The sequence below is a fragment of the Erpetoichthys calabaricus genome, chromosome 1, assembly GCF_900747795.2.
Source record: "Erpetoichthys calabaricus chromosome 1, fErpCal1.3, whole genome shotgun sequence".
Lineage (NCBI taxonomy): Eukaryota > Metazoa > Chordata > Cladistia > Polypteriformes > Polypteridae > Erpetoichthys > Erpetoichthys calabaricus.
This window is the reverse complement of record NC_041394.2, coordinates 306,590,289-306,662,377: the sequence shown is the minus strand read 5'-3', so window position 1 is coordinate 306,662,377 and position 72,089 is coordinate 306,590,289.

The window sequence follows — 72,089 nt, the reverse complement described above, 5'->3', positions numbered from 1 at the left end:
AGTCACTTTATTAGGAACACCTTGCTAGTACTTGGTTGGACCCCCTTTTGCCCTCAAGACTGCCATAATTATTTGTGGCATAGATTCAACGAGGTGCTGGAAATATTCCTCAGGGATCTTGGTCCATTTTGACATGATAGCATCACGCAGTTGCTATAGATTTGTTGGTTTCACATTCATGATGTGAATCTCACATTCCATCACATCCCAAAGGTGCTCTATTGGATTGAGATCTGGTGTCTGTGGAGGTCATTTGAGTACAGTGAACCATTGTCATGTTCAAGAAACCAGTTTGAGATGATCTGAGCTTTGTGACATGGTGTGTTATCCTGCTGGAAGTAGCCATCAGAAGATGGGTACACTTTGGTCATAAAGAGATGGACATGGTCAGTAACAATAATCAGGTAAGGTGTGGCATTTAAACGATGCTCAATTGGTACTAAGGGGTCCAAAGTGGGCCAAAAAAATATCCCACACACCATTACTACACCACCACCAGCCCGAACCATTAATGCAATGCAGGATTGATCCTTGCTTTCCTGTTGTTGACACCAAATCCTGACCCTACTATCTGAATGTCGCAGTGGAAATCAAGACTCATCAGACCAGACAACATTTTTTCCAATTTTCTATTGTCCAGTTTTGGTGAGCCATTGCAAATTGTAGCCTCAGTTGCCTGTTCTTACCTGACAGAAGTGATACCTGGTGTGGTTTCCTGCTGCTGTAGCCCATTTTCTTCAAGGTCGACGTTTTGTGCATTCAGAGATGCTCTTCTGCATACCTCGGTTGTAACAAGAGGTTATTTTTAGAAACTGTTGCCATTCTATCAGCTCAAACCAGTCTGGCCATTCTTGTCTGACCTCTGGCATCAACAAGGCCTTGTTGTTCAGTAGATCAGCAATTTCTGAAATTCTCAGACCAGCCTGTCTGACACTAACAACCATGCCACATTCAAAGTCACTTAAATCACCTTTCTTCCCTTTCCGATGTTCGGTTTGAACTTCAGAAAGTCATCTTGACAATGTCTATATGCCAAAATGCATTGAGTTGCTGCCACTTGATTGGCTGATCAAATATTTGCTTTAACAAGCAGTTAAACAGATGTACCTAATAAATATATACACCACAGGTCAAAAATTTTAGAACACTTCCGTTCTTCCAGTTTTTACGGAAATGCACATAGTTTAATATTTTAATGTTTCATGAAATCAATGCATACAACAAAGATCAATGCATACAACAACGGAGTGGTGGCTCTGAGGCTAAGGATCTGTGCTGGTGTCCAGAAGGTTGCCGGTTTGAATCCCTGTCAGTGCCAAAGGAGATCCTACTCTGCTGGGCCCTTGAGCAAGACCCTTAACCTGTAATTGCTCCAGGGGCACTGTGCAATGGCTGACCCTGCACTCTGACACCAAGGGGTATGCGCAAACTAACAAATTCCTAATACAAGAAATTGTATAAGGCGAAATAAAGAACAAAAAAAAAAAAACCAATGGCAAATAAAAAAAAATAAGTGTACAAAATTCTATTCAAATTTTTGATTCTTCAAGGTAGCCACCTTTTGCTGATATAACAGCTAAATTGTGTTAACCCTTTTGATTCATATTGCCAGTTACTCTGTAATGAAGTCACCAACTCTGCCCCAGCAAAAGAACTGTAGACCATCACAATTCCTCCTCCATGTTTAACATCCTTTCACCAACTCGATGGCATATAAACAACCAGCGTAATGAACCGAAGATTTCAGATTTTGATTCATCAATCCATAAAACTTTTTACCAGTCTGCAGTTGTCTACAGCCATTATTTCAAGGCCCTGTTTTGTCCTTTAAGGAATGACTTTCTTACTGCACCTCACCCTCTCAAACCTGCAGCACAAAGTCTCTTCTTCACAGTAGAAAGTAAGACTTGCTTTTTTTAGACCTCTGTTAAGCTGTGCTTGAAGCTTTTGTGCTATGAGGTCCCTATCACTAAAGCTGGTCACCCTCGTAAACTTGTCTTCTGATTGGTGTGTGACTTTGGGTCTGCCAGATCTCTTCCTATCAGAGTTTCTTTCAGTTTTCAATTGCCTTTGGATTGTGTAGGACACCATATCCACTGACACTTTGATTTTTTTTGTAATTTCTATAAATGAAAGGCCTACATTTCTAAGGGTAATAAAGCTTTGTGTAATTTCATTTGTTAATTGAAGTTTTCTTGCCATTATCACTGGAATTTTCAATTTTCTACAATGTAATATTGTCCAAGTAGTACTTCAGAGGGTGTAGTAACACAATCTGTTCCAACACTGCTTTAAGACAGACAGAGGGTTGTTTAAGGAATCAACAGAAGTTGAGACACCTGTGCAAATTGTTTGCTTCAACTGCAAGGCTTAAATTACTTTAATTGCTGCAGAACATTTGTAGGTTGTAACCTATTAGTTCTTCTCTGAAAAACTTCCAATTAGCAATATCTTTATGTATAATATGCTACCGGGCGGCATGGTGGCACAGTGGGTAGCGCTGCTGCCTCGCAGTTAGGAGACCCGGGTTCGCTTCCCAGGTCCTCCCTGTGTGGAGTTTGCATGTTCTCCCCGTGTCTGTGTGGGTTTCCTCCGGGCGCTCCGGTTTCCTCCCACAGTCCAAAAACATGCAGGTTAGGTGGATTGGCGATCCTAAATTGTCCCTAATGTGTGCTTGGTGTGTGGGTGTGTTTGTGTGTGTCCTGCGGTGGGTTGGCACCCTGCCCAGGATTGGTTCCTGCCTTGCGCCCTGTGTTGGCTGGGATTGGCTCCAGCAGACCCCCGTGACCCTGTAGTTAGGATATAGTGGGTTGGATAATGGATGGATGGATGGATAATACGCTACTGTGGCTGTTCGTTAAACTGTCCAGGATTTTAAATTGCCTGTAGCTCGCAAATTGTTTGAACTATTGACCTGAAATTTGGTACATGCGATGACTACTGTCCGCTTTTGGGTTGATGACTGACCTCTAAGGTTATTCCTCTTTTTATTTTTATTTTATTTTATTGTAGAATCAACTCTCAGTAGCGGCCAGCAGGGCGGCCGCGCGGCACATGCATACGGGCACTATTCTCAAACCTTACAAACGTTCGCTGTCACTTCCCCTACCTCTTCATATCTTAAATCATTCTTGAGGCAGATTAAAGACTTAAGTGCCAGCTTAAGTGAAAAGTTAAAGAAAACTTACTAAGTGATTGCAACACAAACACTGACTTAATCAGTTTTAACGCGAAAAGATGCTGACGAAAGAAGAGAAGAAGCGGGCTTCTAGGGTGGAGCTGCTCAGGAAACAGCAAGCGCATCAACCTCTGAGCAAACGAATGCTAAACGTACAGAGAAACAGTATGAAAACTATGAATGCTAAAGTCAAGTGTATTCACTGCACGTTATCATGCAGTGCACCGTTACTGCTAATATAATAAAAGCAACCAGCATGAGCAGTACTGTAGTTAGGGTTGCTTCTAGTTAACATTCAGGGAGGAGGAAGGGCTTTGAGGAATCATTCTATGGGTACCAGACAGGGAGTGGTAGAATGATGATTTCAGGCTTGGGTGTCCCAGTGCTTATGACTGAGGTGGCTGGGATGCAGGCTATTTTAAAGGTGGATCACATTGCTGGTGTTTCAGCCGCTGAGGAGACCTGATGAGTAGGCAGGTGAGGCAGGAGGGAAAGAGAGGCATTTAGCACTTACGGCAGAATGGAAAGAAAAACATCCCAAATTTAACTATTTTTAACCTTCATTTTACCTTCAACAGATTTATTTATTTATCAAAGGATTGATGTCAACTCCTATAGATTAGCACTGGATGTTAAGGAATTATTTATTTGGTATATGTTTTTGACTACATTGCACTATTTATTGGGTATTGCCTTGTTTGTTGTTGCATAATAAAACCACAAGGTATAATTTACAATGAATATCTATGATGTATTAATGTACTTTATTTCTGTTATTTGTTTAAGAAATAATTGTTTTTTACTCTGAAAGCATACCATCATTGCATTTACCACAACATCTTACATTTCATGGGCAATCATATACTCGAATAAGTAACACTGTTTATAAACATCAAACTATGCTAGGACAAGCCATATACAGTATTAGTTAAGCATGGTTTAATTTTTGGCTAGATTTGGAAGCTGACCTCCTGGGATTACATACTTACTAAATTTTTTCTTGATATACTTCTAGTATTGCACCACTTTAACAATTGACAATTAACACACAAGATATAACTAACTGAATAGATATTGTTTCTCTAAAGCAAGGGTTCTTAATCTCACTTTTTAATGGCCACAGTGACTACATGTTCTCCCTCTAAACTAACAATTGATTAGAAAATAATTCTTACTTTTAAGACAACTTACTATTCAATTCTGTAGTTTGTTAGTGATCCTTCTCTGAGAACATTGTGCAAATGCTTTGTAGACCAGAGAAGATTAGTTATTATCAGGACTTCATTTTATACTCCCATTTCTTTCCAGAAATTATATTGAAATAGATCTTATTGATGAACATATGCATGTGTAAATGTGACCAAGTTAGCCAAAGAGCTGTTGGTCCTTTGTCATTTATCTCTCATTGTAACTGGCCAGTTATATAAGGCTAAAATAAGCAGTTAACAATTATTTTAAAGTAAAAGAATAACTAAAGTTAAGCTCCAAAAATGTATGTTACATTAGAAACAGACTAACCGGCAGGGAAACCTGCAGCCTTTGCAGTCCTAAAAAAAAAAAAACCCTATCTATACCCTATATTTCTTTTAATATGAGGAAAACATTATTCTGTTTAACTCTATTATTAAACCCATTTAAAATATAAATACAAGAGGTAAAAAATGAAGTTAGTGGTAGGAATACCAGTATTTTCAAACAGGACTTTGCTATTAATAACAAGACCAATAAGCAGACCAAATTCTACAGCATTCGCAATATATGTTTCTGAAAGTTCCACATTTCTAAATTGGCCCTAGTGTGTGCTTGGTGTGTGGGCGTGTTTGTGTGTGTCCTGCGGTGGGTTGGCACCCTGCCCGGGATTGGTTCCCTGCCTTGTGCCCTGTGTTGGCTGGGCTTGGCTCCGGCAGACCCCCGTGACCCTGTGTTCGGATTCAGCGGGTTGGATAATGGATGGATGGATGGATGAAAGTTCCACATACTATATATATTGTTTTTTTCTTTTTCACACACTTTTTAGTTGTATTTTGTTGAAATAGTCTCTTATCGAATTGCATCCCTAATGTCTTAATGGCTATAAAAAATATTAGTCAGTAATTCACCTATTGCACTCCCTCTAATCATCTAACTTTGTCCATTTTTGGCACATAATCTGTGACCATCAATAGTATAATGTTATTTGGACTGATAAGTTCCAGAGTTGATATAGTACAGTATATGCTCATTAATAATTATAGAGTGCAATGGATAGCAAATATATAGTACATAATTAACGAATACCATTAAGCAGATACTGTTTGCTATTTCTGATATTTATGTGTCTTAAAACATTGATATAACTGCAATTTGGTTAAAAACAGTCACATATATGCTAGAAAAACAGCTCTTTTATATACAGAAATGTTTTTAATTAGTATGGTGAAAAATATTGTAATGATTGAGTTTCATTAAATTTGAACTTGGCATTATCATAATAGCAATTTGAACTGCAAAACACTCCATAAATAAAGAAAGTGTGTAAATCTAAAAAGTTCTATACTTTTGCAATATTTTCTATTCAATTTATCCTTGTAACGTGGTGTTACGTATAATACAGTATTTACAGTTACAGTCAGAGTTTAACAAAAATGAATATGCAGAAAAAACTAAAAAATATGGCATTTGATGTAAAAATATATACAAAATTTACAAAGTGGTATAACTGTGCTCAGTTTTTTTTTAAAATACTAACAAAATTTTACCAAATCACAGGAAGATTTTTACTCCCAGATTCTAATGGCCTAGGTCAGTCAACGTTTGAAACTAATAATTGTTATATTCCAATATTTTATGTTTTACATCAGAATATAAGCACACTTTGGAATATTTTCATGTTACTCCTGGAATGAAGGATAGTAGGTGGCACAGGAGGATTATAAAATGATTCTTGTGAAAGAAGTGCTACGTATGACAACATATATGTATTTCAATGCTCAGCTCACAGTGCTATTTTTCTATGACCTAGGGTGATCCATCATATTGCACATTTATTATCAAAAAATATTTTTTGCTATTGTATAAAAAGAAAGTGTAAAACAACACAGGAAACATTTGACGGGATTTGTTTTCATGCACCCCCGGTCTGCCAATCCGGATTGGATTGGCAGACCGGGGTGGTGGTCCCCCTCTTTAAGAAGGGGGATCGGAGGGTGTATTCCAACTACAGAGGGATCACACTCCTCAGCCTCCCTGGAAAAGTCTATTCAGGGGTCCTGGAGAGGAGGGTCCGTCGGATAGTCAAGCCTCGGATTCAGGAGGAACAGTGTGGTTTTCGTCCTGGTCGCGGAACAGTGGACCAGCTCTATACCCTTAGCAGGGTCCTGGAGGGTGCATGGGAGTTTGCCCAACCAGTCTACATGTGTTTTGTGGACTTGGAAAAGGCATTCGACCGTGTCCCTCGGGGAATCCTGTGGGGGGTACTCCGAGAGTATGGGGTACCGGCCCCCCTGATAAGGGCTGTTCGGTCCCTGTACGATCGGTGCCAGAGCTTGGTCCGCATTGCCGGCAGTAAGTCGAACCCGTTTCCAGTGAGAGTTGGACTCTGCCAGGGCTGCCCTTTGTCACCGATTCTGTTCATATCTTTTATGGACAGAATTTCTAGGTGCAGCCGGGGCGTTGAGGGGGTCCGGTTTGGTGGGCTCAGGATTGGGTCACTGCTTTTTGCAGATGATGTTGTCCTGTTTGCTTCATCAGGCCGTGATCTTCAGCTCTCTCTGGATCGGTTCGCAGCCGAGTGTGAAGCGGCTGGGATGAGAATCAGCACCTCCAAATCCGAGACCATGGTCCTCAGCTGGAAAAGTGTGGAGTGCCCTCTCAGGGTTGGTAGCGAGATCCTGCCCCAAGTGGAGGAGTTCAAGTATCTCGGGGTCTTGTTCATGAGTGAGGGAAGAATGGAGCATGAGATCGACAGGCGGATCGGTGCGACATCCGCAGTAATGCGGGCTCTGCATCGGTCTGTCGTGGTGAAAAAGGAGCTGAGCCGCAAGGCGAAGCTCTCACTTTACCAGTCGATCTATGTTCCTACCCTCACCTATGGTCATGAGCTATGGGTAGTGACCGAAAGAACGAGATCGCGAATACAAGCGTCTGAAATGAGTTTCCTCCGCAGGGTGTCTGGGCTTTCCCTTAAAGATAGGGTGAGAAGCTCAGTCATCCGGGAGGGGCTCAGAGTAGAGCCACTGCTCCTCCGCATCGAGAGGAGTCAGATGAGGTTCCTCGGGCATCTGATCAGGATGCCTCCTGGACGCCTCCCTGGTGAGGTGTTCCGGGCACGTCTAACCGGGAGGAGGCCCCGGGGAAGACTCAGGACACGCTGGAGGGACTATGTCTCTCGACTGGCCTGGGAACGCCTTGGGATTCTCCCGGAAGAGCTAGAAGAAGTGGCCGGGGAGAGGGAAGTCTGGGCATCTCTGCTCAAGCTGCTGCCCCCGCGACCTGACCTCGGATAAGCGGGAGACAATGGATGGATGGATGGATGTTTTCATGCAAGATGAAGTTTAGATAAGTTTTCAGTTCAAATAAATGATTCTTTCAACTAGATTCCTAATTTAACAAAATATATTAGTAGCTTCCGATACTTACTGAGCTAATCTTTAGTAGTAGGGTGTTGTACCATTTTAGCCATTATGGAAGCAATGAGGAGTCAAGCAAAATGACACCTTTTATTGGCTAACTAAAATGATTACAATATGCATATACCTGATTTAGAAATTCCCACTGTTGCCTAATCTGTTGTTACAGCTATTTCAAAAGTATGGGAGAGAAACAGGCCACATCAGATGGATAAAAAAATCAGAACAACTATTGAAAAGAGTCGATACATTCAAATATCTTGGATCAGTGGTAGCTTGCGGTGGAAAATAAGATGCAGAGATAACCCAAAGAGTGCAGTGTGGATGGAACAATGGAAGAAGGAGTTATGTGTGATTGAAGATTTAAGGCAAAGGTTAAAGGTAAAAGTTTTAAGACAGTGATAAGACCAGCAATGATGTATGGAGCTGAAACATGGGCAGTAAAGGGAGCACATAAGAAGTTAGATGTGGCAAAAATAAGAATGTTGAGATGGATATGTAGAGTTACAAAAAAGGATAGAATAAGAAATAAGACAGTTAATGGTACAACAAAAGTGGAAGAGATATCTAAGAAAGTACAGGAAAGTAAGTTGAAGTGGTGAGGAGGAGGAGATGAAGAGAGACAATGAATATGTGGTCAAAAGAGTGATGGGAATGGAAGTACAGGGGAAGAGAAAGCAAGGGAGGCCAAAGCAGAGGTGGATGGATAAAGTAAAAGAAGATCTGAAAGAAAGGGCTTTACTGGCAAGAAGGTGTAAGACTAAACTGTTTGGGGAAAATTGGTCAAGCATATTGACCCCACATAGAAGAGCTAAAAGAAGAAGAATTAATTATAAAATAGAGGAAATTTAGAAATACTAATAAATTAGAGAAAATACTTGCAGAAAGGGGTGGGAGCATTTCACTTTGCCACTTCCTAATGAAGCTCATTTTTAAATCTAGAATTTGGAGTGATACACTTAACCCTATTTGACTTCTCAGAAGGATAAAATAGCTGAATGCTGATCCCACATAAAACTGATATCCTGTTTAATAGTCCCTTACAGTAGAGACATCCCTTCTGTTGACAGTGTCATCATTTTATGCAAAGGCAGTCTTTCTGTTTTGTCACAGAAGGAACATTTTACCAAACTCACGTAATGTAGAGTAAAATAACAGTTAATGCAAAGTAATACATTATTATAAGGTTTTTTTTTTAACTTCCACAAAAGTGTTACAATATTTTAAGCATACAGGTGAATATGTTTTCCTGATCTTGTTTGTTAATGTTTTACTTTTTCATAGCATTTTTCCTGGTTTTGGAGAGTTGACAGGGACAAAGTCAAAGTACCATACATAACAAGCAAAAACAAAGATACAAAGGGTGTTGTTTTATTTGACAAAGGAACTGTAGAGCTTGTCTTTATTTTATTTACATTTATGGGGAAATTATAGAATTTATGTGTTACTGATAGGCAGTGGCAGACCTGGGTCATTTGTTGTTCAAGGCAAGATCACATGAGGCCACCCCACCCTGCACCTTTCATGGACACAGACTGGACTTGTGAAGTCTGGAACACTGTGTTTGCTGTGACAAATTATTCCAGAACACAAACAATTGCAAAGTGCAGTAATATAGTTTAGCTAATACCAGTCCCTGTATTTAGTGTTAAAATAAATAAAATTAATAATAATACAAACAAAATATTGCACACACAAGATTATTAACTGCAATAAATATATTGAACCATTACTTATAACATGTAAAACTCAAGACTAAAATGTGACTTTCTTTGTCCTTCACAATGCCAAGTTATATGACCTCATAATATGATATTAGTCCCACAACCACATGATCGATACTAATGTCAGCAAAAGCACTGAGGTGATCCAATGTCATGGTGGACCTCAGATAGATCTTAATGAGCTTAAGCTGAAAAAGATATTTCTGCTTCTGCTGCTGTGAACAGAAGTGTGACAATTCTAACAGAATTCCACGGGTTTTAAATTTCCATGAGATGCCTTTCATGAATGACTAGCAGCATCCTAAGGGATGTCATTTTTAGGTGACAAATCAGGTAAGTGCTTTAGCTCCTGTGGAAGCTCTCCGTCGCGTGTGTCAGACTGTCCTGCATGGCATAATATAACTGATACATCACCTAGGCCTCATCATTGAGGGTTTGCCTGTCCCTGCCTCATTAATCAGTGGTGAAGTCCGGCTAAAGACTAATCAGACTTAACTTGCTACAAACGTAGTCTTTTTATTATTTATTTAATTTATTGATTTATCTGTTTTATGGAAATCAGGCAAAATGACAGTCTTTTCACTAATACTTACAGGGTTACTATTCCATATGCTTGTATATGTTAAAAGAAAACAAGGGCCCATGAATTCATGTTGTTGGACGTCCTTTCATTGGCTTGTGTTCTGATTAGAAGACAGTAACAGTAGTGGGATGAGGAGTGCAGAACAACAAAATAGGTGCCCAGCTGCAGTTTAAATGTGATCAAGTAGATCAGGGAGATGGGGATGTGCTAGACAGGACATGGAGACATTTGTGAACTGCTGCTCATTTGCCTTCCTAAGCATTTGCTTATACTATTTTTGCCAGGAATCACCACTACCAAAGGACTATGTTTTATTGTTCACAGAAAAGAAACACATTTGGCACAGTATTGTAGCAATAATTCTAAAATGACAGGAGCCTAAAAATAAAACCTGTTAATATCTATCCATCAGCAAGGTTTTGGGTTACAGTGAGTATTGTCACTAGATTGATTTGAATACTTTACCAAAAGGCCACTGTAGCATATAAGGTAAAGTATGAAGTTTTTTTCAGACATGTATGTGAACAACAAATAGGTAGTTCATGAACCAAATTTTAAGCTTATGGCACAAATGATTTAGTAAAAATAAATTTTAGCCCTTACGACATATAACTGTTTTGCCTTTTGTAACTAACATATTATAATTTACTACCGTATTATCATCAATTGCACAATTTTCTCAAAGCCACTTCAGTTCAGTGTGCCGGTGCCTGTTCTTGCAACACCTGCCGCAAGGCAAGAACCAGACCTGGACAGTTTCCATTCAGTTTAACCTGATTCATTAGCATACATGTAAAAGACATCAGAACAGTTCTCACATTAATATTTGTAAATAACTACAATCTTTCCAAAAAGACAAAACTAATTCTGTAATTCTAAATAAACTGTTCTCTATCTGTATTCCTTTACTGCCGGCTTGGTTTTTCAGTGCCTGCTGAACTCCAGTTTTTTATGCTTTGGGTTCTTATTAACTTGAATTTTACTTAAAGTATTGTACAAGCAGAATTTTCAGTCTATTCTTTACGCTATGTTTCTTCAATATTTAATTTGCTTGCATTGTTCTTCATTTCCATTTTCTTGAGTTAATTCCCTTTTCTCCTGGTTTGATTATTCCTTCAAAATTTTTTTTACAACTCTGGTTTAGAAATCTTTTTCTCTTTCTGTATGTCTTTAAAACTCAGTAGCATGAAAGATTTTCTTTTCTCCTAGGGTATTTTTAATGCCTTATTACACAACCACTCAGCCTTCATCTTTCTTTTTACAGATTGGGAAAGTCATTTCCATATCTTCTCTAATGATATCCTTTACTTCATCCCTTACTTCATCCAAAAGTTATTCCAGTTGTCTATCAGTTATGTCAGGTGCAATTTAGCTGTTTTTAAAATTTACAGTGTTTTTAAATGAAATATTGCCCAGATCATACTGTATATACGGAACTTATGAATGTGTTTTCTTTTGCTCCTGGCATGGTTACTAGAAGCTCATAGTTTAAAATAGTCTTGTTTTACAAAAAGGAATTAAGATTTTTATTTTAAATTTTGACAGGTTTCATTTTGATGCTGCCTTTCTGGTGACAGCTAAAAAGAGGCTGAATGCAAACCACAGGTATATATGTATATATATACAAGACAGTGTCTTTATGTTGTAATCCATTGAAACTATGAATTAAAATGGACTAGAATAATACTGTACAATTTGTATCATTTGTATCATCATCATCTTCCTTTTCACTAATAAGTCTTTGTAGCTATTTTGGAAAAACAGGCAAAAGATTAGATAGGATTCTTAAATATAATCCAGTGAAACACACATGATGATGTCATCAGGGTCTATAATTAATATTACTGTGACGCAAAACTATAGGACAACTGTAAATGTGATCAAAGATGATATGGAAAAGTTCTAATTTAATCTTTTTAAAAAAGATATTATTAGTTGTTTTAGTATGAGAAAAGTAGAACTTGTGATTGATAAGACAATGACCCCAAGTGTATAATGCAACAGAAGAAAGATGAGAGGAATTCTACAAAGAAAAAGAATAATGTAAAAACGTAGAATATTCTAAAAAATGTTAAAAACAAGTGTAGTTTGGGCATGTAGTCGTAATGCGTTCTGTATGCCCCCCACCGGAGAAAAATGACGGCATGGCTCACTGGATGAAGGGATAACATTTCTCTATAGGCCTGTGAGTACCTGAGACGTCCCCAATTGTTACTTGGAAAGAAGTTAGCCTGGTTTGTCCATCTTGGTATGTTGTCACTATGACCCTCACTTGAACAAGTTGATGAAGAGTGAGTAAAGTGACTTTAAAAAAATGGGAAATGAGACAGGAATTTGGCAACAATATTTGACTTCAAAGTCAGTCAGTGCTAGTAACTTCCATTGGACATTGTAAAATGATACAAAAATACTTACTATTTAATAATGCTTTACCTCCCTTGTACTACAAAGGACATTGTAAAATGGTACAAAAATTCTTGATTATTTTGTAATACTTTATTGTTTTGTTTCAAAGTTTTATAGTACTTGATGATGCCTATATCTTATTTGATAACTGGTAATTAATGATACCTATGTCTTAACTCTATAATTACCAAAGTCTACAAAAAAAGTCATAATCCCGGCCCAACTTAAATCCGTTTACACCTCTCCATCAGCATCTTTTGTCCTGTAAATGTGTCTATCAACACAAGCATCAAGCAGCCTGCTATCCCATCCTCTGCCCACTGACGCAGTTCAATTCACAAAGAAGGTTCTCAGTATTCAGTGTTTTATCTTGGAGTGAAGTATCTGGAATACATACATTTCATGTGTGTTCCGTGTCTACAACAATCTATGTAAACACATGTTTTAGTAATAATTGACAAAATCTAGGCATGAAGTGTATAATGTGTGAAGTCTGAAATCCAAATATCAAATGAACACTTTCACAAACGGTACAAGTATAACAAAACAACTCTATACATGTATTAGGTATGTACAAAGCCGAATAGTTTTATGGATTCGTAAAGGTAATGATAAAAAGGTTTTTGGATAGATTTTTTTCCAAACTCTCTGTACTCCTGTCTCCAAGCTGCATAGCTTAGATTTATGCTGGCTGATATATTCAGAAGTTGCCCCAGAACTGCTTATTTGAAATTAATAAGCTAATTAATTCAGGTTAACTTTGGTCACTAAACAGACGTACTTTCGTTTACATTTGTGGTTCTTGGAAAAATGTGTATGTCTAGTTAATGTATTCTTATCTCTAAATCTGTAGAATCTGAGAACAATATTTATTGCTCTATTTAGATGTATAATTATTTAACACTGACTAATTTTAATAATCATTGGTTTAAAATGGAATGCATTATTTTTACACATTAAAAAGACTTTTCATATTTAAATAATTTCAAACAAGTGAAATCTGTAATAAAATATATTGCTGAACTACCATAGAAATATACACGTTTTAACATTTCATATGTTATAAAATGAAATGGCTTGGTAATTTCTGTAAATATATATTTATATATATATATATATATATATATATATATATATATATATATATATATATATATATATATATATATATATATATATATATATGTATGTATATTTTTTAAAAAGGGTGCATTCAAAGTTAGCAGATAAGGCAAGATCTACTGTATATAGTACCTTACAGCTACTATGCCAGAAAAGTATTTTCTAAATAAACTTTAACTTGAGCTTCAAATCCAGTTAACATTTAGGTAATATTTTAGTTTAAGGTTCGAGTGTACTCAAAATGACTACGTTTTAGAGGTTTGCTATATTGTTAAAGGGTTGACATGTGAAATAGTGTCACTAGCGAGGCTCTGGGTAGGGGTAAGACTAAGAGGGAACCAGATTTAGGCAGGCCAAGAAGGACAGCAGTCCTGCTGTCGAGTCATTATAAACAACAGGAACTCAGAAGGACTTTTAAGACAAACTGGCTAAATAACTGTATGACTTGGTTGTTCTGAGACATTGAATGCTCCTTCTGACCTAGAAGAGATTTAGTAGATTGGTCTGAATATTAATACCTGGACATGTTTATATCACACTTGCTGAAAATGTAACAGTGAATCTGGAGATAACAAGTGAGTAAGGAATACTTGAGAGGTTGCATGGCATTGCAGCACTGATTCTTGATAGTTGGCCAAGATACCAACTGTTTGTTTTGAGTTTGGTAATATTTTTCATTGTCAGTTTTGTGAAAACAGTCCCGTGCTATTTTGTTGTTTTTGATCCAAGGTGTTTCCTTTTTGTATATGTTTCTCAATGGCCATGGCCATAATGTTGATCACAATTACTTTCATTGCTGCCATGAGTTGTAGCTAATTTGCTGCATACATACAGTAACAAAGTTAAATACTGTAGATTAGTTAAAATGCATTTGGTAAAGCACGAATAATGACCAACCAGATGGCAGTAACCAGACACACACCAACTTAAGGAAATCCATCCATCCATCCATGTTCCAACCCGCTGAATCCGAACACAGGGTCACGGGTGTCTGCCGGAGCCAATCCCACCCAACACAGGGCACAAGGCAGGAACCAATCGCGGGCAGGGTGCCAACCCACCGCAGTTAAGGAAACCCGAATTGGGCATTTCATTTCAAATCAACAATGCAACAACTCCACATACAAGCTAAACCGCCCTGTTGTTTTGGCCACATGAAATGCCTGATAAACTCCTTAGCGTCTTACCCGATAAGTCTCACCCTTCTTCACACATCACTCCTTCAGAAGTGCCATCTCCCTTTAAACTCCCACTGCATGCAGACTCTGCCCACTTTCCTTTGTCTTCCTCAAGGTTCCCCGAAGAGCACTGTCTTGGCTTGCATGTCTTGCCTCTCACAGTCTTGTTCCTCAATCGCATCAGCAGCAAACTTATTGCTACAACCATATACTGTATATACATATTCAAATATATTGTACAAGCTAGAAAAATCCATTTTCATTGTTAACAGTTGCAAATCCTAATGCCCAATCATCAAAATGTCTTCTAAATATTATAATTATAGAACTATTTAAGTACATGAGCCCGTATTGGACCTAATTATGTTGAAATATTTATATAATGGACACAAAGGAAAATACAAGTATAAAGAACAAAATTAATGGTAATATTAACTAAACTATATATACAGTATATTGCTCTTAACTTGATTCACACCACTAATTAAGCCTTCCATTTTCTGAAATGGTTTTCTGGTTACAGAGCTGGAGGGAGGCGAGCCCATCCTGGAAGCTACAGGAATGAAAATAATAACAAAAGAAAAATCAAACAGAAAAAAAAGTAATAGGCTTTATGTCTTTCTAGTTTGGTCAGTTGCTGGCATAATTTAACTGTTGAAAGAATTATTATTAAAATTGCTTTGTCATAGTAACAGACCTTAAATAGCAAATTTGAAAAAGGAATATTCATGAAGGCCTCTCAATGTAATAAATGTAGTATCTTCGTACCGAAAACATTTTCAACTAATGTAGTCATTGATGAACACTGATCTGACAACAATCAATGAAAATAAGTCCACCATCGATCAAGTCAGCAGCATGAAGCCACAAGACATCTCACTTTAGCTTTACCATTACTTGTAAACACTCAAGTGTGGTGGTCCATGGATAAGAAAAAGAGCTGCATTATGTGTAGCAAGGAATTCAGCACGCATACCGTATAGCATCCCAGTCTATTTAAGGAGTAGCAGTTGTTTCATTACAGTCTGAAACACTCCAAAGATTTGTGTCATCAGAGAGTTTTGCTGTCTCGGATTTTCCTCCAGCCTTTTATATAAATAGGGAACAATGGGGAGTTAACACAGACACCCTAGAGAGCATCACTGAAGACATGCTCCCATGATGGTGTTCCTCTAATAAAAAATTCCTTGCTCATTTTTGCCCTTCAGCTGGTTGCAGAAACATGTTTTAATATTCTGCTGTTCTCCTGCTTCTAGTTTAGGTGTAACAGCTCTGTATTGTCACTTATAGTTTATCTAATATGGCAACTTCAATAAAGTTGCATAAAAATGTTCATAATATATTCATATGCTTTCATCTGATCAATTTTGGGCTTGCATAATTCAAGCCAGGAGTGAAAGCTTTAAGAAATGATAAACTAATTAGTGCAACTCATTAACACAAAAAAGTACCAACCTGCACTAGATAATTAATAATATCCAGCAGACAGATTAAATATTCTGCCATTGAATTTCCTGATCTTTATTAGTGATCTGTAGTATGAAGTCATACTTAAAAATGAATGTGGCGCTTAATTTTTATCTGAATCATTATAGTATCCTTAGGCAATTTAATTTAAATTAACATTAAATAGGCTTTATTTAAAAATTAGTGATATGCATGAAACAACTGGAGGAGGTGGCCTTTACTTAGAATAATTTCTCAGGGAGTCTTCAGCTGTATATGCTAAGATTAATTTTCTCAATTATCTATGATTTCTGGATACTTTTGTTTTTAACATTGAACATTTACTTATTTGGCTGAGGCATTTACCTGAGGCAGCTTTCAACATTTATGATACAATTGGTTACATTTCTTTTGGTTTTCTGGTTGGAGCACAGGCCGCTCAAGTGATATCCTCATGGTCACACAGTGTCAGTGGTGGAACTTGAACCCACAACCTCTTGGTTTGAAGTCCAAAGCCTTAACAACTACACCACACTGCCTGCACATGTATTTGTGCACTTCTGTTCAGCATGCTACAAAAAATACATAGCAGCACAAGAAGGTGGGCAGAGAAAAGCAACCAGCTGTATCCCTGAACTGAAAAGCACGTCTTACTCTTACAGGCCAAGGACATTAAACCTTTTTAGTCCGATACAGTGAAGGCTATGTAGGGCCTTAATCCAGGCCTCTGAGATTCTTCAAGGTATCATAAAAGTTGCTACTTGAAAATATTCATAAAAAGTGAATCGTAAAGTCAAAGATACAAGTAGAAAATTAATGAGCATACAATATGGAAAACTGGAAGCACTTGTTTCCACAAGTTAAGTATTCTGATAGAGGTAGTTCACTGCCAGTTTAGAAGAAGTAGCACCAGAAGAACAGGCAAACTAAGATTGTAACCAGAATGATCAAAACACAGTCATCAAAACCAAAATGTGTACAAGAGTTATAGTCATAATTTCACAGAAAAAGAATCACTAACAAGAAAAGTTTTAAGAAGAAAATCACTAACAAAAGGTTGTATTAATCCACAATCTTGGAGGAAGAAAGAATGTTACCGTTGTCCTTTTGTACTGTGACATCAACAATGTTAGAGCTGTGACTTCTGCTCCCGTTTCTAAGGCCATGTGCCCCAGCAATGGGAGAAGAATTCTAACAATGGGACACACAAAATGAGTCGCTAAACAAAATACAATAGGGCAGAAACAATACAAAATAATTTTTAGAACTTATTAAAACAATACTATATTTTGATTCCTTGTGCAAAAAAATTGATGTAAAACATGTCAAAAAGCTGTTTAAAAATTCATTATGAACCATATCATAACATGAATAATCTACTATTGTTTGTAAAATTGTAATTAAAAATTGCGTGAGAAGTGTTCCAGTGCAATGCAAGGGATTGTTATGTTATAATCCACTTCTTAATTTCCAGTGTTCTTTTCAATATATTCTTTTCCAATTCGGCTTCATGTTTTATACAGTAAAATGTTAAGAGACTTTGGGGTCATTTAGAAGATAATGTTACATATCATATTTAGATGAAATCAATTAAAAAATTTTAAATATACTGGGAAATTAGCATAGATCCCTGAAATTTCAGAATATTTAAAATGTGCTGAACATTTCAATGTTTAATAATTTAATTATTTAATTTAATAAATTATTATTATTAATTTAGTAAACGTGTGAATTTCCCCTTGGGATTAATAAAGTATCTATCTATCTATCTATCTATCTATCTATCTATCTATCTATCTATCTATCTATCTATCTATCTATCTATCTAATACTATACTTTAGTTTCAGTGTGCAAATGTATTTAAGATGTGATATTGCAAAACCTCTTGCTTGATAGTTGTGTAAAAAGTATGCAAGATTTTAAATTGTCTTTGGATTTTTTGAACAATTTTTTTAGGCCTATTGCTGCTCACTATGCTTGTTTGGAGCAGTGCTGATGTGAGAACATGAGAGTCCAGAGCATTTCCATTCCAAAAAACGTAACAAAGATTTACCATCACCCATCTCTTTTAGCTGTCCAGTTCTTCATAAAAAGAAAACACATCCATCCATCCATCCATCCATCCATCCATCCATCCATCTCACATTGCTATAGTATTATTTTTATTAGATTTCATTTATTAAGATATAATGATCTAGAAACTGATCCTTTTAACAGCAGCTGATAATGGTTACTTTGTCTTTTTGTAAATTGCCTGATACAGCTCACTTACTTTTTGGTCAAACACAATAACTGAAGTTTATTTTAAAAGTACACTACCCATCCATCTACTTGCTTGACCCTCTTAACCTCCTTGGGTTACCCTGAGCCTCTCTTGGGCTTAGAATTCTGTGTAAAAATGGTTAAGCCAAAGTGTTTCTCATTGTTAAGCTATTCTAATTCAAAATACAGCGTTAAGCCCAAATAATGCTAAAGACAGTGTTCTGCTGCCGTCTAGTGGATATAATAACATCATACTTTAAAAAAATCATGAATATCTGTATGTGTTTTGACACTAAAGGTCAGCTCAACTGAAACTAAACTATTGTTGAATCAAGTGATGGTATGTGTCATCAGACATTTACACGAATAGTAAAATTGATGAATATAGTGTTGTATGACTGATCCTCTGGGATATGTCTGGTGATTTTGCTCGTGGGAAAGTTAATCATTGTACAAGTAGGCACGTGTTAAAAATGTGAAACGATTGTGATTATGTAGAAAGACAAGGAAGATGTAAGCCCCCTAAGCTTTGTTCAAAATACAGTAACTATCAATGTCCGTGTTGGGGGAAATTTGGAAGTCACTATGCCTTCCATTGTGGTAGTATACAATAACACAAGGGGTGTGTCCATCATGTGGCTCATGCACTGACATTTACTCTCTCATGCACAAGCAGCAAAAAAATATAATAAGAAAAACATGCAAAAAATGTGCTTTTACTGTCTGGATTGCGATGTCGCACTGTGCGTTGGTGAACACATGTCATGCAGTAGATGTGTACTAAACCTTCCTCAGTACAGCGGTGGGCACTAAACATATCTTTCATACTGTATTTATGTTGCCGTTTTGTTTGCGTTACATGTAATCTTGTTGAAAACAAATCCTATATTTTTTGCTCGTTTTTCTGGGGTTAAACATTATGCTAAGGAGGTTAATATGGTTTAGTGTCAGAGGATTTTAGAACAACCCTGGATGAGACACTATGTTGCCGGACCACTTTCAGTTGTCATTTATCCTAATCCACAGATATTTGAAGAATCCCCAGAGAAAATGTCATGCAGATATGGGGAAAATACTTTTATTCCTCACACAGTGACCATCCTGGAATTCATACTCCTAATACTGTGAGGTTTCTGTGCTAGTCACGGCACCACCATGCAGCCTGAAAGCCTTTTTTTAATACAGTATAATTTATCATAAGCTAGGTTCAACAAAAGTTATGGAAATTTTCTAACTATTATATTAATCGGTGAAAAAATTTTATGTCTCCTCTCATGCTTGTCTACTTTGGAGTTAAGCCTGCTGGTCAAATCTCCACAACAGTACATAAAATCATGTTAAGTTTGTCTTTCTGAAGACAAATCTGTAAGTTATGCTCTTGTAAAATTCAACTAAATTTGGAGTAGTTATCACAAGCTAGATTCTACAATAATGATTAATGCGAGTGGATTTCCATATTGTAGTCTCCGTAATGTCTGTGGCATTGTACAGACAATAGGTAAGTCAATATTTTTTTAATTCTTTATATTTATGTTTTATATATTAAGCCATATTTATTATTTTATATAGAATGTTTACATCGTACTACTCATTACAAAAATAATTGTCATCTATTTCCTTTAGACTTTGCGATGCATGTATTTTAACAAGCTATATTTATTACTGTCTGTTCTTGGTAAATAAGCAAAGAAATAAGTACAATTATGAAATGCTTTTAATTAACATAAATTACTGCAATAACTGCTAGCGGACAAATAAACCTTTCTTAATTGAAACCGCTACCATCTTATTTATTAACAATAGACATACGTGATAATTAATTAGAAACGGATTATTGGATTTAATTTATCAAATATTCTCTGTAGGGGGTTTCGAGTGACACAGATGAAGAGGACTAATGTAAAACAACGAATGGATACTGAGTTCCATTCTTCCATTTATCCATTTTCTGTATCCACTTATTCAACTCACAGTTGCAGGCTGAATTCGAAGTTCACATATTTCGTTCATAATTCACAACAACATTGATCAACTGGCACCCTATCCACAGCTGGTTGCTACTTTGCCACCCATTCTGCTGATGCAGGATCCAGGCTCACAGGAACATGTAATACATTAACTTTGTCTGAAAAACTTATATTTATGCCAGTGAGTCTAATCAATGTGCTTTGTTTCTGCCTTTTGTCCTTATCCAGGATTTTTTCACTTGTTGTGCCAAAATGTGATTACCTATTTATGTATCAGTCCATTATGGCAGTTATCTCAGTTTATTTTACAGCTATTAATAATGGGATATGTTGCATTCTGAATGAGACATTTAAGTAAGAATTTCTCTGTAAGTAAGAATTTTCTCTGCAGAGCTACTACTACCACTATTATTAACATTTAATTAATCAGCTCACTGCAAGCCACTCCAGAAGGAGGTAAAGTCAGCTCAGATTATCACTGACACATACTGTAGCTCCTTTCTGTTAAGGGCATACTGCCTCAGCATATGTGTATATATCACATACTGTTTCAGACAGGGAAACGGTATTATTAAACATTTTGCCCATCATGTACAGTCATTTCACTCCCTCATCCGGTCTGAAAAATGATACAAAACGATTAACACTTACACCACTAGATTTAGAAACAGTTTCTTTATATATGACAGTAACAATAATATGCAGTGGGATGGTGCCTTGCCCAGGGATTTGTTCCTGCCTTGCGACCTGTGTTGGCTGAGATTGGCGCCAGCAGACCCCCGTGACCCTGTGTTAGGATATAGCTGGTTGGATAATGACTGACTGTCTGAGTAACAATAATAATACTTTTTATTTATATAGCGTGTTCCCCATGCTCAAGTAAGTGAAAAGTGGTCATAATATGTTTATAAAAATTAATACAGAAAAAAAAGTGTTTACTTGAGCATCATTCTTCAAGGTCAACTGCATTAACAGCCTTAGTCCAATAGTCACGTTTGTGCTTTCCAGAACTCTGTTGCAGGCACATTCAATATTGTCAACTGGAGTGAATGTAATAGGCAACTTGATTAATCTTCATCTGTGACACCCTTGTGGCAATTCTTCAACATTTCAATTTGCTGAAAGTTCTTTCCACACTTTTCTGACAGCTGACGGAGGATCTGTACACCTGATACAACTACAGCCTGCAAAAAAACAGATACCAACAAATGCCAACGATTAACTAGACCAATTTGGACCCGTGTTATAGCAGCTTATCTAAGCGAAGTTCATACAAGCATGCACAGCTACCACCATCAGTATTCAAATGTTAAAACACTCTTGAAATCTTTATACTGAAATGCTAAGAGGTGTAATTTCAGTACTAAATTTCCTACTTATACTTAATTCAGGATACTGTGTTACAAAATATAGACATCACTTAAAAAGTTCAGAATTCCTTCTGCTTTATGTATGATGTAACCACATGAGGGCATCAGAAAGCCCCAAACAATAGAACCAATAATACAGCACACGTTAATAGAATAAAATAATAGCTTTTTATTCTCCTTCCAGGCACTTTCCACAATCCTCTCCCAACAATAAGATGCAAATATGCAGTAATTATTCAATAATTCCTAATTCTTCTTCCTTCTCCACCTCCACTCTCCTGACTCTCCCATATGTGGCAGCATATGTGGCTTCCTTTTATGCAGGACCCAGAAATGCTTCCAGTGCCATTCTGTCTCCTCTATGAAGCACTCCCAGGCCATAGACAAAGTAGAGTACTTCTCCACCAATAGCACCCTCTGCTGATTCCAAGGGACCCCGACAGAGCCTCACTTCCGGACTCCATTTCCCTAGCCCCCCCTGCAGTCGTCTCAACTGGCTTCTCATACGCAGACCACTGCCACCTAGCACATGGGAATGGAACCGCTCCCAAGTTCCAGCTTCTGCTGGTCCATGCATTATTTTATGCCAGCTGGGCACAGAGTTGTCTGTATAACATTCCCCACGGGCCTCTCGTCCAGGTAATAACATGTGCTCCTCCCTGGCTGGGACGACCATTCTCATCCCACAATGAATTATCAACTAATCACTTAAAAATGACGTTTTCTTCAATTTTAGTGCTTGCATTATTTTAATTATTATTTTAAGTGGATAACTTACTTGAACACATTAATATAATTTTAGAAAATGGAAAAATACATGGAAAATGGAAAACATGAAGAAGAAGCTGATATCACTGTGACACAGTATCCAGATGCTAGCTGGAAATCTGGCTACAGTAATGCTCACTTACAGCTTATGTGTTTAATAATAATAATAATTCATTACATTTATATAGCACTTTTCTCAGTACTCAAAGCACTATCCACACAGGGAGCACTACCATTGCACCACCTGTGAGGTTCATTCATACATTTCCCTAGAGACTCTTGGTTTCATGTTCTACAGACATGGGCCCCATTTCTTGGTAATTCTTGGTGATAGATTTACTCATGCTTATCTTCTCAGTTTCTCGACATGTACCTTTGTGCTATTTTTGAAGGCTTTTGAGGAGATTGGTGAGAAGAGAGAACCTTACAATACCCCGCCTGAAAGAAACCTTCCCTTTAAGAGACGTGGTCGACTAAATCTCTGATGAAAGTATAAGTTTAATATGTGGAGTGAATGCAAAACAATGTAGATTAGAACGAAGCAAAGCTCAGATGCATCTTGAGTGGCTTCTCACCACATCTTCAACAAGGTTCCTTATAATGGGTTTGCTCTCACAAATTTCCATAGTATTCTAAAAAGAACCACTAGCAAAGCATCTTGGAGTAATCAGAATGTCCACAACTGTGATCAGGGTGCACTGCTGTCTTCTTTGACTTTTAACAGAAGGTTGGGGTGTAACAATAAAAACAATATTTTATTATTAGTGTTCTGGCAGTGAGTATTATAGCATTAGTAGAGCTGTTGAGAGTATTTGAATTGGAATCAGTGAAACTTGGATTAAATATAAGCATAGACAAAATAAAATGAATGAAGACTGGTGAACCAGAAGAAAGGATCAGATTGGAATATTAAAATCAAGAACTAGAAAGAGTATAGAGAATCGCATTTCTGATGGCAACTGTGAGACAGAAGTGGCAGAAAGATTAGATTTGGCAGGAAAAGTATTTGTTTTGTTAGAAAGAGAACTTTAGACGTGTCTATAATGTATTAGCAATGCTGGTAGCCTTGTATGGAGATGAAAACTGGACATTTAATCAAGCAATTAAGAGAAGACTTGATATGTTTGACCAAACATGCTTAAGACATATTATGAAAATAAGATGGCCAAGACCAATTGATTAGTAATGAGCCATCTATCCATCCATTTTCCAACCCGCTGAATCCTAACACAGGGTCACGGGGGTCTGCTGGAGCCAATCCCAGCCAACACAGGGTGCAAGGCAGGAACCAATCCTGGGCAGGGTGCCAACCCACCCCAGGGCACACACACTCATTAGGGACACCTAACCTGCATGTCTTTGGACTGTGTTAGGAAACCGGAGCACCCGGAAGAAACCCACGCAGACACGGGAGAACATGCAAACTCCACGCAGGGAGGACCCAGGAAGCGAACCCACGTCTCCTTATTGCAAGGCAACAGCGCTACCACTGCGCCACCGTGCCACCCTTTAGTAATGAGCATTTCAGAGAAAACATTTGGTCAAACGGAGCTCAGTGAAAAAGACTTATCAAGATTGATATGATGGGCAGGACATGTATTGCGCATTGGACAACTCAAGGACAGGAAGAAGAGTGGAAAGATGGATTCTGGTAGGAAGAAGAAGTGCAGGAAGGAAAAAGAAACAGGTGGAAAGATATGGTAATAGAGAAAGCAAGAGGCACAGGAGCAATAGGAAGAAACCTGGAGGAATTCGCACAGGATAAAAAGAAGTGGAGGAAGCTTTATAACAGACAAGGAAGCTGCATCGAAGATGACGGAAGCGTGGCTAACTATTTTATTACTATTTTATATTCACTTGCTTAACAACTATATTTTGAATACATTTTTGGCTTTTATTCATTATGTCTTTGCCAGCAAGGTGGAACTATACAGATTCAACATTTAGGCAGCTTCTCGGCATTACACATATTCTCACGCATGATTGTGTCCATCACTCTTCTAGTGAAAGTCAGAGAGAATCTTGTAAGCTCTTCTCATGGATGTGAGGTGTTAGTTGAATTTTGATACTAAATTGCATCAGTGCAAATGTGAACTGAAGTGTATATGTGCATCAGCGTACCCTGTGCTGAAATAGTGCCTGACCCAAACACGCATCCAGTAATAGGCTCTAACTCCTTGTGATGCAAATTGATGGATGGAGCAATGTATTCATATATTTTTGCATGTACAATGCAAAACTAAAAGAGCCTTATGTTGACAAAAAGAGTAGGATATTTAGTTTCCAATTGTTTTACGTCTATAATTACAAAATAACAAAGAAATTATCTATAGGAATTTATTTAACTTAAAGGGTATTTGGGACTATCGCTTTAAAAAATCATGTTGCTATTTTACTTTATTCTGAAATAAGCAATTCTCCTAGGTCTAAACTAATGATCCAATAGTAGTTATTACCCAGGTATGAAGCCATCAATATTTATGTATACACATTTTTAATTAAAGCAAACACAAAATGTGTTTCTTGTTATTTCCATATAAAAAAAAAAATCCAATATTTGACTTTCTTGGAGACTTTTATGTTTATCAAAACATTTAATCTATGCATTTCGTAGTTTTAAATGGTTTAAATATTAATTTTACATCTGTGTATTTATAGATTAGGTCTTTTAAATGTAATCAAGACAATTTAATTTAGTGAGTGATCCTATACACTTTTGTGACTCAAAATAAGCAGATTTCCTTAACATATTTGCTTAAAAAAATCTGTTCATACACGTTAAAATAAACAGATTTTTTCAACATATGTTTTGGAAATTTTGATTTATTTAACACCCTAACATCAGTTACAAGACTGCCGTCTGTAATTTACATAAAAAACGAAAAGAAGCTTTTATGGTACTAAACTGAGCAACTCTATATTTTTAGCTATGCTCAGTTAACTCAAACTACTTGGCCAGAAAATAAAAAAATCAGTGAAATCAATAAAAATCAAGACCTAGTTTATAGTGCTGCATTTCTCGGGTTACTCCCGACGTATATGTGCTTATTATGTGTGCACACACATGTCAAAGATGTACATGTTAGTTTAACTGGAGAGTTTAAACAGTCCCACAATGTCATAGACCTGCACCGCTTCTAGGATTGGTCCATACATACAAACTGCTGCTAGAATAGGCTCCGCCTCAATGTGAATTGAGCAAATCAGTGTAATGAATGGAAGGATGGAAATACAAATGTCATTACAGACAAAGAAATCAAAATTTTTGGCCCTCTGTAGTCTAAATGCATCCTATCTGGAAGGTCAGTATGATGGTCTAACCTACACAATGAAAATAAAAGAACACTCCAAGAAATTAAGTGAAAATGTGATTGAAAAGCACAACTCAATGGATGGAAATAAGAAAATATCCAAGTCACTGAATATCCCACGGGGTCTAGTTAAATCAATCATTAAGAAACAGAAAGTGTACGGCACAGCAGTAAATCTGTCTAGAGCAGGCCATTTACAAAGACAGAGTGATTGTACAAGAAGAAGACTAGTAAAGAAGGATAAGAGACCTGTGAGAAATCTGAAGGCGGTTCAGCCAATCACTGCTTTATGGGATAATGACAAAGAAAAGAAAAGAAAAGAAGAAAGCCACTGTTAAAAAATTCACCCAGAGAGTTTTCCAGAAAACACACTGGGGACTCTGAAGTTAGTGGGAAGATGGTTCTATAGCCTAATGAGACAAAATTTGATCTTTTTGGTCATCAGACTAAACACCATGTTTCTTCTTCTTCTTTCGGCTGCTTCTGTTAGGGGTCACCACAGCGGATCACCTTCTTCCATACCTTTCTGTCCTCTGCATCTTGTTCTGTTACACCCATCACCTGCATGTCCACTCTCACCACATCCATAAACCTTCTCTTAGGCTTTCCTCTTTTTCTCTTGTCTGGCAGCTCTATCCTTAGTATCCTTCTCCCAATATACTCAGCATCTCTCCTCTGCAAATGTCCAAACCAGCGCAATCTCGCCTCTCTGACTTTGTATCCAAACCATCCCACCTGAAATGATCCTCTAATGCCCTCATTTCTAATCCTGTCCATCCTCGTTACACCCAATGCAAATCTTAGCATCTTTAACTCTGCCACCTCCAGCTCTGTCTCCTGTTTTCTGGTCAGTGCCACCGTCTCCAACCCATATAACATAGCTGGTCTCACTACCGTCCTGTAGATCTTTCCTTTCACTCTTGCTGATATCCGTCTGTCACAAATTACTCCTGACACTCTTCTCCACCCATTCCACCCTGCCTGCACTCTCTTTTTCACCTCTCTTCCACAATCCCCATTACTCTGTACTGTTGATCCCAAGTATTTAAACTCATCCACCTTCGCCAACTCTACTCCTTGCATCCTCACCATTCCACTGACCTCCCTCTCATTTACACACATGTATTCTGTCTTGTTCCTACTGACCTTCATTCCTCTCCTCTCTAGAGCATATCTCCACCTATCCAGGGTCTCCTCAACCTGCTCCCTACTATCGCTACAGATCACAATGTCATCAGCAAACATCATAGTCCAAGAGGACTCCTGTCTAATCTCATCTATCAACCTGTCCATCACCATTGCAAATAAGAAAGGGCTCAGAGCCGATCCCTGATGTAATCCCACCTCCACCTTGAATGCATCCGTCACTCCTACTGCAGACCTAAACACCTCCACGCTTCCACAGGTATGTCACCTGCCTTTCCATTTTTCATCCTCTTCATAGCTGCCCTTACATCTTCCTTGCTAATCCGTTGCACTTTCTGATTCACTATCTCCACATCATCCAACCTCTTCTCTCCCTCATTCTCTTCATTCATCAGCCACTCAAAGTACTCTTTCCGTCTGCTCAGCACACTCTCCTCCATTGTGAATACATTTCCATCTTTATCCTTTATCACCCTAACCTGCTGCACATTTTTCCCAGCTCGGTCCCTGTCTAGCCAATCGGTTCAGGTCCTTTTCTCCCTCCTTAGTGTCCAACCTTTCATACAACTCATCATAAGCCTTTTCTTTAGCCTTCACCACCTCTCTCTTCACCTTGTGCCTTATCTCCTTGTACTCTTGTCTACTTTCTGCATCTCTCTGAGTATACCACTTTTTCTTTGCCATCTTCTTCCTCTGTATACTTTCCTGTACTTCCCCATTCCACCACCAGGTTTGCTTTTCCTCCTCACTCTGTCCAGATGTCATACCAAGCACTCTTCTTGCTGTCACCCTTACTACATCTGCTGTAGTTTCCCAACTGTCTGGTAATTCTTCACTACCACCCAATGCTTGTCTCACCTTCTCCCTAAACTTAACCTTGCAGTCTTCCTTTTTCAAATTCCACCATTTGATCCTTGGCTCTGCCCTCACTCTCTTCCTCTTCTTGATCTCCAACGTCATCCTACAGACCAACATCTATGGTGGTTAACTACACTTTCCCCTGCCACCACTTTGCAGTCTTCAATTTCCTTCAGATTGACTCTTCTGCATAGGATGTAATCCACCTGTATGCATCTTCCTCCACTCTTGTACGTAACCCTATGTTCCTCCATCTTCTTAAAATATATATTCACCACAGCCATGTCCATCCTTTTGGCAAAATCCACTATCCTCTGACAGTCTTCATTCCTCTCCTTGACACCATACCTACCCATCACCTCCTTGTCTCCACTGTTCCCTTCACCAACATGTCCATTGAAATCCGCACCAATCACCACTTTCTGTCCCTTGGGTACACTGTTCATCACTTTATCGAACTCACTCCAAAATCTTCTTTCTCATCCATTGCACACCCAACTTACGGGACATATGCACTAACAACATTCATCATCACACCTCCAATTTCCAGCTTTATAATCATTACTCTGTCTGACACTCTTTTCACCTCCAAAACACTCTTGACATACTGTTCCTTCAGAATAACCCCTACTCAATTTCTCCTCCTATCCACACCATGATAGAACAATTTGAATTCACCTACGATCCACCTGGCCTTACTCCCCTTCCATTTAGTCTCTTCCACTCACAATATATTAACCTTCCTTCTCTCCATCATATCTGCTAACTCTCTCCCCTTACCAGTCATACTGCCAACATTCAACATTCCTACCCTCATTTCCACTCTCTTTACCTTCCTCCTCTCCTCCTGCATCTGGACATGTATCCCACCTCTTCTTCTCCTTTTTTTTCTTCTGCTTCGGCCAACAGTAGCCCAATTTCTGCCAGCACCCTGTTGGCTAACAGCACTGGTGGCGGTCGTTGTTAACCCGGGGCTCGACTGATCCGGTATGGAAATTTGTATTGTTTGGAAATTTGTACTGTTACTAAACACCATGTTTGACATAAGGAAAAAACTATGCATTATTAAAAACACATCATTCCCACTGTGAAGCAGGGTGGTGGTAGCATCATGCTGTGGGGATGGTTCTCTGCAGCAGGCCTTAAAATGAATGCAGCAAAATATGAGGAAATCCTGAAGGAAAACCCCAAGCATAAAGCCAAAGCTACTCAGAAATGTCTTAAAAACAACAATGTTAATGTCCTTGAATTCTCAAATCAGAAATCAGTGCCTGTTTTTATCAAACTTCTCAGAATTACCTTTAGGAATTTCACCTATCTCCAAGAAGATGACATTCAGCTGGGATGTGATTATGTTCAAATAAATGACTTTTGTCACTTTCTTGGAGTATTCTTTGATCATGCATTGAACTGGGCAACTTTGTAACAATATCAAGCATAATATAGTGGTATGTCTTGTGATTCATCTATGCATACTCATCCACACTTGGGGCAGTAATCTTTATGTGTGTGCCATCAATCATACCAACAACTCCAGCCTTACCAGGGATTTGCATGAATGCAGTTTTATTAACATTACCTCATTTGGAGTGATGGAGAAATGTATAAATCCTCATATTACCTCTCACGTTGTAAGGGCATTAAATGTTCAGTGCAAAATTTGAGAACTGGCTGGTTATGACATACCTAGACACCGTTATTGCAAAGTGTTCTTTTCCCCGTGGCCAAAACCAGTGATTTAATTTCGTCAGATAGTGCATGGCTTCTCTGTGTTGACTGGGTGATCATGTGAGGTATGAGATTTATTAATATTATTTTATCTTTGTAATTGATATCTTTTTACAAATTCATTGTTCACCAGCATTTACAAAACATTCAGCCTTTCCCAGAATCTGATTAACAATCTCAGTTTGAATACCATCATCTTCTTAGTACAACTCACAAGCTCTCCTAAATCCTGGTGAAGTTAGCAGTAGTTTCCGAAATTAGGCAAACTGATAAAATGGTTTTACTGCTACAAGAATAGAACAAAGTTTGCATCACTCTGAGATCTGGAACAGTTAGCACCTATTCTGAAACACTTGATAAATATGAGCATACTATAAATCTCAATCTTGTTTAGAATGTGAGGCCGGACTTGAAAAACACTGTTCATTCACAATTCCCATGCAACCTGACAGAACCTGAGCAGTTTTACAAAGAAGAATGGAGAAACATTGCAGTGTTCAGATGTGCAAAGCTGACAGCAGCCTGTGCACACAGACTTAACCCTGGAATGGCTGCCAAAGGTGTATCTACTGAATACTGACTTGAAGGGGTGGATACTTATGCAATCAATTATTTTTCGTTACTATGTGTATGTACTGCCTGTTTTACTGTATGCGTGTAACTGATTTAGAATTTAAAAGACACTAAAACGACATTTTTTATGTCAGTGTCAAAAATTAAATTAAATCCACTGTGATTCAATGTTGTTCTATCATTTTAGAAAAATGTATTTATTCTTAACCAGTATCCATCCCCTGTGTTCTTGTTAACAAGGTTATTTTAACGCAAGAGCTGACATCAATATAACATCAAGCCTCTGTTTAACAGTCATTTACACTGACTTAAAGGTTCAATTCTTTCATTCTTTTCTCATAACACATATCCAGCACTTTGGGAAAAAATAAACGATTTTCCCTGGACTTTCACTATTATATCCTCTTTGTAAAGTTAAGATTAAGTATGCCCATTCCAAAAGAATATTCTTATATGACTTGTACTCCCCAATGTGTGCAATGCTAACCAGTAACCTATTATTAATTACAGAAATTATAATAACCAACAGTGGCACGGTGGTGCAGTGGGTAGCACTGCTGCCTCGCAGTTGGGTGATCTGGGGACCTGGGTTCGATTCCCGGGTCCTCCCTTGCGTGGAGTTTGCATGTTCTCCCCGTGTCTGCGTGGGTTTCCGCCGGGCGCTCCGGTTTCCTCCCACAGTCCGAAGATATGCAGGTTAGGTGGATTGGTGATTCTAAATTGGCCCTAGTGTGTGCTTGGTGTGTGGGTGTGTTTGTGTGTGTCCTGCGGTGAGTTGGCACCCTGCCCGGGATTGGTTCCTGCCTTTTGCCCTGTGTTGGCTAGGATTGGCTCCAGCAGACCCCCGTGACCTTGTGTTAGGATTCAGCGGGTTGGAAAATGGATGAATGGATAATAACCAACAGCCTCAGCATTGATTCATGCAGGAATCTTCTTTTTACATTAACCTTACTTCTCACAGTCTCTCCTTTATTATTCCCACCTTCTCTATAACAGGTTTATTCCAGGAGCACTGGAATATCACCCATCATAGGATAAACTCAAACATACCCACATGTTTTTCTTTGTTTTAACCACTATGCAATGAATTTCTACTCCGCACATTGTGAGGATTATTTTTATTTAATGTACTGTGTTAAAGCTCAAGGGACATCATGTTTCTCACTGTTCTGCTATAAAAAGTTTTGTAGCTTATACATGAATCCCTTGTCATGTTGACTATTTGATAATATACATGTGCAGAACAGGTTTTTTATTACCCATTCTAATCGTCTAATTCTCAAAAATGCTTAATCCAAATTAGTGCCAAGGGAAGCTGAAGGGTATCCTGGCAGAATTAGGTGCAAGACATTAACTAACACTGGCTAGGGCAATAGTACATTGTTGTGTCCACTGTAACCACAAGGGAGCACCACTGAGCCCTACATCACTGACACAATAAAGCCCAAACATACTTTAAGTGCAAATAAAGTTGTTGTTTTTTTTTTCCTGGGCCCCAACACCTTCTTCACAAGAAAAACAAACAAAAAAAAAAACCACCAAGCACAATTCTCCTTCCTCCTCCAAGGCCATAGCCCACTGCCTCCTGACTCAAACTCAGTCAAACTGACGCAGCAAGCCTTCTTTTAAAGTCGACCCAGGTACTGCTTCCAGTCTTCTTTCTATGTCATTGGGAGTACTTTTGCATTGTGTGGGAACCAGGGCAGTCCTCCTCTGGCGGTCCCCAAAGACTCTGAGAGGTTTGTTTTTCCCAACTCCATTTCCCATGCAACCCTGTGGGTGTCCTAATTGGGTTTAGCCCTGAGCAACACTGACACCTGCTTTGTGAGAGAATGACCTGCTCCTAGTAAGCCCATTCTCCAAAACCTTCCATTATGGCCTCCTTGCTTGGTATGAAACCTCCTGTTATTCTGGTCAGGATGCCTGTTCTTCCTTCTGGGCCCCTACAGAACACATACGAACACATACACACACACACACACGCACTCATCCACATAGGGTCATTGAACATAAGATATGCCTTTTGTGGTGTTAGAGGAAATGTGCAATATGCAGGGGGAAGGCAAAATAGGATACGGGATGTGTAATGTAGTATTGCTAACCACTGCATTACCATTATTAATTTGTATTGAGGAGGAGGAAGAGGTTAGGAGCATGCGCTGATACAATGCATTGCTGCACCCACCACATGACAGACCAACTCTGGATCCCAGATTAGGACCCGAGACTTCCAAAAAATAATTCTTCAAGGTTTGAATATCTAATCATCAGTTTCTGTGGCTACCCTTAAATAAATACAGTATAATCTAGCTTGGCTGACATATCTTTTTAACATTTTTAGTCATTGCAACACTAAACTTTGCTCAGTATAATTTTTAAATTGTTCAGTAATATGTGAATATTCCATATTGTGCCTTCTTCCAAATGACAAATCTCTTAAATAGCATAGACTTCCACAATTTTTGTATTTTATTTGGTTACTAACTGTGCTTCCCAGGGTTGACCAGGTTTTATTTCAAAATGTTGCTGTACATTTAACCCTTCACCTGTCTGAACAAGTGACATGCATTTGCCCATGAGAGAAGCAATATGGCTGAAGATGCCTAGCTAAAAAATGTAGACTCAAAGAGAACTCCAACCATTTGAAATAGAAAGAATGGTTTCATGGGATGAGAGCAGTTCATGGATTCCTGTTTATTGCATTCCATGAAGGTACTTTCTCTGCCACTGAACTGTCCTGGTTAAGCCGTCATACAAAAACCCGAAGTCAGAAGTATTTATGTTATAGTATCTATTTCCTTGGGGTTGTCTGGGTATTATATTTTAAAAATAAATTTACAATAAGAAAAAAATGAAAGTGCTCAGACTAAATAGAAGCAGTGATCCCAATTTGTTCTTGGAGATGACTCAGATGTAGGGCTTTGACTGTTTTGTAGCAGATTACAGCCTCAAATACAACAGAGAAGCTATTTCAGGGCAGGTTGCAATAATGGTTCAGTGCTGAGACATTACCCTTGAAATTCAACTCTGGAGACAATGTGGCCCCATCTGGGGAAGCCTGTGACTATAAACATAACAAAGGGTTGAAATGACTGATTCAAGGTGAGAATGAGAAAAGTTTAATGTAATGTGCTGCAATCAAACTCGAATTCTCTACTTGAAAGGGCCATCCTTCTGCCATTTCAATGGGTGTGGTACTGTTTCTGTGTTAGTAAATCATACTGTAATATTTCATGACATGCATCTGAACCTGAAGTTTCTCCACCACCCCTGGGGTACATGCCAAAATTATATGTCAAAAACCCTGACTTCTCGCCTTAAGTCCTCATGAGACACGTTTTACATTTGTGGCTTAAACAAAACACAAAGAGGGACTTTTATAGATATAAAGATCACCATTCTAATTACACTATTCCATTCCGTTACCTATTAAAAGCTAAAAGATGACATGTTCAAGATTATACTCTAAGATTTGTTTTTGACAATTTTAATTTTTAACATTCATTAGACCTATGAACAAACTACATTTTTAATTTAAACAATGCTTGTTCATATATCTAATAGGTGTCATTGTCCATTTCCTTTGTGAGAAACTCTGAACATGGTCAGAAAATGGACAGAAGGATGTCTTTTAAAGTTACATTTTGTTCAGTAATTCTATTTCATTATCCCTTTCTTATGCGCAAAAAAACTATAATAATCTTTCATTTTATGCAGTATTATTTCAATCTAATGTATTGCTCCTGTGTCATCACTACATCTTAAATTTTATACTGTTTTATTTCTATAAAGCATTTTTTCCTAGCATGTGTCTTTTATAAATTCTATGCAGTAGTTTTAGCTTTCTTCCTGAATTCATTCTGTCAAGAGAAAGTGAGTAATATTGTATTACGATCAATGGTCTGAATCAGTTTTATAACTTGGCTGTCTTTATTATGACAGAGAATAAAATGACGGCAGACTTTCCTTCTTGTTTGTAATTTTATATACTGAGTTTAAAAAATTCTGCTTCCTTTTTGAATTCTTGTTGTGATAGAAGAGCACCCTTGTAGTGTTTCTTCATGTCCATAATAATGCCAAAATTGCTGCAAATGAACATATTTTCAAGAACTTGTTTATTTTAAACTAAAACACAGGAAAGAATATGCAAAGGGAGGAAATAAACCATCCCACATAACACAGGACCTGACTTTTCTTTTTGCTGACCTGTTTGCTTGGTGAAGGCGCTCTCCCACTTTGTTTCTGTCAGCAATCCAGTATCTGACCTCAGCTTTAAATGCAGACATCTTCTCGGTGTGTGTTTCTCTAGCTGTAGCTACTCTGACAAAGAAGTTATGCCGCAAGGACAATGAGGGAGGTGCAGTCCATTAGACTTGCAAGGCTGCCCATGCCATTACAAGGGATTGGGATGAGTAGACACAAGGATATTCATAACAAAGAGAAAAATATAATTCATTGCTTGTTACCTCTGGGATCCAAAGGAATACTGTAGTTGTGAAAACAGGCAGAAGGTCATATAAATGTAACACAAAAAAGGCATAACATTTCCAAAAAACACTAGATAAAATCAGGCTGAATTTACAAAAATGATGAAAAGCGCCCTGTAAAATTCCGAATAGAATAAGGTCAAAGCACAAAAAATTAAAAACTAGAACATTAGGGAAGCATGAAATGATGGCAGTTGCAAAGGTACCGCACCAGCTCACCTTTATATTTTTGCTTCCTCATGAAGTAGTTGTTTGCTGTAATTAGAATGGCCTAGTAAGAGACGGAGTTTGGAGAGGCTGGGACAAATAGTAGGAAAAGAAAAGGGCTATGGGCAGAGCAGCAGCTCAGTACTAACACCTTCTTCTCCACATCACACCATATGGAAGAAATATTTCAGACAAAATTAAATAAACAAATAAATAGCAAATAAATAAATGTACTGTGAAATGTGACAATAAATAAACAGAAGCACAATGATATGTGAGCATAATTAAATGTGTCACAAAGTACTTTTTTTTTTTTTTACTTATTTCTTTATATTTCCAAGCTGAGAGGTCAGGCTTTTATTTAGTTAGGAGTACTGTTTTTTGATTGGTGAATTGTCGGCAGGGGAGACGCCCACAGTTGCACCTTTACACATCTCTGAACTGCTGGATTCCCAAGGCAGGCACTGCGCTTGCTCAGAGTTGTGACTGTGCGTATCTATGGTGGACACAACTGCAAAAAAATTTGCCTGGAATTACTGCACAAAGCTGCTACTTTAATTTAAGAAACCCCAAATTCTTCTTAGGAGTCTGCATTTGACTTTTGGTATCTGCCTATAAAACTGCCTTGTGGGGGTGAAAAATGTCTGTGTAGTCTACTGACTATTCACCAATCAGGGTTGAGAGCCTACCCTCTCAACTTTGATGGGTGAAAATGACAGTTTTAACTTCAAGCCGTATTTCTTTGGTGTATGGTGTCGCTGAAATAAATAAAAGAAAAAATACATAAATAAATACATAATGAAGTAAACCAAGAAAACATAATGTCATATTTAACTATTTATGTTAGCACATCATTGTTTTTTGTTTATTGTCACATTTCACAATACATTCATTTACAATATGTGTGTATTTATTTATTCACTTAATTTTGTTTAATGTTAATGTTTCTCTATTGCACAAAGGCACTTTCTCTCATTTCCTGTTATTCTGCAGTCCTCTGGCCTCACATTGCTACCAGTGAACTTTTCTTTCAGCAATATTCCCAGCAACAGAGTTCATACAGTACAATTGGGATATCATAGTTAACTTCTCAGCTCAGCCTCAGAATCATTTCTTGAGACAAAAGTAGTCCACCATTGCTATAGGATGTGAGGGTGTCTTCTAGTGACTTTGGGTAATAAATGTCGTTCTCCTCGTTCTTTACCCTCACTCATGACCAAGAAACCAAGGTGCTAGAACTCATCCCCCTAGGATGACCTCACATTTGAAGGTACTTCTGACAATGCTTCATTGTGTGCCAGAGATTACAGGTTGTGATTAGATTAGGCTAAGAAGACAACATCATTGTAGCAAAAAAAAAAAAAAATTCTCACATGCCCAAACTGGATACCTTCAGAGGCTCTGTTGTGCCTTGTTATCCAGTTCTACCAGTATTACCAATGCATCTCTTTATACTGACTTGGTCCCTTCTATCCTAAAGCAGGCTGTTGTTACACCTGTCCTCAAGAAACCTGGACTTGACCCACAGGATTTTAAAAACGATTGACCTACTTTAAATCTTCCCTTTCTTATTAAAATCTTTGAACGTGCCGTTTGAAAGACCATCTTGCCACAAATGATCTGTTTAAGGAATTTCATTCTGGTTTTATGGTATGGAGACAGCACTCATCAGGGTGACTAATGATCTCACAGCCGATCATGATCTTTTACACTAATGATCTGTTGCTTTGGATATGGTACATCATGACATTCTTTTGTTTAGACTTGAGAATGAGTTAAATACGGGAGTCTTTCTTTAATCATTTTTTTTTCAGCATCTATTGAGGATGCGGTGGGCTGGCGCCCTGCCCAGGGTTTGTTTCCTGCCTTGCGCCCTGTGTTGGCTGGGATTGGCTCCAGCAGACCCCCGTGACCCTGTAGTTAGGATATAGAAGGTTGGATGATGGATGGATGGATGGATCTAGTGAGGATTTAATAATGATTAACTTTGTATTATGCCCAATAGAACATTTCTAGAATCATTGATTAATTATTGAGAGTTAAACCTTCTTTTTCTATTTTTTACTGCCTTGCAGCACTGTAATATTTCTTCTGTGGGCACTGCCATTTCATAAACTTTGTTGCTATGATGGTGTACAGTTTGGCGGAAAGCATGGCTCGTAAGACGTGATGTTTGATGTCAGTTACACAATTTTACTGGTGCAATGTGTAACTCAGTATGCGTGAATTGGATTAAAAACACAAAAATAAACAACTTTTGTAACTTTCTGTGTTTCTGGGTTACGGTTTCCTATGGTTTTTAGTTTGTGTTTTGACCAATGTTGATGTCTTACAGTTTTGTTCCTTTTTGTAATATTCTGGCCTTGTCTTATTTTATTTCCCTGACCCTGGTGTTCCAATATTTCTCTCTGCTCTTTTCACTGGCAGAACATGTAAAATACCAGTTTTTAAGCAAACTTGGAAAGGCAACATAAGTTACAAGCAAACCATACTCGATAAGGTCCTTATTCAGACTGAACGGATATCAACAGATTCATGAGTTACTATGTCTTGATGAGTTATTAAACGTTTAGTATTGTCATTGGTTGCACACACCAGAATGTCACATTTCAAAAATATTGAACCTCTTTCCAAACTTTTTGATCCCATCATAATTATCTACATGAAATCCAACTAATTGCATTAATGGTTTTTCTCATAGTCAGAATGATGTCAATTTTTTTGATTTTAAGTTAAAGACTTTAATTAACTGTACCTTACAATGAGTGTCTCTCAAAAAGAAGATTCAGAAAATGGATGGATGAGAGAAGGGTTGAATCAGTTAGTGTGATGCTTAAAATTCCCTGCCTGTGTGCCATTTGCCCACATTTCCCTTGATTGTGTGGGTTTAATGTTGGGATTTTCTGCTTTCCTTCCACATCCCAAAGTAACATATGTTTAGTTATTTTGTGATTATAAATTTGCTTGCTGTGAGTTTGGCTAAGTGGGAATGAGAATGAAACGTGTGATGGGCCGACAGTCCTTCTGCTATTGAAGTGATAGATTATGGGACCCCACAAACCTGAATTTGATTAAGATGGATGTGCAAAAGCCATTTTAAAAGATGTGCAATCTGAGTTGATTTTTATTTTAATATTTTGGCTTTTTTTTGTCTTATTTCAGCTTTAAGCTGTAAGAATAAAATCATTCTTCTAGTAAAATGAACCATTATTTTTCGTACAAAAGCATTAGGCACACTGTAAAAAAAATTGCTATTTTTCCCAAAAAAGTCTAATTATACAGTAGTATACACCTTGATGAGCTGATTAAGCAGTGGCATGATAACTGACATGAAGAAACAAAATTGTACTATGTGACCGAGGCAATAACTGGATGAACCAGCTGAGTGTTTAGAGAGACAGAGAGAAAAATGATGCAAGTTATGTGAAGGAAGATTATAACTGTTTATGTTTTGGGCAAACCGTTAGATGTTAGAGGAGCTAATTCCATTTCACATAATCGTGTACTCTGTTACTGAAAAAAAGAATAATTTGCTTTTAACTAACAGGTAAATTGCCAAAGGGAAAAAGACTGTGGCATCATATAATTAAGTGTGCATCTTTTGTTTTTAAATTGCTAAGTAATTGACACAAAATGTGCAACACAATGAGGCCAATGAAGCATATACTTTAAAATGCATTTAAGAGGCTCGAGAAACACAATGCACCTATTAGTGTGACAGTTTTACTTTTCCTTACACTTAAGGTGTTTAGATACTAATAGCCTACTTTGTGTTCCATTAACTGGTTATTTTAAAGAAGATCCATTATCTACACATCATTTGTATTCTTTTTATTCCTTTCCTTAATATCTACGTATTAATATGAAGCAGTTATCCAATTCAGGAATACAGGGATTCTGTGCCTATGCCCTGTTTTAAAATACAGGCACAGAGTCTGAGTAGTTTGGATGTCAAGATGCTGTAATGGGAAAGCAGCTACCTCTCATAACTTTGGCACTGGGTTCATCCCAGAGTGGAATTACTTATGGAATTAATTTCTGTTTTTGTTACATCTTCATTGTGGCGAACTCTGAGAATGCTGTTTTAAGTCTGGGGTTTCACTAACATTATTCAAACAATCACATGGCTCTTAATAGAATAAACAGGATTAGAGTAATTAACGAAGTTGACAAATTCATAAAACTATTAAATGAAGAATGCACTGTTGACTCAATCTCTTGGTATCAGCATTTATGTGGTGCACATGTGATGGAATTATGGAGGATAAAAAGGCAGAACACACATTGTGCCTCCTATTTTCTTTAGTGTTTTTGAAATTTCTACTGCCCTGTGGTGAGTGAATCTAAACAAGTCCCTTATGCATATACAATTTTGCAAAACTGACACTGAAATTCATTTTGCACAGGATTTTGAAATTGCAATGCACACAACTGAAACTTAAAGAGTTTTTGGCGTTTAAATATGACATTTTTAAGTTGAAAAAGTTGAATACTGCTCCCTAAAGCATCTTTCACACTTCTGTTTTTACCTGAGTTCTTTTCTGCAGTTGTATAAAGAATGTAATCAGCGTCACACCAGTAAAACCAATTCTGCTTATGCATCTCCTTCATACCACCACAGACATAAAGTACTTTTTTAAAAAAATGTCACCTTCTCATTTATTTATTTATGTATTTATTTATTTATTTATTTTTATAACTAGAGATACTAACTTGATATAACTAGAGAACATTTAAATACTAAATACTAAATGACAGGACAGGTACACACACACAGAAATAATGAATGAAAATACCTCCAGCCAGGAACAAAAGTCTTTTCTTTTTGTGTGAATGGCAAGGGAATGTGCAATTTATTTTGCAAGGTGGGTCCCTGAGTTTCATTGCTAATTCAATTTTGCATGAATCATTTTGCTTATCACTACTGATGACCATATACTTTAATGGCTGGATGGTCTTAAAATTACTGACTGTTTTTAAGATTTTGTCTTATTTTTTAGTTTAGTTGCAGGTTTATCATGCTCAGATCACCTAACATGAAAAATACTATCTAACGGGATATTTTCTTAATAAGGGATAAGAGGAAATGTCAAGGTCAGTTATATAGCCATTATCTGTAATCTCTTGCCTGTCTCACTGTCTTTATCACACCTCATGTATTCAATCCTAAGTACCTTTAATGGCAAGTTGCTTGCTGATTCGGGCTGCCAAACCACTGTTTCAACCCAGTTTTAGAATTAATGCAACCTTGGTGCTTTAAGTCTTCATTCAGTCCAAGCAGTAGTAATAAGATGCTGATGATCATTCTCGCCCATACAACCACCAGCCCATAACCACCCCACCCCCCATAACCCCCCTCAGGATCTTCTTTACTTCTATTTTATGTATACTCAGATAAGCAGTGAAAAGTCAAGCAAAATGACACCTTTTATTGGCTAACTAAAAAGATTACAATATGCAAGCGTTCGAGGCAACTCAGGCCCCTTCTTCAGGCAAGATGTAATCATTTAAGCAGCATTTAAAGAGTGAGCAATAGAGAACTCTGGCAGCTGAAGGGGCTGGTAGGATTTCATATCAGATCTGCCCTTCTCACCCAAACAGGACATACACATTAACTTTTCTAGTTTCTCACAGCACGTGAAAATGCTTCTTACACTGGTATCATCAGAAAATGCTCAATGTCACTTTGCAGGGGATTCCCAGCTAAGTAAGCAAAATCATAAAATAATAAAACAAGAAAAAAAAAACCTCTCAAGTCCTGCTTAGTGTTCCAGCTTCCCCAGGATGCACTGCACATCTGTTCATTTTCAAGACTTCAGACTAAGAAGCCAAAAGGTCAATTGCCTGAACAGTTTAAAATATCTCCTATGCAGTTTTATGTATCTGTATATTTCCCACATGTTTGACCTGCTACTTAAATTGCCTCTGCTTGGTGTATTAAATCAATAACAATTTATTTGTTTCTAGTTTCCTCAAATGCTGGACAATATGCTGTATATAAGCAGTACATCCTAGCTAATATAATGTAGAGTATAAGTACAAGTTGCTGGTTTGCTGAGTGTGCTAATAAACCCTCCCAGGGTTTAATTATCAGACAACTAAAGCAATAGCTCTGGAAGTTGCTGTGGATCAATCTCTCCATGATGTGTTGACATGGAACTCTTTAGCCACTGGCTCATTCCACTACACTCTGCTGCTATAAGATGTTACTGTATAATGACTGTGTAATGATTTTTCATTGTGCTCACCTACACCCTTGCCAATGACAACAAAATTTTGGCATTTTAACAACATTTCTATCAGGGTATTATTCTTTAAATGTGAACTGGGTATAATGAGTGTGCATTTATGTCAAAGTTTAAACTTTGCATTTTGTGTTACAGTTGGAGCAAGTGAATTTCACATCAGTAAAGAGTCTATCTATCTATCTATCTATCTATCTATCTATCTATCTATCTATCTATCTATCTATCTATCTATCTATCTATCTATCTATCTATCTATCTATCTATCTATCTATCTCTCTGTCTGTTAGAATAAATGTAACACATTTCAGAATAAAATCTTCCTTTAACTTCCGGGAAACTACATAGTTTCCTAATGCAGTTGCTAGTTGACACTGAGTAAAATTGTTCTAATTTTTTTTTTTGTGTAAACGTATATAAAAAGATAGATGAATGCAATTATTCAACACAGGTTATCAGATGGAATATTTAATTAACTTGTCATCATTTACTTTACTAATTAGCCCTAAGGTCATCACTAAGTATGAGGTGTGAAGGTTAACCAAAATACACTGTCTTATGTGGTCTCTTCATCTGAATTACACATTTTCCACCCTCTATGCTAAATGAGCTAGTTGTTGCTTAGAGACAGCATGCAATAGCAGTCTGCCATGTGGCTTTATGTCTATACTGAGGTGAAACAAGCTTGCCTGGCTGAAGATAAGAAGCTTAGTAGCTGCACTGCTCAAATGTAGCTGTCTGTAATTTATCTAACGTTTGTGTGATTCATATATACTGCTCTATGAGCAGTGAAGCATTAAATTGCTTTCCTCTGGGAGCAGGTTGTATTCAAGGGTCAACAAAACTATGCCACTCTGTGGAGCATACTTGAACGTAGTGCTGAATGTTTCTATGGAGATCTTAGCAGTGACATCCTCTTACTAATTAGGTCTGGTAGTCTTCGGTGGTTATGCCAGACCAGATCAGGGGTCATCACTGAACTGAAAATGAAAACATTTTATGTCAGTAATGAAAAACTGTAGTATCCGTCTTTGGCTGTGTAAAGGTTACAAGACAGCTGTATTACTTTGTTTATTATTATTTTTTGCTAATAGGAAATAAAGTGTTTTCATCTATTAAAAAACACTTTTCTTATAGGATTTCTAAGATTCATTATAATTAACTAAATAACTACAAATCTGCGGTGGGTTGGCACCCTGCCCAGGATTGTTTCCTGCCTTGTGCCCTGTGTTGGCTGGGATTGGCTCCAGCAGACCCCCGTGACCCTGTGTTCGGATTCAGCGGGTTGGAAAATGGATGGATGGATAACTACAAATTATTAGAGATTAAATTAAAAGCAATACCTGATTTGATGCTGAACATTATTTTCTGTTGTGGGGTACAGAAGTATCAAATTAAATAAAAGAATCCTCTCGTCAATCATTTAAAATAATGTGATTAACCACAATCATGGCATTCACCAATAGTACTTAGTTTGCTAACCTTCCTTTTTTTTTTCTTTTTTATTAATTCTCTGTCTTATAAATTGCAAAGATGTACATATTCACACTGCAGAAAATATTTACTATGCAAATGAAGATATGCAAGATGGACATTAGTAAACAAAAAAAGAAATCCATCAAGTTTATACGCCATAATGCTGCTAATAGAATGCTCCACCAAAAGGCATTTTGCAAAGTATCAAGTTCAATGGAAAAATGGTAGGGGAAGACTCTTGGGTTACAACGTGATTCTAGATATCAATTTATTATCAGTTGCAGTTACTACAGAGTTTTTAGGCCTAATAGATTTATGCCCTAACTTGACCACATTTTGAGACATAAATTTAACATCAGTTACTCATTTGCTCAGTTTTTTCTTTAGTTACTTTTACGCGGCAGATATTAAATAAACTTTATAGGACTTCTTATCTGGATAAATACAAAGACATTAAATAGTACCACACTGCAAGGTAATCAAGAATGTAATGTAGTGGATAATGCTACTGCCTCAGAACTCCAGAATCCTTGGCTTCAATAGCATGCCTGGGGCATCATGTATGTTGTGTACACCCGTTTCCACACTTACTTGTAGATGTATAAAAACTGAACTTGGCATAAAGCAATGTCAAAGCAGTGCTACTGTTTCTGGGGTCTGCTTTTCTTATTTAGATTCACATCTATGAAATAAACCAAAATCAATTGCAGATCGTTTACAAATTTAATTCACTTGATTGTAATCATTCTGTAACAATATAGTGGTGCACGGAATGGCCAGACTATTCTGACTACCATAGCTGTTTTAGCGTTATTAGAAGATATTGCAAATAGAAGAATTAGAAGAAAGTGCATATACAGTATATAGATTATGATGACTGGCTTCTAAGTTAATTTCGATTTCAAAGAGCCGTCCTCTTGGAACTGTGTACTGAACTGGCAAAAGTTTTACAAAGGCAGACTTTAAGGAATTGTGCTCTACCTGCTCATTTGCAAGTTCTGTCCACTCTCAGGTTTTTAGCCACAGGAGTTTTTTAATTTGAACTTGCTGACCGATCAGGTATTTTGCAATCTTCACTAAGTCGCACCATGCCAGCTATATGGAATGATATTATCTACTTGTCAAACAGATATATAAGGTTTCCTTACCCAGTGGTTGAACTGGGAAACATCAAAGAACAATTTGCAGCAACGTCTGGTTTTCCACATGTATTTCAATGGCGCCAGACAAGTTACATCAGGGAGGGATGAATCACCAAAAGAATGAGCTGGCATTACTTCATATATAGCTGGAGAACCTATAAAGATGGCAGCTGTACACAGTTGCAGGTGCTTTTTCCAACTAGTGTGGCAAAAGCAAGCAGTCCTTTTAATGATAAAGAGCAGAGAATCGATCTGCTGTGGCACTCAGTACCAACGCTACAGTATAAAGGTGCCTTCAGAGAATGAATTTGCTTATGTAAATGGAAAGCATTTCCACTCTGTTAATGTGCTACTCTATAGTCCACAGAAAGTGTGTTGCATTGTGCAAGCATGCAGTGCACTGCATATACAGTATAATGTGGCACACAATCATGGCTTGCCTATACCTGAAGAGATGTGGTATGTTGAACCTGACCCACCAAATGATCAGCCAAATCGGACAGCATTACAACTTGGTTTGAATGTAATTAGCAGAATGTAAAAACAGGGAATCAGATGCAGCATTTATTTTTTAACCGATTCATTTAATTTGTGGTCAATATCACATAGTACAGCCCTTATATTCCTTAGTTCATTGGCCACATCTCTTACAGCATCCACTATTGCATGTTGTGACTCAGAACTGCGTCTGTCTGCATACAGCCAGATGGTCACCCAGCAGTTTTCGTGGGAGCGGTGTGTGAGCTGCCAGTGCCTGAAGATGTGTTGGGCACAGCAACACCATCACCACCTGACCATCACATGGGGGTCAGCTTATATAATATTGTCTGAAATAGAATAAACAGACGGTGGGCTGCTACTCTCCTTTTCACTTCAACTGTGATATCTGACCACTTATTTTTCATTTCAGGCACTGTGCGACTTTCTGAACTTGATATTTTGAGTGTCTCTGCCATGTTTTTTTTGCTTATACCAGTGTGTGAGCCAACAAATAGTATGTTTTTCCTTGCCTCTATTTCGCATTGTCTTAAATTCATTTTTTTTTCACATGCTTTTGCCATTGTTTTTTAACCAACACTGAACGGAAGGTGATATTTATTTTGATTTCCACATTAAAATATGCATAATTCTGGGAGAAGTCAAGGTGGGGCAGCAGGTTACATGTACATGCGTTACATTTCACGCTGGCCAGGATTTATGGAGCGGAAATGCATGGAAGTTGGCTTACTCACATTTTTGTGCATCTGAATTTTTTTGTGTGTACGCATATTTCCACTTTTGTCCATATGCCATATTTTAGTGTGAATTCTACACATGACGTTATACAGGAGGCCCTTGGTCTGTATGGAGTTTGCATGTCTACGTGGGGTTTCCTTTGGGTATTCATGTTTTCTTCTCACATTCCAAATATGTAAACATTTGGTTAACTTGCAATTTTTAATTTTATGGTATTAAATAAGGAACACAGAATGGAAGAGATTCATGGGTTAATGTAGTGTAATTTTCCTAAATTTGTATTACCAAAGCACAACCAGAACACTTGATTTGTTCTGGATCAACAAATGTAGTCAGTACAGATTGAGATGTCAGACTTACCTACTAAGACACCTTACCACATACAATCATTAGTTGTTTTATATAAAACTGCATTCCAGATGTACGGTAACTAAGCTTATTTATTTAAACACCACTCTTGAGAATTATTAACAGTGTAAATCATGGCACCACTGAATGTAATAAAATGATGGCAGTTCACAGAAAGTTATACAATTAAATGATTTTATTATTTCTAAAATAAGTGAAGCAGCAGAGAGGGAGAAACAAAACAAAACCTGTAGGCTACTCTTGGACATGCCAGCATAGTTGCTGGGGTCCTTCTCTATCCAGTGGGGTGACATATCCACTTGTAGGTTCTAAATAATTCACAGGTTTGCAAAATGAAATTCATGAAAAATTATTGAATTGTGAGTAGCTGTTTTTATTGCATTCATAACCACAATAAAATTATAATGTTTCCATCATGTTATATTTAAATACAAAATTGAAAAGATTGTAATTAAAATTTAACAAATTACACAATTTATTCAGGTATACACAAATGTCATAAATCAATTTAATATGAACTTATTTAGTCAATGTAATATTTTTAAACATACAGTAATCCCTCCTCCATTGCGGGGGTTGCGTTCCAGAGCCACCCGCGAAATAAGAAAATCCGCCAAGTAGAAACCATATGTTTATATGGTTATTTTTATATTGTCATGCTTGGGTCACAGATTTGCGCAGAAACACAGGAGGTTGTAGAGAGACAGGAACGTTATTCAAACACTGCAAACAAACATTTGTCTCTTTTTCAAAAGTTTAAACTGTGCTCCATGACAAGACAGAGATGACAGTTCCGTCTCACAATTAAAAGAATGTAAACAATCTTCCTCTTCAAAGGAGTGCGCGTCAGGAGCAGATCATGTCAGAGAGAGAGAGAAAAGCAAACAAATCAATAGGGCTGTTTGGCTTTTAAGTATGCAAAGCACCGCGGCACAAAGCTGTTGCAGGCGGCAGCTCACACCCCCTCCTTCAGGAGCAGAGAGAGATAAAAACAAACAACCAAAAATCAATACGTGCCCTTCGTGCTTTTAAGTATGTGAAGCACCGTGCAGCATGTCGCTTAAAGGAAGCAGCAGCACAGAAGGGAGCAAAGTGAAGATAATCTTTCAGCATTTTTTGACGAGCGTCCCTATCGTCTAGGTGTGCGAACAGCCCCCCTGCTCAATCCCCCTACGTCAGGATCAGAGAAAGTCAGCGCGAGAGACAGAGAGAGAGAGAGAAAAGTAAGTTGGGTAGCTTCTCAGCCATCTGCCAATAGCGTCCCTTGTATGAAATCAACTGGGCAAACCAACTGAGGAAGCATGTACCAGAAATTAAAAGACCCATTGTCCTCAGAAATCCGCGAACCAGCAAAAAATCTGCGATATATATATTTAAATATGCTTACATATAAAATCCGCGATGGAGTGAAGCCGCGAAAGGCGAAGCGCGATATAGCGAGGGATTACTGTACATGTAAAGAAAACAACAGTACACATTTTTTGTGACTAATCAAAAACTTCATTTGGTCGCCCATTTGTTTGAATACTTTTTCCAGTACAACTCTATGAACCATCTAGCAGTAGTCCACCATCATACCAACATCACTGTTAAGTTCTTTTACATATCCTTGATAACTAAAAGGAATCTTTTGAGCTGCTCTTTACTCACTGCTACAGGATTTTCAGGGAAAAATTCCAAATGGGAATCCAAAAATTTAACTTGCAACCCAATTCCTTAAATTTAACTCACACATTTTCTTGACATTTTTTTTACTATTTGGATCTTTAAAAACTTGGAATGATACCCAAGCTTCTCATTTCAGGTCATTCATCGTGCCATCAAATTCTGCATCAAAAATCAATTTTCTAACCTGCTTAGTCAAGAAAAGGGTCACAGGGTCCAGTGCATTAAACCAAGGATGCATCATTCTTGAAATATGACTGCAAACTTGTCTCAATTTCACTACCAAAAGAAAGTTGTGGCTGGACAAATTATGTTTTCATCTTTTAATCAAATTCCCAAGAGCTCTGCAGTTTCACTGGGAAGGCCTAGATCTCTTACGTGAAAATGTTGCAACAAATTCTTCATTGCCACTTGAAGTGCTTTTCATTCTCTGACTGAGTTTTTCCTTCTAAGGGCACAATATATTTTCTGTCGAAGATTAATATATCAATAAGGCACATCAGGCCCAGGTGCAAGTGGACGTTCTAATTAAACAGTTAAAGACCACTACCCCATTATAGCATGCAAAATTATTGGAATGCACTTCCTGGCAACAAAGAAGAACTCACCCCAGACATCAGTGATCCTCGGTTTCTGGTCGTCTGCCTTTCTATTTTATTATGTATTTTACTGTTGTCATCTGAAAACTTGCACTCAGGTTTCCAGCAAAGTCTTTGGGGTGGAACCACCTGTGACAGCAGAAAATAACATGCACATTGATGTAGGACTGGTACACACCACACTTTTATGTCCACAAAAGCCTTTATTTCACTATAATAGTACGGATTCTTGCCTTTTTCAGAGTGTTTCAGGACATTTATATTCACATATACAGTATGCAAAAGCTCTTCCGAGAGCATGTCTGTGCCATCTACTTCAGATAAACCTGTTTGACAGGAGATACCTTTGGCATCCTAGCTGTTCTGATGCCTCAACTCAGTAATCACTGAATATACATTCAGCACTCAGTATTTTGACCTTAGTCCATACTGAGGGTGCATCCATTATCCAGGACATTTGAAAAATGATATTTTCAAATGTTTCTGTTTTGATTGCAAGCCATCAACACACCTGCACAGTGATCATGCCATGAGCAGGAACGTCTATTTGAAAGGACAAAAAAAATTCCACTGCTTTACTAATTATTGGCATATTTGCTAATTTTTTATTATATATTGATCTTCTCTGAAAGCAGGCTCAACACAATCTGCACGGATTTGAAAACAATGTAACTTTTACATACTGTGAACCACAGGACGTCAATGCAGAAGCAATAGATTCTAAAATACAGACATGCTGGTAGTAATTTTTATTAACACAGTTATTCCAATTAACTGGATCAGTCATCCTTTAATGGTTAATAGAGCATTAGATCTTAGGCATATACACCTTTAGAAAGCAATCATGTATTTCAAATGTCAGCACTTAGTTAGAAGAGTAGTGTTACTCTCTTAGAAATATTAAACTGCTGGGAAGAGGGTTCTCTTAGACAGGGTTCTGACTCTTTCAGTGGTAATACTCCTCTGCAGTCACACTAAATGGGATGGTCTGATTGCCTTCCCACCAAACTTTTTTGGGTTGTGCTACCTCCCAGTACTTTCTGCCTATCCCTCTTGAGTGTGTCATTCCTGACGCACATCTGGTCCTGAAGAACAGGCTCTAGGGCATCTGGAGTTCTAAAACTCAGTGGTTTTCATTGTGTTACTAACTATTCACACTGAGAGGTGGTGCAAACTATAACAATATATATTATCACATTTCTAATTAGAAAAACAGTTGTACAGTGTCTTGAAAGCATTTACTCTGTCATTAAGTGTGCTTGTCCACAGGGTGATTGTTGCTATAAAGTCATATACCTTGTCCTGAATATTTAATCTGTACTGTATGTATCATGGCCTTGCACATTCCGATTCAGTGCATTTAGGTTCTGAAAAATATAAGCAAACTTATGCTTCCAAGCAACATCAGCAAAATATCTTGTAAGCTGGTGAATTTCAGACAATAGAAATGCAGCAATCTCCTCCCTCAACTGATAGACTCAACTGACAATGGCCACTCTTAATAGCCAATGCCCATTAGAGTTGAAAAGCAACCTCACAAACCAGGCTCCCATCTTTTTGCATAAAGGAGCTGTAAAAAGAGGTTGGGCTTTGATAACGTTTGCCATTATTAAACAATATTAATAACATCCTGCCGGCCATTAATTAATTTTGCTATGAGCTCCCTACGGTTTATAACAGAATTTGTGGCAATGGCATTTGAAAATATTTGATCCTCACCAACCAAACTGGTCCATAACCATAACCCCTACAGTATAGACAGTAAAATGCAACTTTATTGCACGTTAAAAAAGGAATACAGTAATCCCTCCTCCATCGCGGGGGTTGCGTTCCAGAGCCACCCGCGAAATAAGAAAATCCGCGAAGTAGAAACCATATGTTTATATGGTTATTTTTATATTGTCATGCTTGGGTCACAGATTTGCGCAGAAACACAGGAGGTTGTAGAGAGACAGGAACGTTATTCAAACACTGCAAACAAACATTTGTCTCTTTTTCAAAAGTTTAAACTGTGCTCCATGACAAGACAGAGATGACAGTTCTGTCTCAGAATTAAAAGAATGCAAACATATCTTCCTCTTCAAAGGAGTGCGTGTCAGGAGCACAGAATGTCACATAGATAGAGAAAACAATCTCTAGCAAACAAATCAATAGGGCTGTTTGGCTTTTAAGTATGCGAAGCACCACGGCACAAAGCTGTTGAAGGCGGCAGCTCACACCCCCTCCGTCAGGAGCAGGGAGAGAGAGAGAGAGAGAGAGAGAGAGAGAGAGACAGAGTTTGTTTTTCAGTCAAAAATCAATACGTGCCCTTCGAGCTTTTAAGTATGCGAAGCACTGTGCATCATGTCATTTCAGGAAGCAGCTGCACAAAAGATAGCAACGTGAAGATAATCTTTCAGCATTTTTAGATGAGCGTCCATATCGTCTAGGTGTGCAAACAGCCCCCCTGCTCAATCCCCATACGTCAGGATCACAGATAGTCAGCGCAAGAGAGAGAGAAAAGTAAGCAATCTAGCTTCTCAGCCATCTGCCAATAGCGTCCCTTGTATGAAATCAACTGGGCAAACCAACTGAGGAAGCATGTACCAGAAATTAAAAGACCCATTGTCCGCAGAAATCCGCGAACCAGCAAAAAATCTGCGATATATATTTAAATATGCTTACATATAAAATCCGCGATGGAGTGAAGCCGCGAAAGGCGAAGCGCGATATAGCGAGGGATCACTGTAATGTAAAAGAAAGGAATTATAAAAAATAAAAAACAAAGACAGCTATTTGACAACACCATTAAATATAACAGTTATTTTTAGATACCACAGAATAAGTTAATAAATGTTTGTGAATGAGTCTTTATTGCCAGTAATACAATGAACTGACCGGACTTCACAGTAACTTAACTGTCATGAGGAAAATGCATGTCATAGCCAAAGCTGATGTCATATATAATTTTTGGGGGCTTTCCTGTTTCCAGACTAACCAAACATTCATCATTTCTGGAGCCTACTGGCTGTGTGGCTGAGTCCACATCGCTGAAGTTTAAGACATTAGTTTGCTTACACGTTCTTTCATACATTTCCCTCAGCAACATCACTGGCACTGCTATATACATATATATAAGTATATATATTTATTTTGTCTGTTGATAAAAAAGTGTGCTTAGAATTAATTAAGCTTAATTAAGTGACGTGTTAAAAGTAGGAAGATGTACAATAGACAGTAACTCTGAATTTATATTCTAGCAGCCACAACCACAAGAATGGGACTAGCACTGCTGATAATGCCAACATACCTTTTGTGCACTCACCTACATCTGCACCATATTTACAGTTTAAATTATCTAGCTTTGGTTAAAAATAAACATATTTGGATCAAGTCCCACCATCCGGAAATGACCCTCTATCTGCCGCAGCATGGTGTTACGTGGGCATCCCCTTAGCCTGGTCAAGTTGCTCAGTCCTCATCAATGAGACTCCTGCGAGCCGGATCACCCTTGGGGAATCGCGCCACATGGCCGTAGTGCCATAACTGACACTCCCACACAATGCAGGTAATGTGATTCATTCAGGACTCCGTGAGCAACCACTCATTCGATACAAAGTCAAACCAGCGGTACCCAAGGATTCTCCAAAGAGAAACAGCACCAAAGGAGTCCAGTCTTCATCTCAGGTCACTGGATAGCTTCCATGTCTCACAACCGTATAGCTGTTAATGGTGCTATATAAATCAAGATTGAAGGATAAAAAATTGAAATATACTACACAAAAGCTTCTTTTTAATATTAATGGCTAGAACACAAAACATAGTAACATTTAAGTCATCAAAACAAAAAGGGCTATTCCTTTTGTGCTCCTTACCCATGGAAGCTGACGTGACTTTAATGCAGAAATGTTCTTTCTAGAGCTGAGAACAAAACTTCAAATAGCCTCAAAAATTGTGTGTCACGTTTAAGTTTTAATTTTAAATGTATTAATAAATAATACTAACACCATAATCCACAAGGTTTTTTATGCCATCCAGTACATTATGAGCATGTAATAAACATGCCATACCATAGGGTTTAAAATTGCATTTAATAATTTTATTTAGTCTTGTCAACCAATATTTTTATCTCATACCTAGCTTAAAACAATTGAATGATCTATGTTAAGTATAATCCATTCTGAGCCTCATTGGCTCCTTCAGAGTCAATGAATTAATTAATTATTATAACTGTGGGTTTTATATTTATCATAAAAATGCTGTATGCAGTTTGCAATGTGGCAATGGATGGTCTTTGCTCATAAAGGTCAACAGGCATTGCTAACTAGATGACTGACCTATGAATTTGAACTGTAGTACTTTTAGAACTTACTGTCAGGTTGAATTAATTATAAAGTTTGAAGTGTTCATACAAAACTGTACAAAAAGACATATAAAAAGAGATTATTAAAAAGGGCAAATATAATAGGCATTTGGCCCCTGAAAGACTGAGAAAAATCTTAGAAACTGCACAAACAATTAAGTTTAATTTTAACAAGTAACAAGTGTTTGATGCATATAAAAATGAACAATGAGAGTAAATACAAAATAGAAGACATTAAAATCGGCTGGAGTTTTGAAAACAGAGTTCTTAATGATAACATAATCAAAATCATCATAAAGGAGTTATAAAGGCACCCTTAAATTTTATTTTGCAGAAGGTTTCTAGCTATGCAATGTAATATCTCCTCAGGGCATCTAAGAAAATAAGCTGTGATGCTTTCAAGAATTAAAATTAGAAGTACTTATTTGTATTAAGTGTTATAAGAAATGGTAATTAATCATATAGTTTAGGTGGACATTTGAAAACTTTCTGAATGAAACAGTGGGGCAGCTCAGATATTAATTAGCCACACCCCACAACGGCAGTGTCATCTGAGAACTTCTGCATGTGGCGTGTCCTTGAGTTGTAGCTAAAGTCTCATGTGTACAGGGTGAAGAGGAAAGGAGAAAGAACGGTCCCCTGTGGAGCTCCCATGCTACAGATTAGTCTGTTGTATGCAGTTCCCTAGTCTAACAAGCTGAGGTATACCAGTGAGGTTTTCTATAATCCGGTGCACCACTTGTGAGTCCACTCCAAACATGCACAGCTTGTCCCTCAGTAAGGACAAACTGAAAGAACAGAGAATCGGAGTGGTGGCTCTGAGGCTAGGGATCTGCACTGGCAATCGGAAGGTTGCCGGTTCGAATCCCGTAAATGCCAAAAAGGGACTCTGCTCTGTTGGGCCCTTAAGCAAGGCCCTTAACCTGCAATTGCTAAGCGCTTTGAGTAGTGAGAAAAGCGCTATATAAATGCAAAAATTATTAAATTATTATTAGAATAATATTTAACCAGAGATATCTTAACACTAATACTGCAAGGTTTCTTTTGTATTGATTTATTCAAAAATTTGTGCAATTAGGAAGTATGTGACACTGACCTTTATACCAATGTAGTAAAAATGTCATGTGATGCCATACTACCAGTCGTCCTGCCTAGCATTGGCCTGGCAAGCCTGCATCACAGACAGCAAACAATGACAGCACCCATAAGAAAATGGCATCATGGGAAGATGTATTTCATAAATAAAATCTTCACAAAAATATTCTAAATAAAAAAACTAAAAAAACTAATCAGAATATTTAATTCTTTGACTTTTAAAACCCCATAATGGTATCTTCATTATTATTTTTAGAGACCAAGGAAAAGCTGAAAAAATATAAAACAAAGTCCAAATCAAGAAAGTTTCTCTCAATACTTTGACATTATCATTTAAAAAGTTATAACAAATTTATAATGTAGAATCCTATATCACGTAATGTTATATCCTCAGAACCAGCTGATACCTAGGAAAATAAATTGGCTATTAAGACTATACACACTGCACACAACTCAAGCACAAGACTCTGTCTGGTAGCAGTGCTAACCATAATGCAGCAAGGTTTTCACTAAATACAACAAGGCCAGTAAATAATTGAAAAAACAATTTTCTACATACCTGTTCCTGCAAAAGGACACTGCACTTAATTCACACAAGGTCATCATACTGATAGCTTCTGCTCTGCAAATTAAAAGGAGAAAACATATGGCTTCTTTGATACCAGTGTTGGGTGTTCCTCTTTGGGAGGGAATGCAGATGTTGGCATAGCTAGGCCTCACCCTAGGCAACAAGGTTATTGCTATGGAGCAGAAGTAACAGCCAGGCTAAGAGCACAGATCTAGTGCTTGCAATGGGTAAAGAGTAAAGAGTAGGTGTTTTTACATTGGTTTCCTGCATAAGAGCAACCTTTTGGTTGATAATTGGTGCAATGTTTTGTCCATCAAGATCACCAATTGTTGACTTATGGCTCTTTGTTCATTAACTAAGTACTTAAATGGTGCATAGTAGAGACATCTTTGAATGTCATTTGCCTGTGATTGATCAGTCTTAGCAGGTGAAACCCAGAAACTGCATTCCAAAGAGGCCCAGTGAGTAAAACTGACAGTTTAACTGAAGTTAAGAGGATCTGGCAACTGCCAATTAAGCAAATGACTTGTGGGCCAAAGCAAAGTGGGTAATGCCAGTCTGTCCTACGCCAATAATGTTTCACATTACACAAATACTATGTGTAAAAGACATAGGCTTAGAACATCAACTCCTACATGTGTTTAGGCCAAAACAGACTTTGTGTCACTGGTATCATTTAAACTTTTCAACTGCTGGCGTGGCATGGTATTGCAGTGACTCATGATACTCCATCACAGTTATAGGGACATGAGTTCCAGTATTGTGTATATTCTCCTGGGGTCAGCTTGGCTTTTCTTGTGGTCACCTATTTGTACCCACATTCTAAAGATTTGAATATTAATCAAACTGCAACACTTTTAAATTTCAGAGCTTTGCTCTGCTTCGAAATGACTGGTGTCTCTTCCAAGGTGCTAATGCAGCAGACTCCCTCACCCTGGATTTCTGTAACACAATAACAAAGTTCAGAAAATGGGTGGATGGAGAGTTGGAGGAGTCATATCCAGATACATTACAGTAATTAGACTACTACCACCACAAGAACATGGGAAAGAAGAAAAAACCTGCAGTAAGGGCATGAAGAAAAATCAGGCTGATTTGCTGGATGTCTACTCTTTTTCCATCTGCGTTGTAAAATATTTGTTAATAATTTTCACAAGGAAAAATAAAGATTCAGACTTTAGTTGTGGGGTTTTGAATGATATTTTAAAACACCTTGGTATGAACGGTATAAACAGTTCAAACTAATATTCCTTTATGATGTTATGTGGCAGCATGCCTTTTCATTGTTTTCTTTTTTGTAGTGGGCGAAGGGTTACAAAGGAAGAATATGATTCAGGATAGCAAAATACTTTAAATTGATTTTCTGATGTGTAATAAGAATTGTGTGACATTTAGAGGTTTTCAAATTTGCTTAGCTTTTAGGTGTTCAACTTGTAAGCATTACAAATTTGAATAAATATACTACCATTCACAATGAATATTAGAATAAAAAATTCCACAGCAGGAGTTCAGTTAAAGTTGAATTAGGCTGTTACCTACATGAATAGAATAATTTAATTATTAGTATTATTATTATCGAGCTATGGCCATTTCATATTACCCTTGTAATATTTTCTATTACAGTAGGTTAGAGTTGATGTTAAAATTGTGATAAATCCATAAGGTTTACAAAGGTTGCTGAAATATCCACATTTGTTATTGAAGATTTAAAGAAGCGATAATGTCCTACAAGGAAGATAAATAGGAAAAATTACCACAAGGAACCATCTGAATTGCCAAAGAGCTCTGAACCAAATGTATCTATCATGAAGATGTAGGTGTAGTCATCTTCTTTTTCCGTTAACCTTTGAACATTTACAGGAAGGTAAGCAGAATCATAGGATAGTCTGTTTTAATGGAATACATTACATCTAAGCTACCTTCATTTTAGAATTGCTTTAGGTTAAAGAGAATGCTGACCTTGCAGAAAGAGAAGAAAAAGGACATTAGGAAACTTATTTGATCTCATTTAACACATCGAAGAGGGAAAACATTATTTTTTTGTGTTCAGGGCCAATATTACTTAGGTAATAAGTCTTAAATGGTAAAATAGTTTTGAAGATTAAAATATCATTTGAAATAATGTGCAGTATGCATATTTTCCCAATGTCTGTTTTTTTCTCCCACAATTCAAACACATATACTTTAGGTTAACTGATTATTCTAAATAGGCCCAGTATAAATGAATGAGTGGAAGGTGGAACATCTGCCCCTTTCCGAGACCTGTTCCTTCCTTTTGTCTTTCTTAACTCTGCAACTCTAAACATATCTTAAGTAAGCTTAAAAATACAAGAATAGAGTAGATTAAATATGTTCTTTATTTTTATTAACTCCTGTAACCAATTAAATAAATAAATAAAACAGAAAAAAAAATCTGTATTAGTAAAAAAGTACAACCAAAAGTATAAAAGCATAAGGATTCAAAAATGCAATAGGGGAACAATTACTCCCAGAAACCCTGGGTTGGACTATATGCTTCATGATGTCATCCAACAGCCACCATCTAATATGGTGGCATGGTATGCTTGACATCTAAGTTTATGGATGCTTTCTAAATAAACTTCTTGCAGTTGGTTAGTGCTTGCAGCTTGTTTTTCCTATTTTGACCAAGATTTCCAACCCTTGATTTTTGAACTAAGGTGATTTTTTTTTTTACTCCTTTTGTTTTTGATCTTTTGCTTGTTAAAGGTATATTATTTTGCTAATCCCTTTTGGTCAGTTTCATTTTACGGTGCATTATATTCTTTCCTATAATGTTTTTTTCTTAGTTATTATAACAATAAAATGTAAACAAAACACTAATAATACAAAAAGTATAAATTTATTTAGATCTTAATACACACTATCTCCTACAATATTCTAGGTGTGTGTCATTTATTATGTGTGATTATTTCCAGCATTTGTAAGTATTCCTTCTGGAATTACTGCTGTTGTCAGTTTACAGCACAGTGTTCATGCCATTCACTTGGGCATCTCTTAGCACTAGAATCCCTTATGAAAAAACTCATAATCCCGGGCCACCTTAAATATCTTCGCACCTCTCCATTAGCGTCTTTTTGCAATTCCACTCTTTATCCAGGAAAAGATCCCAGTCATCCCACGGGTGAAAGACTTTCTGAGACTAAGGTCATAAAGCTTATGAAACCGTAACAACAGTTGCATAATGTGTGACAGGAGCTTCCACCTGCAGCAAAAGTCATTCACATTCTGAAGTAGCATTGCATTTTCATATAAAGACCATCACAAAACATAATCACAAACGGAACTTTGCACAATACCTTGGCGAGTTCAGCATGCCCTGCTGTTTCAGTGAAGGACATGAGTGGCAAATTGGCCAATAATATCCACTGGCAGGACGATGCTGACCTCTTGCTGCATCCAAATGATGTCATCTTATACCTTTTGCGCCTGGTATAGCTGCACTGTTCTTATGTGTGAGTGGACGTTTCTTACGGGGAGGGCTTATGTTCTCTTTCTCCAATGTAGAACACTCACCCTCATCTGAGTTCACCTCTGTTATAGCATGTCTTTATTTGAAAACAACAGTGTCAGATCGGGGGGAGCATGAACATGACTAACCTGTTACAGATTCAAATCAAATGTATGTTTTTATTCTATAATAGTAACAATAAGAGCAGCTGACTACTCAAAATGGTAATTCTGGGAAGCGCCTGGGAAGCAGTTCTTACCGCTGCACCACCCTAACGGTCATGTCAGTGTTGTACCCTAACACAATTTCTTTTTCTTCAGTTATATTCTTGAATAAAAGTGCACTTGTTTTGTTAAACATGTACCTTTTGTGAAAGTGTTTATTTGATATTTGGACTTCAGTCTTCACACATTATACACTTCATGTAAAAATTTTGTTGTTAATACTATAACATGAAAAAAGTTTGTTTTTTTGGTATGTGTTCAACATTTCTTGCATTTCTCGCATTTCCTGTCATTGTACCATTACTTAGATCATTGTAGACATGGAACACACATAAAATGCAAGTGTTCCAAATAACGATATATTATTTACCCTATACAACTCCGGGCACCTCACACTGTAATAAACAAGACTTGAGCTGGGAGTACTTTTTGCCCGAGTTGACTGTAGTGCTGGGTGGGATGGGATAACAGGCTGCTTGCTACTTGTGCCGATTGAAACATTTACAAAACAAAGACACTAATGGAGAAGTGAGAAGGAATTTAAGGTGGCCTAGGATTACGAGTTTTTTCATAGGCTTCAGGGATTCTAGTGTTAAAAAGGCCCTGCACAATACTGCTCTGAGGACTTAAATACAATAATGTGGTCAACTCCTATAACTGCTGCTTAGGGGCCATGTGCATAAGCACATGTATCTTCACTAAAATTGTAGCAGTTTGTCTCAGATTTACCTTCCATATTTAATCACTGTCAGTATATAATACACTGACTGATAATACACTGCCACAACATTAAAACCAGTGACAGCTGAAGTGAATAAATTTGATTATCTCATTACAATGGCACCTGTCAAAAGGTGGGATATATTAGGCAGCAAGTGAACAGTCAGATCTTAAAGGTGATATGTTAGAAGCAGGAAAAATGGGCAAGCATAAGGATCCAAGCGACTTTGACATGGGGCCAAATTGTGTTGGCTAGACTGGGACAGAGCATCTCCAAAATGACAGATCTATCTTGTGTTCCCAGTATGGAGTGGTTAGTACCAACCAAAAGTGGTCCATGAAAAGACAAAAAGGTCATGGGTGCCCAAGGCTCATTGATGTGTGTGTACGGGCAAATGCTATAGTCCATAGCACGTATTACTGAGAAACTTAATCCTGGCCATGAGAAAAAGGTGTCAGAACACACAGTGCATTGTAGCTTGCTGTGTATGGGACTGCATAGCTGCAGACCAGTCAGAGTGCTCATGCTGACCACTGTCCACTACAGAAAGCATCTACAATTGGCACATGATCATCAGAACGGGACCATTGAGCAGTGGATGAAGGTGTCCAGATCTGATGAATGACACTTTCTTTTTCGATCATGTGGACAGCCGGGCATGTGTGTATTGCTTACTTGAAAAAGAGAAAGCAGCAGGATGCAGTATGGGAAAGAAGGCAATGTGATGCTCTCGCCAGTGTTCTGCTGTGAAACCTTGGGTCCTGGCATTCATGTGGATGTCACTTTTACATATACAACATACGTAAAGTTTGTTGCAGTCCACGTACAACCCTTCATGGCAAAGGTAATCCTTGGTAGCAGTGGCCCCTTTCAGCAGGATAGTGCACCATGCCACACAGCAAAAATTGCTAAGAATTGGTTTGAGAAATATGATGAAGAGTTCAAAGTGTTGACTTGGCCTCCTAATTCCCAACATCTTAATCTGATTGGGCATCTGTGGGATGTTCTGGAAAAACAAATCTGATCCATGGAAGCCCCACCTTGCTACTTACAGGACTTAAAAAATCTTCTGCTAATGTCTTGATGCCAGGCACCACAGGACGTCTTCAGAGGTCTTGTGGAGTCCATGCCTCCGTGGGTCAGGGCTGTTTTGGTGGCATGAGGAGGACATACACAATATTAAGCAGTTGATTTTAATGTTATGGCTGATCAGTGTATATTTTAATTTAAGTAACAAAGTAGGTACCAAAGGCAATAGATTTGAACATGGCTGACCAATTACTTATTTGGTTGTCCATTTGTCCATGATTGCTAATCTACTTATCTGTTTCAGGGATGTGACACAATTGCACACATATCGATACTCATTTATACAGGGATCAATTTAGAATCTCTCAAATTTTTTGTCTTTAGGGGAATTCATATAAAACAAAACAAAAATTTTAGATTTGTCAGATATTAATATTAGCAGTTAAACATTCAATATTCTGAATTACTAAATAAATACACTAATGAATTCTTTTCCTATTTAATAGAACTATTCATTTTAATGATAAAAAACACCTCAAGTCACAAAAAACAAAATGTAATTGTTATTAATTACTTCATTTGTACACGTCAGAGAAAAGATACTTTATTCAGAAAAATAAAAATGGACAGCAGGCACTAAATAAGCCGACAGAAATGTTTAGGGAGATGGAGATTAGTGCTCTTATACCATAATATCATGACCATCATGAATGTGGTGGTGAATATTCATTTTTAGAAACATTAAGGAAAAAAGATCCGCATATTTCTTTATCCAAAAAAAATGTTTTTCTTAAATTTACTCCATGAAACATCCATGTTAATGTTTCACAGAACTGTCATTGATAACACGCATATTGGCTACCATTCATCGTTTGCAACATAGGCCTCTTATTCCTATTTTTAATACTTTAAAAACAGCTATACTAACAGTGATCCTCATGTACTGACTACATTACAATACATTCCTAGTTCATTATTCTATATTCTAATTTGATTCCAGCACACTTACAGACTCTACCAGGGGTTTCAATATTCCCCTCTGATTTGGTCTGAGGTCTTTCATTCTGGCTTGTTACTTTGTAAATGCAGAAACTGTTGCTGTTAAATGTTGTTTATTTTTTATTTTTCTTAAAAGTAATTATTAAATTTTCTCTAAGGAACACATTTGTCATTGTTTTTCTGTTACTATAGAGATTTTTTTTGCTCTGATCAAAGGGTGGGAAAGAAAATTCAAATAAATTTTGACTAAGCCTGGCAATTTCATTACCTGTATACATGTATATATTTGTCCTGAAATGGTGCTGGTCCAAAACAACTGTTTCCCCCTCTGAAAAGTTCTGCCCATATATAAGAGCCCCATTATGTGGGAATCCGTCATTCTCTTTCAATTTTACACAATTGAATGAGTGTGGATTTCTACTGTAGATCCTCTCCACCTACGCTCTTATTGCAGTTTCAGACTCGGAAGTCGTGAAGTGGTTTACTATCAGCACATTACTGTTGAAATGACCATGGTTTTACTTATCGCCTGTGCCATGAGCCAGCATTTGATCTGTCTGCCCTAGGCAATTGAATACATCATCTGTGCCTTGACCCACTTCTGTTCTCAAAACTGAGATGTTTCCTCTCATCTAGGCCATCACTTGGCATTGTTGCAAGAGGATTTAAAAGGTTTAAATCTAAATGATACTATTCTATTTCATTTGACATTTTTGTTTATAATTTTGTTTGCGAGAAAAGGCAAAAAACTGAATGAAAGTCATAAAGAATTCAGAATATTTTTCTTTTCTTGTTTGATTATCCAGTTATGTGACAAGGTTGTATTTTGCACAAAAAAAAAAAAAAATGCAATGTGGCCAAGCCAAAATGGTTGTTGTTTTCGGCTGAGGAAAGATCAATAGCAATCAGAGCTCAATATTCCTGAAAGCAGCAGGGAAATGGACTGAGATTTTACATCTAATCCTACACTGTAAAAAGCTTCATTTGGGTTTGTGCCTTGCTGAGTAAACAAAATTGAGCATGCTTACACATTGATTCTTATCATTGGTTGTAATTTAGAATCACTACTTTTAGCTGTCATTTTGCATAAACAGATGTGACAGTAGCTATTGTTTGAATTTATTAGGAAACTGCGTCTCTTGGCTTGCACAAACTAAGAATTTGATCCCGCACCTAGTACGCTAACAACACATCACTTAAGGTATGGCCATTTGTTTGATGGTGGGTGGCCATTTCAATAAGATTCAGGTATGCTTATAAGTAGCAGGTGTCTCCTGTATGCCACAGCCTACTGTAAATTTTTTGCATTTTACTAGTATCTTACCTTTATATATGTTTATATTTATTTAGTTATATTTATTCAATGTAACATCTGCAAATTCATGTAAAAATCAAGGGCTGGGATGTGAGTTTTTCATGGAAACAAAAAGCTTTATAGCAGCAAGTTTACTGCAGATTAGATTAGGTTAGATACTTTATTTGCAGCAGTCTTAAAGGGGACATGTGCTGTCTTTACTATAACTGCTTATTTAATTATGCTTCATTTCACATTTTGTGAATTAGAAATACACTGCAGTGTTCACGTTTTGTTAAATCAAAGTTAAGTTAAAGTCACAGAAAACAGCCTAAAATCAAGCTGAGTTTAAAGGGTTAATAAAGGAATTCAAAATTATTATTGGTTATTATTTGATTGACACCTTTGTCCAAGGTGTTTTACAACATTGAAGATACAATAGGTTTCATTCTTTTGTTTTTCCAATTGGAGCACAGGCAGGCGAAGTGATTTACTCACGGTAACACAGTGTCAGAAGTGGGATTTGAGCACACAGTTTCAGGGTTTGAAGTCCTAGGTCTAAAGGCATAACCTTTACACCACATTGCCTGCCTAGTTAATGAAGGGTGTGAGGTGGATTAATATTGCCAAACACAGTACCAAATTCTTATACTGCATTTACTTCCTAGGAGGCTGGTTAGCATTTCTGTGTAATTCTTTTCCTAAAACACAGGCTATTTGAATGGCCTCAGGTTTGGGCAACAAAGAATATGCAGCGCTCTGGCAGCCCTAGTTACACACTGTTATATTATTGTATGGTAATTAAACTGCTCATTTGTAGCATACTAGGCATAAAAGAAGGAGAAAAAAATTATATTAAGTTAATTTATTTTAAAGAACTTTACCCAATAAGATAGATAGATAGATAGATAGATAGATAGATAGATAGATAGATAGATAGATAGATAGATAGATAGATAGATAGATAGATAATCCCAAGGGGAAATTCACATACTCCAGCAGCAACATACTGATAAAGAACAATATTAAATTAAAGAGTGATAACAATGCAGGTATAACAGACAGACAATAACTTTGTATAATTTTAACATTTACCCCCTCAGCAAAAGAACAAAACCCAATCTACATGATCTTCAGTCTGAGCTCAAATAATCAGGAGGTCCAATTGGTTCCAAAACAATGAATTCAATAAGACACATAAGCTAAATTCTGATTGAGAGACAACCTACAATGAAAACCTGTACCCTAAGGGATAATAGAAATATACGATTGCATAGATGTTATAACAAGTGGCAAAGATTTAAAACTGATACTGTATAATTTAAGAGATAAGCAGAAGAGTTGTCATATTTGTTAACAGAGTCATTTTAATACACATTCTTTATCTGACCATGTTAAAAGGAAAAATTAAACTTGAAGTCAAAATGAAATGCTAGTCTTACCCAGTAACACTTTCTATAAAGTATAACAATGTTACAAGTACAAACTAAAGTACGAATGAATATAATACAATATTCAAAGCTAGTATTTTTTTTTTATTAGTTTGGTTGAGTCTTGAATCCCGTAATTATCAGAAGTGATTCCACTTCATTGGGCCCTTGAGCAAAGCCCTTAACCTGCAATTGCTCCGTCCTGGGTATGACGTTAACCTTCATTCAGCATTGCAAGCAGGTTCTCCAACTTCCAGGGAGAACTCTGGGGTTGGTGACAGAATTGGCACTCCAGCCACTGTAACAAACCTCACACTGTTCCTTTCCATTCAGACTTGTGAGGTGCAGAGGTGTCACCCATTGCATGGCTGCACTCGGCTCCTAATTTGGGATCCTGAGGTGGTTTGTTGTGTGGTGGGTGCGGCAATGTGCTGTATCTGTGCAAGCTTCCAACCTCTCCCTTCCTCTCTTAGTAAGGTTTTCAGAGTGATCTAAGAATGGACACTTTGCAATAAGCGCTGCTGATGCCACACAAAGAAGCAAACCAACAACACGCTGATGCTATACATGCTCAGCAATGCATTTCATCCACAGCCACAAGATAGATAAATTGCTAAATAGTTAATAATTTATTTGTCTGCAGAGGGAAATGTTAGCTTTTTACAGAAGCTCAAGACATTTTATAACAAAAAATAACTTCCCTCAAATACGAGAGAAGTTGTTGGTAGCCGTAATAATGACATACAGGGCAAAACGTCACAAAAATAATAGCACCCACTATTGCCAGGCTGTACGCAGATATTCCACATTTGGCTGACATTTTTACTCAAGGTGACTTAAAAGATCAACTATTGTCAGTTGAACAGTAATCCAGTCGTTCAGCAATTAATTACAATATGCAACCAATGCAGGACACATTTCAAGAGTGTTGCTTCTACACCTTCTTAGACCTGATCAGTCTTTAACTTCTGGAAAATGCAAGGGATGAAGCATTGAGCTTTCTACAGACAACATATGTGCATCTTATGAACAATTATGTTCCAAATTTAACTTTTCAGCTGCACATGTATTTCCCAATATACAAATTAGAAATTGTGAAACCTATCCAACTTTCCACATCTCACACCCTTATCCATCTCAGAGGCTATATTGGTTAGTCTTGAAAAAGGCTTAGCATTTCAGAAATCTAGTGCAAAGAACCTATCCTTCAAAGATCCTAAGAAATGGTGAGAAAGGGACATTTCAACTAGCATCTTACTAAAGGAATGGAACTCAGACATACATAGAATACAGCCTAGTTCTATGTGAACCAAGCATTCCATAATTCAACTAAAAGTCTTTCATCAATCACTTTATCTAATTTAAAAATTGTCCAAAATGTACCCAGGTCAAGATCCACCATCTAGATCTAGAATCACTAGGCCATATGTTTTGGAAATAAAGTAAATAAGCATTATTCTGGACAAAAATCTTTCCATACTTCTCAAACAGCCTTGGTGTCACAATTTCTACTAATCTCTTGACGTCTCTTAATCTATTAGCGTCCATATTTGATTTACTCCTTGTTGTTGTTAAATTGTGTAGGGATAAATTGATTGTAGCATCCTATCCCACACTATTTGGATGCAGATTTATCTTGCTTAACTGTTCCAAGCCACCTTCCATAACTCAGTGGTTAAGCAATATTCTATATTTTCCCAAATTAGAAAAAATCAACTTATATGTACAAAACTTTTTTAAAAGATGGCAAGGATTCATTAATATTATTTTTAGAATAAGCACGCTGAACCTGTGATTGACACTACTATTTGTTATATTGCTGTATATTTGAAAAGCTAGATTTTTTTTCTACTCTACGTCTTGTCTTATTTTTCTCTTAGGATGGGGTTGAATCTTGTTTTTTTATTACTATTTTCCTTTGTTTTTTCTGTATTGATTTTGAAGTAAATGGTTGTATCCGTTATTTTCTTATTATTTGTTTCACTGAGTAGAAAAAAGTATACAGTATTCATTACTATTCTTTGGGCTTTTTGTCTTTTTTTAATGGGCGCACAGGCCTGTTAAGTGACTTGCCCTGCCTCACACTGTGTGTCAAAGGTACAAAATTGTAACCTGCAGCTTTGTAATTTTAAAGAGGGCTTTAGCAACTGTACACTATCAGCAAAAAGTAGAGTGCCTTCGAATCCAGGGCTCTGAAGCAGCTCTATTCACTGTGCCATCAAGCATCATCTCCCATAAAGCCTATGTTGGGTCCTTCCTCTGTCATGTGTCCTGTTTGGAACTCTTTTGTACCTTATTCATATTTAAAGTATATGTTCACTTATACAGATAAGTATAGTTAACCAAGTTTGAACACCTCAGTAAAAGTAGTCAAATTAAGGGCGTCGCTAAGAGAGAGTTATTCTGGGAGACTATGCTGTGAACAGAACAATAAAGGAAAAGAAAGTATTGATTGCAAGCACACTGAATCAATGAATGTTTGAGCAACCCCTGGGAAGTATCAAAAATGCCTAAATGAGCATAGCAAGTTGTTTGAGCTGCTAAAAAAAAAAAAAAGTAGCAAAGCTTGGCAGGAGATGTGAAAGCTCATGATTGTGGGCTGATACCTCAGCCATAAGCAAAAGTTGAGTGCTAAATGCCTTGTGTGATCATCTAGAGATTTACAGTGCAACATTCACTTCATTCAAGTACCTTATGCTCACTTATTATGATCCTTTGAAAATTAAAGTAATGATAATTTTTTATTCACTGAAAATTTTATTAGTGTCCTTAAATGAGTTCTTGACTGTGCTGACCTTAATAGAGGAGCTATACAAATATTATTTAACTCTGGTGCTCAGAAACTGGACAATTTCTACTTTAATACTTGAAAGGCATGCCAGTTCACTTGAAGCATTTAATCTGATCGGTTTATGTCTGCTTCCTGCTGCAAAACAGGTTGGAAGCCAAAAGCCCTTAGCTGCTGTCTGCAGGTTAGATATGCTTGCCAGTGAAGGTTTAAGCTGCCAGATTCACAAAATCTGTTGAAAATTATTTGTACTTCAGAAGTCATAACTGATAATCACATCTTTGTTTTTTTCCAGGTTTAAAGATATTCACAGAAGCAGATTTTAGAGGCATTTCAAGTAAGTGTTTTTTTTTTTTTAATTACATGATTTTGCAATATTCCCTAAGTGGTAGTGGAAACATAGCAGTGTTTTTATTAGATGTCTTGAAAAACTGAGCAAGTGACTCTGTGTTAACCAAAATAGAGCTTTTATGTTTCAGTCTTTTACATTTAATTATTTTGGTAAGGTTTACATTAATTTCATCTACATGTGTTGAACATTCTTGCCTTTGCCTGACAGATCCAGCTATTTCAATTCAGTTTAATTCAGTTCCTGCCTGGGTCATTGTCTATCTGGGGTCTATATGTTTACCTGGCATCCATTCTGGCTTTGCCCATGCACTCCACATACTGTATTTCTATCACATGCAGGTCCAGTTGATAAGCGACTTTAAACCTGCTGTATATGAGCAAGTATGGGTGTTTGTGCCCTGAGATTGACTGATACACTGTATATGGTTTGCTTCTGCCTTTACACTTGATACTTAGATTGGCTTTGCCCCCATAATCCTAGACTGACTCAAGGAAGTTTTATAATGGATAACATAACATTACAGTTTCAAATCTGCTTAATACGATTTAGGGTCACAAGGGTTGCCAGAGTCCATCCCAACTACAATTCACAAGATGAAGAAGTTTGCCCTGGACATATTTTGTACATATTTTTCTTAAAGGGATGAATCCAACTGACTCCTGGCAGTGGAGTCCAAGGTGCAGTGGAATGGATTTTTGAGTCTCTCTGCCTTTCCAGGGCTCATGTGAGCTCTGGGCACCATGATCCCTAAAGGGCTTCCCTTCTTTATAATTGAACAGGTTAACCCAGGTGTTGAATAACATGATGTTTATAATGGTAATTGCATGCGCGCATGGAAAGTGAGCGCATATGTGTTTTGCGCATGTGTGAGAATAGCGTGCACCTTCGATTTTTGTGTTTTCGAGACTTCAAAAATAAAGAGCATTCTAGCAAGTGAGAAATGATGTACTTTGTAGACATAACACCGAGGGTCCCCCACTCTGGTCCTGGAGGGCCCCAATGGCTGCAGGTTTTCATTCTAACCCTTTTCTTAATTAGTGACCTGTTTTTGCTCCTAATTAACTTCTATTGAATTATTTTTATTTGACTTGCTCTTGGAGACTCAAACCCCTTAATTGTTTCTTTTTCCTTAATTAGCAGCCAACCAATAATGATATATAAAATGAATCAAAACATGACCAGCAAACTGTGTCGATCAAACAATATCTGAAATTCAAGAAAGGTGAAGGTCTCAGGAATGCTACTTTGCTCAGGTCCCCAAAACATTTTAACAGTGCTCTTAGAAAAGAGAAAATTTAGGAAATGTCTGCTATTGCACAATGAGAGCAGCAACAAGCCATGGAAATAAAGAACAGTTTTAATTAACAGCAAGAATCAGCACCTAATTAAGAAACCGGTTGGAGTGAAATTGGTCGGAATTTAAGGCCCTGACCTAGTTGGTCTTCTGTTGGCTCAGTCACTTCACATTTCATTTCTCTATGACTGCCCCTCTGAAGAAATTCAGGGGAACAAATCTTAAGTCAATTAAAATGAATTCAAAACAAGTTAATTAGCAGGAAAAACAGTACACTAATTAAGAAAAGGGTACAAATGAAAACATGCAGTCACTGGGGCCCACCAGGACTGGAGTTGGGGACCCCTGGACTAAACCAAAACGCCCTATGGATTCAATCCCCTTGTTTTGCAATGTACACTTCCTAACTGTCTGCTGTTTTCACTTCCTGGTCGTGGCATGTCAAGGAAGAAGACACAATTAGCAGAACTCATGAAGCATCAGAAAGTGTTACAATAACATAACAGAAAATATAAGCTGGTCCATTAGGCCTTTACATGTACTATGTTATTAATCATCCACTAATTGAAAAAGTGTGAAGGGGTAGCCACTGAAAATCATTTTTGGATTTATATTTTTTTTCAGCAACATCTGGTTGCTCCTGTGCCCCAAAATAACATTCTTCAACAATTAAAGCTCTAAAAACTTCAATCACAGATAAATAAATGAAATAATTGGGGAAATTAAGGAGCAGGTGTGACAGCTTGGGGTCTGTCCTAGACTGTACCAGGCAATATCCAATGCAATCTGATACAAACACACACACCAGGCCAATCTGGAGAAAAACCAGAGCACCCAAGCAGACACAAGGAGAACTTGGAAACTCCACACAGGCAACAATCGATCGCAGGATTTGAACCCAGGACACTAGATCTGTGCAACAATAATACTAAGCAGGCAGCCCTCATGATGGAAAGATGGATTCAATGTATTCTTACATAAATTCGTAAATATTAAGAATTGTCTCCCAGTCCAGGGCTGGTTATAATTGGGATAGATTAGGATATTAAGGGCACTGCAGCACATCTCATTGTCACGTTTTCTATCTATACCTTCTCTTAATACTTTTGTTGGTTTCCTCCTTTGATGAACTTCGCAAAAATGGAAATTCCAAGAATATCTCATTCATTATTAATGGGGAAAAAACTGTGATCCTTAGGCCTTTTCTTTTTTGTTGATGAATGCAGAGTATTCATGTCTCACAGCACATACTCTGGGGCACCTCCTGTGATGTCTTTACCTCTGGCCACCTACTCCAAAGGTGTGGCAACTATAAACATTGTACAGGCATTTGAGGCCATTTTACCTGCTTTTGCCAGTTTATTAAAACAACCGTTAGATCATTACTTTCAACTTAAGTATCAAGTCCTTTATGTTTTAGTCCTTGTCCTTTTAAAAATATTTCTTTTTCAGTCTTTTTGTTTCCAGTTTGCTTACTAAAATATTTCTCAGTGTTCATTCAGTCTCGCTGTTACTCTCATTCATACATTATTTAATAATATTAAGACTCATGAATGTCCCTGCTGCTTAACAATGATCACCATGAATACAGTACTGAAATATCATAAGCCAAAGAAAAGTTGTGTGCAGCGAGCTACAAATCCATTTTCTGAAACTGTTTTAATCCAGTTGAAATTGTGAAGAAGCAGACCCCGATAGTACAACTCAAGGATTCAAACCTCCGAATGGGGGCTCCTATCTATCACAGGGCACACTTTCATCCACAATTATCCACACTCATACTGATCAGTTTTCAAAGTTCCTAAATGACTTAATGTTGAAAAAATCCTACTAAAAATGATGACAGTTTTATTATATGGTGTGAGTTGATGTTTTAAATTTAAAAACTTTCTTATCAAAAATAATTTTCACAACCTCAAAGTCCATTAGGCAAAAACAGTCACTGACAAATTATCAATGGTTTATAGAATTATCTAAAGATGGGATGAAATCTAAGTAATCAACATAGACCTCAGTTTTAAAGTTTGCAGAGCACCACGTGCCATTTTGGTATGGGATTTATAAAAGTAGTGTTAATATTTGTGATGCACCATCTCCTTGAATGACAGAGGCATAGCAACTAGACGGACACACAGACAGAAACCACAGATATATTGCATCCTTACCCTAAGCAGTGTTGGTGCCTGCCTTGTACCAGCTGCTGCCAGGATAAGCTGTAGCTTACCACGACCTTGAAACTGGGTAAAGTGAGATTAAAAAAAGGTAGATACAGTAGGTGGACGGGGTCAATAAATATTTTTTATTTACAGTTATATATTGTGATCTATGCTTTGGGCATATAGGCATCCTGCACAGGATTGCTGATATTCCCTTTACTAGGGCCAATATAGTGAAAGGACAGTTGGAAATTACCCAGTAGGGCTGCATGGTCATCATGTTCCCGATGGATTTTCGAAGAATTTAGGATAGTGAAGAAGTACTTCTCAGATTTATTTAAACCTTTTCCCTAACAGGTTGCTATAATGTTTCATAACACCATCTTTTAAAACACTTACTTGGCATTTTTTTGTGGGCATGGTGGATGCACTGTATGTGTAGCTGGAGAGTGCAGGGGTGGATGTCTTCAGGCAGGATTAATATGGGGAATGCACAAGTGTGGCATTGTGGGTAAGACATTCAGCAAGGCAAGGATGTTGGCATGCCAGAAGTACCTGTGGGTATGCTGTGAAAAGCTGAGCAAATCGGAGTTGGGAGCAGAATAAGGCAACACTCACCTGGGGGGGATGGAAGGAGTAATTTTGTATTACTTGTTTGTGGATTGGTGTCATCTTTGGAACAATTGGACCTATAAAAGGCACTGTTCCCTAATAAAATATTTTTTTTTGTACTGGAACTTGTGTTGTGGTCATTTTTATCTGGGGTTTAGATGTGAGACAACCACAACAGACCACAATGTATACTGTCAGAAGAAAGGACAAAAAGCCACAAAAAGGTTTGGGGTAGCCGCCCCATATATTGGAAGTTGGTTTCAGGAAAAAATAAAGAAATTGTTTTTCCAAACTGAGTTCAAGACAGAACTGATTTATATGAGACAAAATGGCGGTGTTAAAGTCAGGCAGAGGAAGTGAGGTCATCAGGGCTGGAACTGGAAATGACATCATTAGGCCTGGAACAGGACGTGACGTCATCGGGGCCAGGCAGAATTTGCCGTAACTGGTCTGCAGGACTGCAGCATGGAATTACCCACATTCAAGCCCTTTAGCTGCCTCCCATATGCATGTGCGTGACAATACATATGTAAACGTATTTATACTTTTAAAATAAATTAATTTGTAAGGTTTTGGATGTCTACTTGTTTTTTCGCCAATCGTGCATAAACAGCTGAAAAAAATTGTGCATGATCCATCGTAAAATATAGGCTATATGTCGTATTGTTCTTCTTTGTCAAATCATACTAAACACAAGAAAAATAATTAATACAATTAATTTACTGTATATGCATGGAAAAATGTGAGTTCTGTCTTGATGTCTGACAGTATTGGTTTACCACATTTTACAAGAAAAGCCTGAAATAGCATAAGCTGCCCTAATTCAGGGTGTTCATAAGAAATGTAATGATTTATTTCATGATGCAGAATTACAGAATTACAGTACATGATAAACAAGAGTAGTTGAGTCATATATTTGAAATATTAGTGTGCTTCAAATGAAATGTTTGAAATCTAAACATTCTTGACTGTAATAGAAATCTGTCATTTTAACCCTATGATAGAATTCCATAGAGGGCTAGAGGCCCTAGTAATAGATCGAAAATCAAAAATAATTTTATATTCGTAATAGCCTAAAATGATACCCTGCTTGCTAATGTTTGAAATTTGTCATTTTTTTCTTCTGGGAGTGGCTCTCAGCGAGGTAAAGAATCAAACATGAAAAATATTATCACATTTGTTAATGGCAACCTCATAATAGAATAAATCAATATTCTATATACCTTTATTACCAATCCCCAGTTTTCTGTAAAAAGGAGTAACTTTGGTTCCTTGTATCCCATTAGGAGGTGAACACCTGGGGAAGGGTTGATTTGGCATGCACAACTCCAGGTCCTTTTAATCATTTTTTCTAAACACACCTATTTGTTTACTCTTTATCATAAGGATATAAATTTCTGCACAAATATAGCACAGAAATTACCTAAAATTAGGGTTTTTTGGGCCTAGAGGGCCAAATAGGGGGGAACCTCCGAAAAGCTTGGTGTCTTGGATAACTAGATATCAATGAGTCAAACTAAATGCCATATATGGGGATTTTCTCATACTGGTGGTTCAGGAGATACCAGACAAGAAAAACAGAAGTGATTTCAAAGTGTTTATTCTTATGAGCACAAAAATAAAAAAAATAATTTGAAATAAATGGCAGAGTTTATCCTTATCCACTGAGTACAATTAATGTCTAGCACCTTCTTGCTAAACACTGTTTGGACAGAATTTTCCAAAAGACTGAATGTCTCAGTTATGTATCCATAAAAGTCTCTGGTTAAGTGGAAGAAAATGCTCAATCAGTTAGTTTTAAAGAAGGAAACAATTTAATACTGACAGACATGGGACTCATCAAATCAGTGAAGGCTGATAGTCTAAAGAATACCATTCAAGAATAGCCATTGAAGCACAGCTATGTCAACTGCCTGGCCCCAATGGTATTAAACAGAACTCAACAGTTTACACATGCATATTTATTTATTTTTTAATTATATCTCATTTTTAAACCTCAGTCAACTTTATTTTCAGTTTATCATGCTGAATACATATAAGACAATACACAGAGTCTATAATT